The 60,948-nt window shown below is 44.7% G+C and overlaps 2 protein-coding genes across 4 annotated transcripts; one reads left to right on the forward strand and one right to left on the reverse strand.

Annotated features, from left to right (window-relative positions):
• Positions 1 to 33,017: 33,017 nt before the first annotated feature.
• On the reverse strand, positions 33,018 to 38,961 carry EXOC8 (exocyst complex component 8). Its single transcript, XM_008169737.4, has 2 exons — positions 37,277 to 38,961; positions 33,018 to 36,578 (listed from the first exon to the last, which is right to left on the reverse strand). Exons 1-2 carry the CDS (start codon positions 38,795 to 38,797, stop codon positions 35,970 to 35,972), a joined length of 2,130 nt encoding a protein of 709 aa, XP_008167959.2. The 5' UTR covers positions 38,798 to 38,961; the 3' UTR covers positions 33,018 to 35,969.
• Positions 38,962 to 39,111: 150 nt separating this feature from the next.
• Positions 39,112 to 48,242, forward strand: SPRTN (SprT-like N-terminal domain). Of its 3 annotated transcripts, none has more exons than XM_005291221.5 (5): positions 39,112 to 39,517; positions 41,240 to 41,339; positions 42,225 to 42,353; positions 43,651 to 43,921; positions 45,097 to 48,242. In XM_005291221.5, the coding sequence occupies exons 1-5, from the start codon at positions 39,264 to 39,266 to the stop codon at positions 45,849 to 45,851; spliced, it is 1,509 nt and encodes a 502-aa protein (XP_005291278.2). In that variant the 5' UTR covers positions 39,112 to 39,263; the 3' UTR covers positions 45,852 to 48,242. The 3 variants fall into 3 exon arrangements, with proteins under 3 accessions (XP_005291278.2, XP_023962267.2, XP_065446581.1); XM_024106499.3 differs by having other exon boundaries at positions 39,155 to 39,522; XM_065590509.1 differs by lacking the exon at positions 39,112 to 39,517 and adding an exon at positions 39,544 to 40,854.
• The last annotated feature ends 12,706 nt before the right edge of the window (positions 48,243 to 60,948 follow it).

Here is a 60,948-nt window from a genome sequence, read left to right on the forward strand (position 1 = left end):
GGGAGGGCTCTAAGTGGGGGAGGGGAAGGAAGGAGCAAGAGATCTGGGGCTGACTGGGGAAGGAGAGGGAGGAAAGGATGGGGAGTTACCTTGGGGCTGACTAGGGGACAGATATAGAGGGGCGCTCTTACAGTCCTTATTTTCCACACTGGTATATTGTGAGGATTAATTGTATTTGTACAGCACTTTTAGATCCTGCAGTGAAAGATGCTATAGAAGTGCAAAGTGTTATTACTGTTACTATTTATTTGTATTAGAATTTGAAGTAATGAAGAACCAGGAAAAGATATTATACAAAAACCTCTCCATCTGCCAAGGCATATATTTCCTAAAGCTTGTTCTATGGTTGGAAAAATATTTTAAGTAATAGACAGCTCTTTGGCGCCGCAAGCCTGTGAGGAGAATTAGAGCGGGGGCGGCGTGCTCGGGGAGGAGGCGGAGCAGAGGTGAGCTGGGGTGGGGAGGTGCCGTACAGCTCCCCGGGCCGGGGGGGGTGGGGAGCTGCTGTGGGGGTGCCTCAGGGCGGGGGGGGGAGCTGCCACAGAGCTCCCCACCCCAGCTCATCTCCGCTATGCCCCCTCCCCTAGCACTCCGTCGCTGCTCCACTTCTCCTGCCTCCCAGGCTTGTGGCGCCAATCAGCTGTTTGGCGCCACAAGCCTGGGAGGGGAGGAGAATTAGAGCAGGGGCGGCGTGCTCGGGGAGGAAGCGGAGCAGAGGTGAGCTGGGGTGGGGAGCTGCCGCATGGCTCCCTGGGGGGGGAGCTGCCGCAGGGGGGCGCCTCAGGGCGGAGAGGGGGCGGGGAGCTGCCGCAGGGCTGGGGGGAGGGGAGGGGCGCAAGGTGGAAGTTTCGCCTAGGGCGCGAAACTTCCTTGCACCGGCCCTGGTAATAGATAGACATTTTCTACATAATAATATTCCCAAACAAAACATGATGTTAAACTGAGGTTAAGGTGAGAATACATTAGCAGTAACTTAAGGGTAAATAGTTTCACACGTATGTTGTAATTATCCTAAAAACAAGCATTGCAAACCTAGTACCCAAACAACCTTAACCTTAACTCTACAGTAACTCCATGTGGAAAACCATCATGAAAAAAATAGGGCTGTCAAGCAATTAAAAAAAATAATCGCGATTAATCGTGCAATTAAAAAAAATTAATCATGCAATAAATCACACTGTTAAATAATAATATCCAAAAATATTTAAATAAATGGTTTTCTGTTTTCTACATTTTCAAATATGTTGATTTCAATTACAACACAGAATACAAAGTGTACAGTGCTCACTTTGTATTTATTTGTAATTACAAATATTTGCACTGTAAAAAACAAACAAAAAAATATTTTTCAATTCACCTAATACAAGTATGGTAGTGCAATCTCTTTTATCATGCAAGTTGAACTTAAAACTGTAGAATTATGTACAAAAAACCCCCTTCATTCAAAAATAAAACAATATAAAACTTTAGAGTCTACAAGTCCACTCAGTCCTACTTCTTGTTCAGCCAATCGCTCAAACAAGTTTGTTTACATTTGCAGAAGATAATGCTGCCTGCTTCTTGTTTACAATGTCACCTGAAAGTGAGAATAGGCGCTTGCATGGCACTGTTGTAGCCGCATTGCAAGATATTTATATGCCAGATGTGCTAAAGATTCATATGTCCCTTCATGCTTCAACCACCATTCCCGAGGACATGCGTCCATGCTGATGATGAGTTCTGCTCGATAGTGATCCAAAGTAGTACAGACCGACGCATGTTCATTTTCATCATCTGAGTCAGATGCCACCAGCAGAAGGGTGATTTTCTTTTTTGGTGGTTTGATTTCTGTATTTTCTGCATCAGTATTGCTCTTTTAGGACTTCTGAAAGTCTGCTCCACATCTCATCCCTCTCAGATTTTGGAAGGTACTTCAGATTCTTAAATATTGGGTCGAGTGCTGTAGCTATCTTTAGAAATTTCACATTTGTATCTTCTTTGCATTTTGTCAAATTTGCAGTGAAAGTGTTCTTAAAACAAACAACATGTGCTGGGTCATCATCACTAGCGTAGCTAGCGGGGTGTAGGGGAAGCAGCCGCTTCCCCCGCCTTTCCAAAAGCTGCCGGAGGAGTGAGGGGGGGCACAGGCTCGCGGCCCAGCAGCCGTGGCGGGGCCGGAGAAGCAAGGGGGGGATGCAGGCTGGTGGCCCAGCAGCCGCGGCCGGGCCGGAGGAACGAGGGGGGACGCAGGCTGGCGGCCCGGCAGCCGTGGCTGGGCCGGAGGAGCAAGGGGAGACGCAGGCTGGCGGCCTGGCAGCCGCGGCTGGGCCGGAGGAGTGAGGGGGTGCCCAGGCTGGCGGCCCACAGCGTGGCCAGCAGCCATGAGGGGGCTGCAGGCACGGCCGGAGGAGCAGGGGGGGCTCAGTATGGTGTCCGGAGGAGCGGGGGGGGGGGCTACGAGGGTGGAGCCATTGGTCACCATCTGAGACTGCTATAAGGTGAAATATATGGCAGAATGCAGGTAAAATAGAGCAGGAGACATACAATTCTCCCCACAAGGAGTTCGGTCACAAATTTAATTAATGTATTATTTTTTTAACGAACGTCATCAACATGTCCTCTGGAATGGTGGTTGAACCATGAAGGGACATATGAATCTTTAGCCATCTGGCACGTAAATATCTTGCGATACCAGCTACAACAGTGCCATGCAAATGCCTGTTCTCACTTTCAGGTGACATTGTAATTAAGAAGTGGGCAGCATTATCTCCCGTAAATGTAAACAAACTTGTTTCTCTTTGCGATTGGCTGAACAAAAAGTAGGACTGAGTGGACTTGTAGGCTCTAAAGTTTTACATTGTTTTGTTTTGACTGCAGTTATATAACAAAAAAACTACATTTGTAATTTGCACTTTCATGATCAAGAGATTGCACTACAGTACTTGTCTGAGGTGAATTCAAAAATACTATTTCTTTTGTTTATCATTTTTACAGTGCAAATATTTGTAATAAAAAATAAGATAAAGTGAGCACTGTACACTTTGTATTCTATGTTGTAATTGAAATTGATATATTTGAAAACGTAGAAATCAAAAACATTTAATAAATTTCAATTTGTATTCTATTGTTTAACAGTGCGATTAATCATGATTAATTTTTTGAGTTAATTGCCTGAGTTAACTGCGATTAATCGACAGCCCTAGAAAAAATAAATCTCACATTTAAAAAAATTCAGTTTCCTCTAGCCTGGAACCACAAATACTAAAAGAATGCAAGGCTGCCGAGTGTCATGCATCTCATGCGTCACGCATATATTGGCAGCCCTATGCAGTGCCATACCCCACCTCGATAGTCCTGCATCTCTCTGGGCCACAAGATGGGGACTAAAAAGGTCCTCCAGGGTGCAGGCAGGAGCTGCAGTTCCTTCAGCTGGCAGCTAGAGGCTGTTGTGAAGCCTGGCATCAGGCAGCCAAGTGGCCTCTCTTCTGGCTGCTCCTCATGCTGGATTTCAGCAGGGCAGAAGCAGCTGGCATTGGCAGCAACACCAGGTGGCCAATTGGCTGGGTAAGGACAGAAAGTGATGGGCTCAGTACTGACTAGTGTGAACAGATAGCAAATGTGAAAAATCGGGACACTTTTTTCCCCTGGGGCGGGAGGTGTATAGTTTTATATATAGACAAAGCCTCTAATATCAGGATGGTCCTGATAATATCAGGACATCTGGTCACCTTAGTACTGACCAACAATAACTTTGTTTGGAACCATAATAATGGCATTGGTTTTACTGAACACCAGAACAACAATAATTACCGTAAGTCCCATATAATCTTTTGCTACATAAGTTCTGGCTGCTGCAGGGCACCAGTAATATATTAAACTTCCCTTTTATTTTGTTAACGTTGTTTCATAACGTGCAACTCATCTTAGTATTATATTTCTGTCTGTGGGTTCCTCCATCCCACATATTTACCAGGAAAACGTGTGGAGAAACCATAAATGGCAGCGTGAACTCGGAAATAAATCAACTAAACTGGAGAGGTTTTTTAAGATGAGAAATTATTGGGGAAAATTTATCTGGTACCATGCAGCATGTTATTGGAGAAAATGGGAATCACAGATGAGAAGCTCACAGAAGAATGGCATGTTCATTTGGATGCAAATCTCTAGGGAAGCAAGGTTCAGAATAACTAAAGATGAAAACAGGTGTGATATATGCTACATGTGAGGTGACTCACCACCAGACTCGGCTAATCAATTTATATATGAGCCCCTGCTAGTTTCTGTAACCCTGAAATCCCCCAGGTAACTGGCCCCCTCCTCAATCCTACTAGAACAGCTGTAAAATTCCCAATCCACACTCCTAGCTGTTGCAATCTTCCCAATATAAGAGCCCTCTTTAGACTAGTTGATTGATACAATGGGGGTACAGGAAAGAACAGACTCCCTAATCCCCTTCCAACTCCTTTAAGATTGACATGGGTTTCTCAGCCAAACCATTCCCGGTGCTTGTTGTCTGCTGTAGCACTTCAGTGGTAACCGCCCCCCCCCCACACACACACACACCCCGCCACCCAGCTCCCAGTTCACACAATGTCCCTGATCATCTGAGTGCTAAAAGCATCCTTTCTGACCCCCACACAGGTGCTTTAACTATCTTCATGCCCTAGCAGGCTGCACCCTTTGCTCAGCCCACTCTCAACTGATCCCCCAGGAAGGAGGGGAATTGCATCTTATTGCTTCTTCGCTTCATGAGAATCTCTGCTGAATTCTCCATAGCAATCGTGCTTCTCCCAGCACAGACCAAGCTTAGATTTCAATCCACGTTTTCCCATGAACTCTCTCACCCCATTCTTTATTATCATTATTTGCATTTCTAAAGCACTAGTGACTGTAGTATCTGGACATTGTCAAAGCCAGTGTCTTTGCTCTCTAGAAATCTCCGCTAGTCTATATAAAATTCATTTATATATTTGGTTCCTAGCAATTAGGACAAGAATATGACTTATTTCCATTTTTATTATCTACATACATACCACATATGTGGTGGTGACATCTCTGTGTTAAATCACAGCCACATGCTAGCTAAAGTTTACCATGCAACTTTAACCACCACACCTGCACTCTGCCCACCTATCCAGCTCCTTTCATGCCAAACCATGGAGCAGCTTCCAACAGCCATCAATTTTTAAAGCGACTTTCCAGAAAAAAGGTTTCCTTCTGTGACACTCCAGCACCCCACATTCACCATAGTAATATGATTATGATGTAATTATGTGGCATCTTGTACAAAGTATGCCTTGTAAGGTACATTTCTAAAAGTCTTGATCTGCTGAACATTAATATCCTGTTGGATTGTATGTGTTATCATTGTATGTGAAGTTATAAAGTTTTGTTAGGTATGTGTTATTGAAAGATGTAAATTTGAAAATACCCACAGCTAGCCTTTCAGGTACAACAATGAAGAAGCTAGACAGTGCTAATGGCCCATCAACAAAGACAATGGACCATGGAAAATATTTGTCCTCACCTGGGAACGTTTCAGCAGCCTATAAGTAATGGCTGCTATGAATCAGCAAGGCATGCAATGGCATGTGACCAGACCATGACACTGAACTTCATTTTTCCACAAACTGGGCCAGGAACTTAGCTTGAAACTATGGGTTATTACCATATGGAGAGACTATATAAGGTGGGGAGTGGCATCATGATTGGTCTTCACTCCCCACAACTCAACACCTGAAAGAAGCTCTGGAAGACAAAGGACTTGGAATGTAGGAGGGGAACCCAAACTGCAAGGCAGATGAAGCTTGTGCCTTAAGAAATGCAAGCCTGCTTGAATCATTAGTCAGGGTGAGATATTGCTAATTCAAGCCCCATCTATCTAAGATTTTAGGCTTAGCTTGCGTTTTGTTTATTAGATAAGTAATCTGCTCTGATCTGTTTGCTATCACTTATAATCACTTTAAAACTATCTTTCTGTAGTTAATAAACTTGTTTTATGTTTTATCTTAACCAGTTTTGAGTGAAGTGTATGGGGAAATCTCAGCTTGGTTAATAAAGGCTTGTTGCATATCTTCCCCACATCGTGGGGGGAGCAAACTATATTAATGAGGTTGCGCTGTATAGACTCCTGTGCAGTGCAAGATGGTATAATTCTTGGTTTATACTCCAGTAGGGGAGTGAGGCTGGGGAGCTGGGAAATTGGCTGGTGCTCAGTTGTGGATCTATGAGTGGCTTAGGTAAAGCACTCAGGTAATTCAGTTGGGTGTGTGGTGCCACCTGCTGTCGGGTTGGGTGATAACAGGGCGTGAAGAGGCTGGCTGAATCCCCAGCAGAGCAGTGTGAGAAAGGCGAACCCAGAAAGGCACAGCGGTTCCAACGGCTCCCAGACTGCACCCTGGGGTACAGCCAGTCACACCTTCTTTCCCCCAAATGACGGTCCAGGACTAGGGGCAGATTTCAGGTGCAGTATCTCACCACCCTGCTGAGAACTTTCTAGCACTGGGAGAGAGAGAGATTCCCAGTTGTTCAATGGGTCACACAGAACTTGCTTCTATCTGACCGATTGTCCTGAGAACTTGGATCTAACCAATGTTGAAAGTTTGATTAGATAAAGTCACTTTAAAGGTTTTTATAAGCTCTCTCTGAACCCTGCACATGGGGCTGGATTTAGGAACTTCAGTCCTCTCTCACTCCCCCATGTTCTGTCCCTATGGACTCGCTAACCAGCCCTCCCTCTTGCCCGTCTCTCATCCAATTTTTGCTTTCCACATGCAGAGACCAAACCTGAACTTTCTGTCCACTTGACTATTTTTAGATGAAGAAAACAAAAAAGAACAAATATAAAGTTTGCCACAGAGAGGAAGCAAACAGTGTATGTCACACACACACACACACACACACACACACACACACTCATTCTAACAGCAGCAGTCACCTTGGACAGCCTCACCACACTGGGCCTATGAACACTTATAAAAATCTTCACGTCCACACATAAAAACAGCTAACTCTGAAATGTTCAAATGCCAGTGTGAATATGAGATTAGCAACATCTGGATTAACCACTAGTGCCTTTCTGCTGCTGCCTTGGATGCCTCGTGGTGGTTTCTCAAGAGTTCCAACAACCTTTCTTGCTGGGCAAGAAGCATGAGCTAGGTGTTCTGTTTGGGCTCCATGTTGCAACAACAGTTTGAAAATGATCAAGTGGACTTAATGGGAAACCAAGGGAAGGGAAGGGAAAGAGACCAGTCTCTGCACTTCAAGGACTGCCCCTGCACTCCTGGCATAGCTTCCTCACGCACCATGGAGCCAGTCAGGAGTGCCAGGGACAGCACTGACTCCTTGGCACAGAATGAGTGGGCAACACATCTGGTGCAGAGCCATAATCTCCTCACATAGGACAATCTACACACAGCCCTCCCTTTCCCTCTCTCCCACTTTAACATTGTCACTGAATCTCCCCCTCACAGAACCTTCTTCCTCCTTTCCCCTATCTCACTACACACCCCACTCACTCGTCTCATACCCCCTGCTGTCCAGTTTGCCTCCAGGCTTCATAGATATTATTCACTTTTTTAAAAAATTGAATATCTATTTCCTTTTCATTACAACAGCTACATCTCACACTTTCCTATCCAGGAAGTTTACTTGGTAGGTTTGCCTATATATTTTTTAACACTTAAAAAGCCCCCCATGTCCTTGATAACTAAACCAAACAACAATTGCGAATTAAGGGCCAGATTCACCAGTGCTGTTCTGGTGATTCATAGCAACTGTAAATCCAGTTTAACTGGTCACTATGCTCTGGCTGCTTTGCACTGCTCCTACAGTGGCAGAAAGCAGTTGAAGTATACTAGTGAATATGGTCCTAAAACATTTCATTTTAATGCTTTAAAGTTGATACTATATATCTTACCTCATTAGAAACATCATATAGTTACGAGCCTCTTTGGGTTTCTTGTTTAGTGTTCATGTATGAAATTTTTAATATTTAAGTCAAAAAGAAATTCCCAGACAAAAATCTTTGTTAAGATAGAGTTAAAACTGAGAGAACATATCAGTAATTTAATGTTAAAATACGTTACAGGGATGTTGTAATTATCCCCAGAACAAATATAATAAACTTTAGAAATTCAGAGTTAAGGTTAAACTTAAATGAAATCCAAACAAGTTGGAAATGTACAGTTAAATCACCCGCTGAACCTTAATTCTGCCCTGTAGTGACATCATGAGAAAATTAAAAAACAAAATTAATATGTTTTTAAAAAATCAGTTTAATTTAAACTAGGATCACAAATATATTAATCATGATTGCATGGTGTTACTAAAGGGCAGAGTTAAGGCTGTTTGGGTGCCTTAACTGTGTTAGGTCATTAGGTAGGTGCTGGGAAAGAAAAGAAGGAATAGGAGGGAAGGGGGAGTAATCGGATACATTGGGAGTACTTGCATACCTTCCAGAGATGGTTCCATGAATGCCTCCCAGGCTCAAGGTGGGAGAAGCGTTTTTACCAACAGGAAGAGAAGGGAAGAGGGAATAAGTGGGACTGGCTGGGTCATGGATACCAAAGTATCTTATATTGGGCAACCAAAAACTAAGGCACCTCAAATTAGTATCCTCATCCATAAGAGACTATATTATTCACAAGGGTGGAATTTCATTTCATGTTTATGAACATATCTGAAGATGAAAACCTCCTGAACTAGAATCAGAATTTTGGAGAAATTCAGATTTACAGCCTAACTTTGTCACTTAGGCCTATCTCTAAAATGAGCTGACAAGAGTTAAAGACTTAGGGTATGTCTACACTGTCCACGTTTTGTCAAGAAAAATAAAAAAATTCCCTTTTCGCTCAAAATTAGCTACAATTATTTTTCTGTTTGTCCATTGATCTGAAAAATCAATTATTCACTCAGTTCTAGATGTAAGCTAACTGCACATTATACAGTTACTGCTTTTGTTGCAAATATTGTGGATCTGCACTTGAGTTCCATATTAGCTATTTTGATGCCCTTACTATCCAATGGGAGCATGGGCAGCACACGAATGCTCCCATTGGGGAGGCTAGACCCCCAGCCCCTATTAAATAGTCCCTTCCACCACAGCCCTGCCCCCTCCGCCCCCCTTCACTCACCAATGCCATGAGCCCCACCCCCCCACAGCTGGAGGGGCCCCATCCCGGCCAAACCAACCCGACCCCCCGGCAGCTTTCTGACCCCTAGGCCACTGGCCCCCGAGTGCCAGCCCCAGAGCACCAGCCCAACTCCTGGGCCACCTTCTGGCCCCCAGTGCGCTTGCCCAACCCCCGGGCCACTGGCTAGCCTCCCTGACTCCCGGGCTGCCAGCCAGCCAGCCCTGAGCTACCCCCTGGCCTGAGCCACCCGCCGACTGAGCCCCAGCTCCATCCCACCAGCCTCAGCTGAGCCCCCGCTGGCTTCAGGAGAGGGGGAGCCAGGGCGGAGCCACGGCCTGGGCTAGAGGAGGCCTATGATACCCGCCGCCCATGAATGGGAGGTAATGTGTCTGTTGGCTAGAGGTTCCCAGACGTGAGCATGATGTTTCATCAAGTCACTTCACAACCATTAAGAAAGTGGTACATAAACCAATGAAGTTTGGGAAGCACTGAGCTAGAATACAAGTCTGGGAGTGAGGAGATCTTAATTCTCACCTTTGTAGAGTGCGCTGAAGTCCAGGGATGAAAGGTGTAGTGTAAGTGCAAAGAATTGTTAATCAATCATTTAATATAGGGTTGCCAGGCGTCTGGTTTTCAACTGGAACGCCCGGTCGAAAAGGGACCATGGCGGCTCCAGTCAGCACTGCTGATCGGGCTGCTGAAAGTTCAGTCAGTGGCGCAGTGGCCTCGGTTGGGAACTGAGGCCAATGAGAGCTGTGGAGGCAGCACCTGTGGCTGTGGGCAGCGCGCAGAGCTGCCTGGCCGCACCTCCACCTAGGAGCCAGACATGCAGGCCACTCTGGGAGCTGCCTAAGGTAAGCGCCACCCGGAGCCCGCACCCCAACCCACTGCCCCATGTCGGAACCCCTTCCCGCACCCTAACTCCCTCCCAGAGCCCACACCCCTTACCCCCTCCTGCACTCCAACCCCCTGTCCCAGCCCTGAGTGCCTTCCTGCACCTAAACTCCCTCCCAGAGCCCACACTCCCTCCCGCACCCCAACCCTCAGTTCCAGCCCTGAGCGCCCTCCCACACCCTCACTCCTTTCCAGAGCCCACACCCAACACCCCGTCCTGCACCCCAGTCCTCTGTCCCAGCCCTGAGCCCTCTCCTGCACCCCAAACCCCTCATCCCCAGCCCCACCCCGAAGCCCGCAACCCCTGCCCCAGCCCAGTGAAAGTGAGTGAGGGTGGGCAGGGGCGGCTCTATGTTTTTTGCCGCCCCAAGCACAGCAGTCAGGCTGTCTTCGGCAGCATGCCTGCGGGTGGTCCACTGGTCAAGCGGATTCGGCGACGTTTCTGCGGTGATCTGCCGGTCCCACACCTTCAGCATACCTGCCACCGAATTGCCGCCGAACCCACGGGACCGGCAGACCTCCAGCAGGCATGCCGCCAAAGGCGGCCTGACTGCCGCCCTCACAGGGACCGGCACACCACCCCCCCGCGGCTTGCCGCCCCAGGCACATGCTTGCTGCGCTGGTGCCTGGAGCCGCCCCTGAGGGTGGGGGAGAGCGAGTGACGGAGGGAGGTGGGATAGAGTGAATGAGGGCGGTGCCTTGGGAATGGGGGGGCCTCAGGGAAGGGAAGGGGCCTTGGGGAAGGGTGGGACAAGGGTGTTCAGTTTTGTGCAATTAGAAAGTTGGCAATCCTAATTTAATATTGCTTTCAAATTATTTTCCACCACTCTTCCCTCCCACCAGCTCTCCATAGCAGAGACAATCGTGGGCAAGAATGTAATGCAAAATGCAGGATTAAAAAAAAAATGCAACAGCTAACTAAAGAAGTTTTCCCAGGCCAGTCATCTGAAGGTTCCAAAGCCCAGAATCTGTTGAATATAAATATAGATTCATTAAAATGCATTACAGCTGCTTCCCCTAGTAAAAGTACAGTCATCAGGAACAGAGGATAAGCAGTTGGCTGTGCTAGAATGATAACTGAGCAAGTATCCAGACACTTTAAGGCATGAGTAAATTGAGTCCTCTGCCAGGACACGTGGCAAATCAGCAGAGAAGCCACATCATGGAAAATTGAGCTAAGTATCAGGGAAAGAAATTTCTTATCACAAGCTTGTGTAAATGGAAGTTTCATTGTGAAAGAGGCAGAGGAGTTTTCATTACAGGGAGGGAGGAAACGTTTTTTTGTCTTTTTAAAATGCTGATGTTTTTCATAGAAAAGGCTCATTTGAAATGCATTGAGCAAGGGCTTCAAAAGGGGGTTTGTTTGTTTCATTTTACTTAATTGTGCTGTGCTTGCAGGAATATCGCATGGTTTGTTCCATTCTTCTGTCATCAGTGAAGATATGGCCTATTAAAACAGTATGGAACACAGCTGTGTTAATTAAACCTTCTAGTCTGATTTGGTATGAAATAGGACTCAGGGGAGAGCCAGAACTCAAGATCTAGGGCCTTCTGGAGGCTGATGTTCTCTTTAGTGGTTTCTCAGACTCCGTAAACTCCTGCTTTTTAAAAAGCAGCCTGCCTAAATTGCTTCCATGACAAACTTTCATTTTGCTTTTGTTTTTACTGTTTTCATTACTGCTAATTAACATAGCTAAAGAGGATGATGCCTAGATTTCTTTCTTCTTTTTAACAGTTTGTATAACGGAAGAAAAGCAGCTCTCTTATCCGTCTGCACAGGGCAAGGAACAGCCTCAGCAAGGGTAGCAAGGACAGAGACGGGCCAAAACCAAATTCCACATCCTTGTTAGGATCCAAGTTTGCAGCTCAAGCCTCTTTTTCTAATGGGCCAGATCTGTCCATGAGACATGCATGCCATGAACTCCAGGAAAGTTCAGTCTGTATCCCAACACTCCATTGCTAGTGCCAGGTGGTAGCAATAGCGGAAAAATATGAAGAGAAAAAAGGCTAGTGTAAGCCTACGGCCCACAGATTGGATCCATGTGGGTGTACGCTGTGTTCACTTAGAGCCCCAGTGATGTGTGTGGGGCTCTGTGCATACCTGAGATCCACCTGAGCAGAGTTCATTGCAGGGTCAGGGCTTAAATCACCACTCTCTGGAATTAAAAGAGGCATCTAGGAATTTGACTTGGAAAAGACAAAGAAATTCTGTAAGAGATTAAATCATGTTTCTCGGATCCTGAAGTGTGATATTCTTTATAAAAAAAACACTCCAAATACAAATGCATAACTTAATTGTTATAAAAAACTTGCAATACAATCTAAATTAAAACTGCAGACTTATTGTATATAATGCCGTGGACACCACGTGATGAGAATGGTATAAAAGCCCAGAGGGATCGACTTGCAACTTGAACGCTGATCAGCCAGTTACCCTAGACACAGAAGACATGAGCATGGATGATGGAATGTTTATGATGCTGAACTGCTGTCTATTACCTCGGTATAAAAACCTAAAGCAATACACAGTCCCAGGTGCTGAGTGCCTTCAGTTCCCAGTGACTTTGGGCAGTCTCCTCCTGTGTACAAGTTGTACATAAATTCCTGAATTTTGGATTGTTATGGGCACTGAAGTCCAAAGGAAATATGGTCCAGTGGTTAGGGCACTAGTCTAGGCCTTCAGAGACCCAGTTCATTTCTCTGCTCTGCTACAGACTTCCTGTATGACCTTGGGCAAGTCACTTAGCCTCTCTTTGACTTATTTTCCAAACTGTAGAAGGGGGATAATAGTATTTTCGTACCTCACATTAAAGATTGTAATGTGATCAGATACTATGTAATAAAGGCCATATAAGTACCTAAGACAGAAGTCAAAAGCATTTCAGCTAGTCTAATAGTAGGGTTACCATATTTCAGCAAGCAAAAAAGAGGATGGGAGGAGCCCCGCCCTGGCCCCGCCCCTGCCCCTCCCACTTCCCGCCCCCCCAGAACCCCCAACCCTCCCCCCGTTCCTTGTCCCCTGACTGCCCCCTCCTGGGACCCCTGCCCCTAACTGCCCCCCAGGACTCCACCCCCTACCTAAGCCTCCCTGCCTCTTGTCCCCTGACTGCCCCAACCCTTATCCACACCCCCACCCCCAGACAGACCCCTGGGACTCCCACGCCCCATCCAACCACTCCCCACCCCCTGACAGCCCCCCCCAGAACTCCCAACCCATCTAAACCCCTCTGCTCCCTGTCCCCTGACTGCTCCGATCCCTCTCCCCACTCCTGCCCCCTGACAGCTCCCCCCCAGAACTCCCAACCCCCACCCCCTGCTCCTTGTCCCCTGACTGCCCCCTCCTGGGACCCCTGCTCCTAACTGCCCTCCAGAACCCCACCCCCTACCTAAGACTCCCTGTGCATTGTCCCCTAACTGCCCCCTCCTAAGACCCCCCCAACTGCCCCCCAGGACCCTACCCCCTACCTGTACCCTGACTGCCCAAAACTTTCTCCACTCCTCCCAAAAAGCCCCCCCATGAACTCCCGACCCCCCCCCGTTTCTTGACTGCCCCCTCCAAAATCTCCCTGCCCCTTCTCCTGCCCCCTGGCCCCCTTACCCTGCTGCTCAGAACAGGGTGTTGGGCTCTGTGCGAGCCGGACACGTGGCTGCGCTCCCCAGCACAACAAAACCTGGTCCCTGGCCCTGCACAGTGCTGCCGGGAGCCGGGCTGCCGGGGAGGAGCTGCCGGCTCAGAACGCAGGGGTGGGGGGGAGGAGCTCCTCTACAGCTGCTCCGGAGTCCAGCCCGGGACTTCCCTGCAGCCCTCCCAGCCGCTCGCTCTGCTCTGCCGGGGGAGGGGGGAAATCCCGGACATTGTGAGTGCTTTACAAATTCCCCCCGGATGCTATTTTTAGCACAAAAAGGAGGACATGTCCGGGTAAATCCAGACGAATGGTAACCCTATCTAATAGGAAACAGTGCTTCTGTATCTAAGGCTATGGCTACACTATGAGGCTTTAGCGACACAGCCGTGCCGCTAAAAGGCACGCAGTGTAGCTTCTGTTTGTGAGCAGGAGAGAGCTCTCCTGCTGACAAAAAACATCCACCCCCCATGAGTGGCAGTGGCTTTGTCGGCAGGAGAGCATTCCTGCCGACAAAGCACTGTTCACACCGGTGTTTTTTGTCGGTAAAACTTGTTGTTTGGGGGGGTTAACACTGTGACGGGTTGGATCACAGAAACCCCCTTGGGAGCTGCCACCCAATGTGCAAAGACTACCCCTGCTTCTGTTTTCCCTGCCAGCTCAGGACTCCAGCACCCTGTCTTGCTGAGCCAGACACTCCCGTCTGGCTCCAGACACAGACCCAGGGTCTGAATCACTTGTCCCAAAGCTGCAAGTTTACCTGAAAACAGCTCACAGAAGTGTGCTTGTCTTTAGCACTCAGATGCCCAACTCCCAATGGGGTCTAAACCCAGATAAATCCGTTTTACCCTGCAAAAGCTTATGCAGGGCAAACTCATAAATTGTTCGCCCTCTATAACACTGATAGAGAGATATGCCCAGTTGTTTGCTCCCTCAGGTATTAATACATACTCTGAGTAAATTACTAAATAAAAAGTGATTTTATTAAATACAGACAGTAGGATTTAAGTGGTTCCAAGTAGTAACAGACAGAACAAAGTCACCAAGCAAAATAAAATAAAATGCGCAAATCTATGTCTAATCAAACTGAATACAGATAATCTCACCCTCAGAGATGCTTCAGTAAGTTTTTTCTCAGACTGGACACCTTCCAGGCCTGGGCACAATTCTTTCCCCTGGTACAGCTCTTGTTGCAGCTCAGGTGATAGCTAGGGGATTCTTCATGATGGCTCCTCCCTCCCTTGTTCTCTTCCATCCCTTTATATATCTTTTGCATAAGGCGGGAACCCTTTGTCCCTCTGGGTTTCCACCCCCCCTCACTGGAAAAGCACCAGGTTAAAGATGGATTCCAGTTCAGGTGACATGATCACAGGTCACTGCAAGACTTCATTACTCACTTGCCAGCACACACATATACAGGAAGACTCACAGGTAAATACAGCCATCTGCAGACAATGGGAGTCATCAAGATTCCAAACCATCCTTAATGGCCCATCCTTTACATAATTACAATAGGCCCTCAGAGTTATGTTTTATATTTCTAGTTTTAGATACAAGAGTGGTACATTTCTACAAATAGGATGATCACACTCAGTAGATTATGAGCTTTGTAATGATACCTTACAAGAGACCTTTTGCATAAAGCATATCCCAGTTACATTATATTCACTTATATTTTTATAAAACCATATAGACTGCACAACGTCACAAACACCCCGCCCTGAACAACAAAAGTTTTGCTGAAGAATTGCTGGTGTAGACAAACCCTAAAACCAATTCCAGTTAGAATCTCTCTGTCTTTGCCCTAGGTGCATTAGCTCTGCAGCACTAATAATAGTTAAAGCATTTTTGTCAGTAAATTAGCAGACATAACTTGAATGCAGCTATGCGCAAATCAGGTGATCCAATTTCTTTATGCAGTAAAGAGCCAATTCTGCAAACACTTAAGGCCATGCTTCACTGTAAGCACACATGTTTGCAGGATCCAGGCCTAACTTCTCTGAGTACAACTACACTTTAAACAAAATGCCCAAATAAATCTGTTAGTCTTTAAAGTGCCACCGGATTCCTTGTTGTTTTTGTGGATACAGACTAACACAGCTACCCCTCTGATACAAAATACACGTCTGTACTTCTTGTGCCTTAAAGGCTAGATGACAATAATAAATGGAGCTGTCTAAGCAAGATTTAGTCATACTTTTTCCTCTGCGCTACACTAAGACAAATAGAAGTAACATGGAAGGTGCTTAAAGATCAAAAGACCTGCTAAAGCATATTCCATGCACAAAAGTCAATAATTGATGGGGTGGTGGGAGCGTGGGTTGTGGATTTGTTGCAATGGAGCCATCAGTGTGACTGGCTGAAATATCAGTCATCAACTGCTATGGGAGCCCATACAGAAAAGTAACAACTACCAGAATATGAAAATATTCCTTTGACTACAGCCATTGAACAGTCAGTGACTTTTTTTTTTTTTTAAAGTTTTAATCATTCTTAGCTTCCTGCTTGGCTAGCAAAGCACAAACTGATCATTAACTACATGTAATGAATGACTGATTTCTAAAGGATTTCTGTTTAATGCTATATATTTCCAAATGGCTTTATATCTATGTACCACCATTACACATACAACCTAGTGAATCTCATTTAAGAATTAGAGCCCAAACAAGGACAAACTTGTAGGTTATCTGCCCATAAACATGCTGCTCAGAGGAGTCCGAGCTGATAAACTGTCTGTAGCTGAATCCTGCATTCTGATTGAACTCCTCACAATTTAACTACTAATGAACTGGAGTAACATCACTCCGGATCATAGTGGGTCGAAGCTTGCAGTCCTTAATCAACATTCCCAGTTAAGTCAGTGGGTGTTTGCCTGCATAAAGCCTGAGTCAGGATCTCCTGATTTCTCCCATATTCCCCAGGAGCATATTTTGATAGTTGCAACCCCCCCTCTTTTTGTTTTTTGTTTTTTTACAGTAACTGATTAATAACAACCCCAGAGTTCAATGTTGCTGCAGCGACAATATCAAATATCAGGTACATTTTCTTCAGCGGTTTAAAAATGTCTGCAGCTGGAATATGCCAGTGGGGATTCACTTGGCCTCTTTATAGACATCAGCTAATAAAAGGAAGGAATAGATTTCAAAACAATAAAGTCTCCTGACTCTCAGTGCTGTGCTTAGTCACAAGAGCATCCTTCCCCTCTGACTTAAGACCCACAAGACGTAAGGAGTGGACACTGACTCAAAGGAGTGCGGTGATGGAACTATATTTACAGGACATAAGTATTTCCTAGGTGCCCTGCTGCCTTGCTAACGTGATTAAAAGCATGAATTGTAGAAAACACCCAATATTCTTCTAGGGTCTGATTCTTTCATGGAAGACACTGGGAGTTTGATGGCTAACTTCCATGGAAGCAAGCCTAGACAAATACTTTGCAAATGGCAGCTATACTGATAAGCACAAATATAAGAGACTATATATGTATTTACACAGCCTGGGTTCTTTGGAAATTGCCTTGTGAATGGGGACTAAATAAAAGCTGTGGATTCAAACCTTTTCACAAGACCTTTCAAGCAGGCAGAGAACTTCTAGGTTGTCCTAGTTAGGGAATTTTTCAGGAAACTGTTATGAGCTGGGTGAAACCTTGTTATGGGTTGAGCTAAAACCTCCTTCAAATTAATGTATGGACATGCCCGTAACTTAAGATAGTAGTGAGACAGTTAAGGAGCCACACCTAAACAAAGCCTAATAGGTATGTCTACAAGGCAACTAGACACCTGCGGCTGGCCTGTGCCAGCCAGCTCAGACTCGCAGGGCTCGGCTGTGGGGCTGTTTCATTGCTATGTAGAGGTCTGGGCTTGGGCTGGAGACCAGGTTCTAGGACCATGGGAGGGAGGAGGATCTCAGAGCTCTGGCTCCAGCCTGAGCCTGAAAGTCTACACAGCAATAAACAGCCCCAGGTTTTAATTTGCTGTGTAGACATACTCTTAGAATTTACCCAGACACCAGCACCCCGTGGACAGGAGGGGTTCCACTGGTTTTGTGAGCAGTTGTGTAGGAGATGGGTCTGTAAAAAGACAAGCTGGAAACAGTGAAAGTGAGAGGAGAAAGAGAGCTAAGCAACAGCCTGTAAGGACAGCATGACCCTGGAAAAGCTAGAGAGAGAGCTTTGGGATATTATGTTGACTAAGGAAGCTTGGGAAAGTAAGCTAAGAAACTGGTCCTTTTGTTCTGGGTTCCTCCTACCTTTGGAGAAGCAGGATTTTGTACATACAGTAAACAAGATTGCAAAGCAAATACCAGACTCTATCAATTTCTGCTTCCACGAGGAACGCTCAAAAAGGGGTAACATGGCTTTCCCATAAAAATGTCAATGAATCAAAAGCATTATGGGAAATGACTGATTTTTGAAGGATTTCTCAACTCAAAAAAAGTTTTGAAATGGTCAAGCCAGGATTTTTTTGAGATTTCCCAGTTCAAAATCACTTTTTGTTTTTAAATTTGAACTAATTATATAGTAAAAAAAAAAAGGGGGGGGGGTGAATAGCCAAATACAAAAAAATAATTGACCTGAACCAACTTTTTTTTTTTGCTTGTCAGTTTGCAAAAATTTGAGATTTTGATTTTTGTCCCATTTTGAGACAAGAAGCTTTTTTGAAATTTGAATATTTTCTCGCTACAGGAAAAATGTTTCCCACCCAGCTCTACATCTAGCCTGCCTTTTGGAGGGGAGTTATTTTATCTGATGAAGTGTAATTGGTGACAGATTGCCTGCTTCCTGAGCAGGATTATTTTACAGGGGCAAGCTACACCAATTACACCCGGTTTAAATCCATATAACACTGTCCACACACAAGGCTGCACCAAGTTACTAAATCTGATTAATATCACACTTTTAGCTAAACTGGTGCAACTTCTACATTTAGACAAGACCTAAATCAATATGACTCCAATCCTGAGGCCATTGAAGTCAATAGGAAAACTCTTGTAGACTTCAGTGAGAGCAGGATCAGGCCCTAGCTAAGAAAAGTGCCAAGGACACACACACACACACACACACACACACACACACACACAAAAACCCAACCCCAACCACCACCACCACCTAGTGAAAAATCGAGACAAGGGTGGGGGGGGTAATAGGAGCCTATATAAGAAAAAGACCTAAAAATCGAGACTGTCCCTATAAAATCGGGATATCTGGTCACCCTACCACCACCACCAAACAGTAAGCAGATGTTATCTGACTGAATGAGAAAGGATGAAAGAATCGGAATGAAGCCACGGTATACAGAGTCCAGATGTGAACATTAAATTAATTCCCATTAAGCAGGGCACCTGTTTCATAGTTGTATGTGTATAGCAGAGGTTGCCTTATTAATCAAGAGAAAGTGAGTGCGTCAGCAAAATCTAATATGTCATTGTGTGTGCATAGATTTCTTGTAGAGATAGCTTGGTAAACTTTCACAGCATGCTAAAAAAAAAAGTAGACACTAGAAGAAAAAGAAGTAGTAATTCTTGTTCAAGTCCTAATTTAATTTCATAGTAAGTAGAAAGAATATCCCACTACACTGAAAGCATCAAGTTACTGGTATCTGTTTCCAGTTATAAAACACTGAAGAAAATCTGTTAATATAATCAGGGAAGGACTGTGCTCTACTCGGACACACTGGCAGCTTAGAATCAGATCGTAACATTGCAGTCAGTAAAGCTACAGATATACTTGTACTTACACTGGCCAAGGTTACAATACTTACCTTTTACTGTATACTTAAGTGTGATCAGTAAAGCCCTGTTAACTTGAGATTTTTCATACCACATAGTGAGAGACTGTTTTCTCAGACTGGGGCCAGGTATACACTAGAAAAGGTTGGCCCCCGATAAGGCCATACTGACAAAACCTCCTCGGGTAGACACAGCTTATACCAGCAAAAAAGTGTTTTTTCTAGGAGAGCGTATACCAGTTTCCAGAACAAAATAAGCTACACTGGCCAAAGCACTTTTATGCCAGCATAACTGCATCTATACCGGGGCTTCTGTTAGAATTTTAAAAAATAGCAACATTACAGTACTAGCAAAAGCTTCTAGCATAGACCTGGCCTGGAAAGTAATCATTATGTATTATGTGCTTGCTAATGATTTCAGACAGACAAGGCTGCCCTCTGCTGCATGGACTAGACAAGTGCACACCACACGATCCATTGTCTACAACCCAGCTTTACAACAGTGGTCCCCAACCTTTCTGTTGCAATAGCATATTCATGTTTCCAGAAAAGTGTGGTGGTCGCCGGATGACCAGCCGCCAAAATGCCACCGAGAAGCGGTGTCATCAAGAACCGTCGCCGCAGAAATGCCGCCGAGAAGCAGCATTGGCCACGTACACTGGCCAAACCGGACAGTCTCTACGCAAAAGGATAAATGGACACAAATCAGATGTCAAGAATTATAACATTCAAAAACCAGTTGGAGAACACTTCAGTCTCACTGGTCACTTGATTACAGACCTAAAAGTTGCAATATTACAACAAAAAACTTCAAAAACAGACTCCGAGAGACTGCTGAATTGGAATTAATTTCCAAATGGACACCATTAAATTAGGCTTGAATACAGACTGGGAGTGAATGGGTCATTACACAAAGTAAAACTATTTCCCCATGTTTATTTTTCCCCCCTGCAGTTCCTCACACCTTCTTGTCAACTGCTGGAAATGGGCCATTTTGATTACCACTACAAAAAGTTTTTTTTCTCTCCTGCTGGTAATAGCTCACCTTAACTGTTCACTCTCATTATAGTCTGTATGGTAACACCCATTGTTTCATGTTCTCTGTGTACATATATATCTTCCTACTGTATTTTCCACTGCATGCATCCGATGAAGTGGGTTTTAGCCCACGAAAGCTTATGCTCAAATAAATTTGTTAGTCTCTTCGGTGCCACAAGTACTCCTGTTCTTTTTACAAGTGCTTCAGTTTCAATTAGCCCAGAGGTCCCCAAACTGGCATCTGTGAACCACTGATGGTTTGTTAAGCCTTTTCTGCTAGTCCAGGGAGAGCTACTGGTCATACAGTGGTGGCTTTCCTCCCTTCCAGCTAAAAGAGGAAAAAATATTGGGAAGAAGATGAACTGAAGATCAATAGTGGACAGTCTGATTAACATTTTTTCACAAAGGACAAAACACTTCTCACACATTGTGCAGATAAAAATACATCAATCGTTTCATTTTCAGTGTAAGCAATTGCTGTAGTTGCCACTGGGTACTTATGTGATTGCAGATGGGATGGGACATGTCCATGAGACAGTCTCTATTAAGGTATGGAACTGCACTGGCATTAGCAACCAGGGCCGGCTCCAGGCACCAGGCACCAGGCACCCAAGCACATGCTTGGGGCGGCACCTGGTAAGGGGCAGCGGGGGGAGCGCGGCGCAGCATTCCCGGGGAGGGGGGGGCGTTCCGGCGGCTCTCGGTGGGGGGCGGGGGCGGGCTCTGGCAGCGCAGGGGGGGGCGTTCCGGCGGCTCTCAGCGGGGGACGGGGGCGGGCTCCGGCGGCGCTGGGGGGCGTTCCGGCGGCTCTCGGCGGGGGGCGGGCTCTGGCGGCGCGGGGGGGCATTCCGGCGGCTCTCGGCGGGGAGTGGGCTCTGGCGGCGCGGGGGGGGCGTTCCGGCGGCTCTCGGTGGGGGGGGCGGGCTCCGGCGGCGCTGGGGGGGCGTTCCGGCGGCTCTCGGCGGGGAGCGGGCTCTGGCGGTGCGGGGGGGGCGTTCCGGCAGCTCTCGGCGGGGAGCGGGCTCTGGCGGTGCGGGGGGGCGTTCCGGCGGCTCTCAGCGGGGGGCGGGCTCTGGCGGCGCTGGGGGGGCGTTCCGGCGGCTCTTGGCGGGGGGCGGGCTCCGGTGGCGCTGCGCGGCGCTCGGCGGGGGGGGGCAGCGCGGGGCTGGGGGGGGGTTCTGGCGGCGCTCGGTACGGGGGGCAGGCTCCGGCATGCGGCGCTCGTTGGGGGGGGCGGCGCGGGCGCGGCACTGGAGGGGGGTTCCGGCAGCGCTCGGCGGGGGGGGGCGGCGCTCTGGGGGGGGGGTTCTGGCGGCGCTCGGCTGGGGGCTCGGGGGGCGGCGCTTTTTTTTGCTGCTTGGGGCAGCAAAAAAGCTAGAGCCGGCCCTGTTAGCAACAGTGGGAAATTTCAGGGGTAATCTAGTGTAGACAAGGCCTAAAAAGCTGGAGCACCATTTTTCAATCACTGTTCTGACACAGTTGGCCCTTGGTCACAATCACCAGGCAAACTGTGTTAGAAACCCATTTGTCCATAAATGAGCATAAGCAATCTCCAAAGGTGATGTGGCCCTCAATGATAAATCTCATAGTATTTTCTTAGGCCTTGATTCAGCAAAGCATGTGCTTAAGTCTCACTGATTTCAATGGGAATTAAGCATGGGCTGAAGATGAGGTATGTGTCTGAGTGCTTGACTGCCCTGGGGCCAAAGACAGAAACAAATGCCACAAAGTAACCTCACAAGAGATGTTTCAGAGTAGCAGCCGTGTTAGTCTGTATCCACAAGAGAGTTTCTGATAGTTTGCTATTCCAATAGTAAAACAGGAGACAAATGCAAATTGTCACTTAAATTCTACCTTCAGAGCTATTTTATTTGTTGCTAATAGATCAGTCAAAAAAGGAGTTTACAGTTTCCCTGCATGCCGTCCTCTGTCCCTATATCAGTTCGTTCATGCATAGTACCAGTCACATCTCAGAGATCACACTACCACATGACATTAAGGAGTTACTCGTATTTCCATTTAAGTTAATGGGATTTTTGCCATTGACTTCAATGCAAGCAACAGAAGTCATGCAGATACAGCAGATGGAATCTATATAAGGCAGTAATACCCATCAATGTCTACAGCATTATTATGAATGCTGGTAACAATGTCATAGCAGTCTGAATTTCACAGTTGCCAGCCCAAAGTCGTTACAGGGACATGTACTACCCAGAGCCTTAAGTTCCAAACCATGTGTTCCTACTACTTGAGCAAGCAATTATCTTCATTAGCAGGAGATATATCTTTATTTATACACAACTATTGCAGCAGATCTGACATTCCTTCCAAGAGGGGGCAGCAGTACACATTGGCAAGTATAGTGTATGCTTTCCAGCAGGGTATGGATGGATTATAGTTAGTTTTTATTCCATTACCTATTCATAGACTAATAGATTTTAAGGCCAGAAGGGATAATTATGATCATCTGGTCTGACCTCTTGCCTAACACAGGGCATAGAATTCCACCCAGTGTTTTTTCCATCAAACCTCCACCTGGTTGAGTTAAAGAATCTAACACATCCCTAGGTAATTCCATTGGTTAATTACCCTCCCTGTAAAAAAAATTGCCCTTCATTTCCTGCCTGAAGTTGTCTAGCTTCAGCTTTCACCCATTCAATCTTGTTACGTCTTTATTTACTAGATTAAAGAGCCCTGTAACAGGTTGTGCTACTCACTGGTCAGACACCTCCTTGGGGCTTATGTGGGGATTAGTGCTCAACCAGTCTGACACCCCTTCCTTCAGTTGCTCACCCCATGCTCTCTCTCTGGACTCTGGTTGCTCCCTGTTTCTGGCTTGGCCTTCTGGCCAGGTCACTATAGTTTTCACCTTCTAGGGTATCAAAGTCCCACTGGACAAACCATCTCAGGCAGTCTTCAAATCCACTGCCCTGACTATGCTACTTCCCCAGTGACTGGTAGGGGGACTTGGGCCCATTCAGTAGTACAGGTTCCAGCCAGGGGACCCTACAACCAGCAGCCAACGTCTGCACAACCTCCAACCCTGCTGCTCTTTCCCTGGGCTGCTTCTTACTCTTTCTCCCACAGGTTTTCTTCTCCACCCTTCTGGGTAACTCTTCCCTCAAGGCCTAGATCCCAGGGTGTCTCTCTTTCCTAGGGTTTCCTCCTTTTCCCTCTTTAAGACCAGAGAGTGACTGCCAACTTCCGCATTGCAGCCACCTCTTGCACTCTGCTTCCTGGATTAATACTTGCTCAGCCTGCCTCTGCCCAGATGGGTTTCACCATCAATTAGAGTTTATCAGCTGTGGCTCACCTCCAGGTGCAGCCTGCCACATGGTTAGTTGGCCCTTTTTTCCTACTCAGGCCTGGTATGCGGTAGACACCCCATTATAAGCCCTCTACTATAAGAAATCTCCCCATATAAGTACTGCTAGGCCATGATCCAGTCACCTCTTAATCTTCTCTTGGATAAACAAAATAGAATGAGCATCTTCAATCTCTCACTGTAAAGCAAGTTCTCCAGCCCTCACATCATTACGGTAGCTCTTTTCTGAACCCCTTTCCAGTTTGTCAAGATTTTTTTAAAAGCAGGACACCAGAACTGAACATAGTATTTCAGTAATGGTTTCACTCAGGTTGTATACAAAGGTAATACCATTTCCCCACTCCTCCTTGATATTCCCCATCTTATACAGCCAAAGATCGTGTTAGCTCTCTTAGCTACTGCATCACACTTTAAAGGCATACAAGGTAATAATCTTTTTCTTCATATATTATCATTTCTTAATCTTGGATGAACCAGACACACCCTTCCCACTCTATTCCACTGCTTTAGGACTGAAAGGTGAAATTCATTTGCGTGCAGAGAGCTACCACATGTCTATGCATCACTTACATCCCGTTTAAGCCTTCAGGCCTTGCCCCGGCTCTCTTCACAGGGTGAATTTCACCAGGAATGAGGAAAGAATTCCTTTAAAAACATCCTTCCATTCTGGCTATCATGATCCAGATCAATTTAACAACTCTGTCTCCACTGCATTAGGTAAAGATTATGAAGCAAAACTAATTGATCTTCAATATCAGATACTTTTGACAGAATGGTGAAGATCATTACTGTGTCTAAATCCCTGTCTTTTATACAACGAATATTATAATGCCAAAATTGTAGAGAGGTCATGAAAGAGACAGAGTAGAAATTAGGAGCCCTTTTATTTATAATTTGTTTAAAATTCTTGCTGGTTTTTCCAACATTGTCAGAAGTATTGGAATTAATGAAACTGATCTGAAGTAAAATATCTGATAAGCATCTTCTCCTCTGTAGAGAGGGTAAATGCATATCATTTTCCAATTAACTCTTCCTCTAAGCCATTATGTTGATCAAATAAGTGAATAAGTGAAAGGAATGTAAATTCTAGAGAAAGCTAATTTAATTCATTCAGAGGTTATGGCTCTACTTCGATAAACACTTACAGTAGGCTGTGTTATTTAAAACTGTAGTGTGACAAATAAATACAGCTAGAATAATCAAACAAGGAGGAGTTGTGCGTGGAGAGAAAAGTTTCTTGGGACCTGACTTTCAGACAGTAAATTATAGTAATAGAGGTCTAGTTATGAGTTTGTATTTTACAGGCGAGTATGTAGGACAGGATAGATGTGTGGCCTAGCTTGGGAAGTGAGACAGGGAAATGGTGTTTTGGGTCGGTTTTGAGGACAGTTACTTTACAGGGTATTTCCGGACTTTCTGACATATAGGGTTTGTCGAAGCACAGCATTCTAACTGCCTGACTTTCGTACGTTTGATTTTAACTCTAACTGTGGGCTAGATTATCCCTAGCCCTTACAAGACCACAGAGGTGGGGAGGAGGGGAGTAAGGAGCCTTTCCACCTTACATGACCAAAGTAATGGATTTTTAGAACTGTGGTCCCTGAGCTCAAAGGAGTACATGGGATGCAGAGAAACTGCTCTTTGCTTGGGAGCAATTCTCCCAAAATTGCTGGGGACTAGACCTATGGATCTGTCCCATATGCACTGGCTAGCAGAGCTAGTTGGCCTCATACAGGAGGGAGTGTGCAGCACCCTTTAAATCCCAACGGGACCTCTGTGAACATCTAGTCTGACCTCATATATATATATACCACAGGCCACAGAACTTCCCAAAAATGATTCCTAGAGGAGCTCTGTTAGAAAAACAGCCCATCTTGATTCAAAAATTATCAATGAAGCAGAATTCACCGTGACTCTTGATAAATTGCTCCAATGGTTAATTACTCCCACTGGTAAAAATTACCCCTTATTTCCAGTCTGAATTTGTCTAGCTTCAACTTCCAGCAATTGGATCATGCTAAACTTTCTCTGCTAGACTGAAGAGCCCGTTATTAAATGTTTGTTCCTTAGATAGGTGCTGATAGACTGTAATCAAGTCACTCCTTAACCTTCTCTTTGTTAAACTAAGTAGATTAAGCTCCGTGAGTTTATCAATATAACTCTTGTCTTTTAATCCTTTAATCATTCTGGTGGCTCTTCTCTGTACCCTCTGCAATTTCTCAACAGCCTTCTTGAATTGTGGACACCAGAACTGGACACAGGATTCCAGCATGGTTGTACCAGTGTCAAATACAGAGGTAAAATAACCTCTCTGCTCCTATTTGAGATTCCCTTTTATGCATCCAAGGTTCACATTGGCAGCTCATGTTCAGCTGATTATCCATCACACACCCCAAATCTTTTTCAGAGTCACCGCTTTCCAGAGTCCCCCATCATGTAAGTATGGCTTATGTTCTTCGTTCCTAGGTGCATACATTTACATTTAGCCCTATTAACACACATATGATTTGCTTGCACCCAGCTTACCAAATGATCCAGTTGGTTCATCAGATGGAGTACTAATAATGTTATTTTAAACGAATAATCTATTTCAATGGGAGTTATTCACCTAGATGCTTTTGAAAATCCCACCAACAGGGCCGGCTTTAGCAAGAGTGGGGCCCGATTCCTGGGGGCGTGGCTTGCCACAAGACCCACCCCCAGGAATTGGGCTGCGCTCCGGCCGGAGCTCCAGCCGGGGTCGTGGGGCTTGGGTCTGGCCCGGAGCCGCTCAGCCCGGGCCGGGCTGGAGCTGAGCCAGGGGGCCGGGCCCGAGCCGAACCCGAGCCGAGCCGGGGGGCCAGACACGGGCCAGACCCGAGCCGGGCCAGGGGGCCGAGCCGGGGGGCCGGGCCCGAGCCGAGTCAAGCCGCGGGGGCCGGGCCCGAGCTGAGCCGCGGGGGCCGGGCCGGGCCAGGCCGGGCCCAAGCTGAGTTGCGGGGGCCGGGCCCGGCCCGAGCCGAGCTGCGGGGCCTGGGCCGGACCCGAACTGAGCTGCGGGGGCCGGGATGGAGCTGAGCCAAGTGGGCCGGGCCGGCGCGCTCGGCCAGAACTGGGGCTGGCGCCCCGGCGCCGGAGGTGCTCGGCCGGGGCCGGACTGGGCCACGCCTCCCCGGAGCGCTTCTCACGTCTCCCTCCCACACCCCTGACTCAGCTTACCAGGTGCTGCCTGCCCGCCCCTTCTTCTTTTCAGACTTCCCGCGAACCTCTGATTCGCGGGAAGCAGGGGCGGGGGAGGAGCAGGGGGCGGAGCGTGCAGGGGAGGGGAGGAGGGGGAAGTGAGCTGGGGGCGGGGTGGAGAGCTGTGGCGCGGGGCCCTCTTAGCGCGGGGTCCAATTCAGCCAAATCAGCTGAATCGGCCTAAAGCCTGCCCTGCCCACCAGGTGTCCATCTGTATCTTCAGATGCCTAACTATCTTTAAAATCTGCCCCTCAGTACCTTAGCTCTGTTGTAAAGATTTTCTCTGGGAGTTTGCTTTAAAAGTAAAAAAATAAAATAGGAAAACTATACAGGATATTCTCAACTGACTGTAATTTGCTTATCTGGAATTCCCTAGGACAGTCTGAGTTACTATCCAGGAGAAACTATTTATTAGAGATACATGGTAACAAATGTACGGGCAGGTTACAAGCCCTTTACTCACAATAGTGAGCACTTACTCACACGGGTAGCACCGTTGACTGCAAGGTGAATCCACTCATGAGTGTAGCTGCTCAACAGTGTTAGAGGTTTGCAATCTAGCCTTTAAATCTGGATAACATAAAAACACTCTCAGTTGACACTGGTGTAAATCTGGAGTTAGTTCATTATAGTCAGGAGGTAGCTCCAGATTTACGCCAGTGTAACTGAAGGCCACGAGGCCCAATAACTTTATGATTGTATCTAAGTCTCTCTTTACATGAGAATATTGTACATAAACTAAATCAATATAAAGCACTCTGAAATCAAAGTAAGCATGTCCACACACAGTGGCTTCATTGATTTAATTAATTTAGGGCTAGATTCACAAAGGGGACCTAGGCTCAGCATTGCAGTGCCCAGATTTAGGCACCCAACGGAATCCTTAGCCCCACGTTAGGCTCCAGGCACCCCATCCAGTGCACTAGGAGAGTTAGACACCTAAGAATGGGATTCACCAATGCCAGAAAGCTGTGTGGGGAGCCACCTAAACTAGCCATCAGGAAATGCTGAGGAGAGAGGTGGGGCCTGTGTCCCATCCCCCTCAAGTTATTTAGGCACCTGTCTCTGCTTGGGATTCACAGTCATGAACTCTCCCCTGGAGTTAGGCACCTAAGTCAGCTCAGTCCTTTCTTACAATGGCCTAGAGATTACAGCACTCACCCAAGATGCAGGAAACCCAGGTTCAAACGTGCCTGATTTGGCATAGTGACTTGTAGGTCTTCCTCCTCCCAGATGAAAGCCCTAACTCCTGGGATATAGGATGTTCTGTATATGTCAGTTTTATGCAGATATACAAGGGAGTCTCTCCTGTTGAAGCAATTCCAGGTTGTATAAAATACTTAGATATTAATTGGGCCAAAAAGAATGACTCTACAGTCTAATGGTTAGCACACTCTACCTGGGAGATAAGAGGCCTAGGCTCACATACCTGCTCTAAATCAGGCAGACTGAGGTCTTAAGCTTGAGTGGCCAACATCCTAGGGAAGTGCGCTAACCACTACCCTTCTGGACACAAGGCAGTGCCTCTCTGTTTTATGCAGGGCCCAGTCCCATAGGTATGCTCCCAGGGGGCCTCTGAGAACACCTACTGGATCAGTCCCCACAGATAGGTGATGGAACATCTTGAGGATCCCATCAGGGTTTAGATTCTGAAAAGCTTGGAGGCATCAGGACTTAGGAGGCTTTATGTAAGCCATTTGGCAGCAATTTAGGTTCCTAAAGGGTTAGGTGGCACCTGAGCTGGGGTTTGGAGAATCTAAATTTTGAACTTAGACATCTAATTCCCTTTGTAGATCTATCTCTTAGATCCTAAATTAGTTTAGTTAAATTAATACAATGTTATCACATAGACAAGACCTTAGGAGAATTAAAGTTTGTCTCAGGCTGTGTAACAACACAGCCAGGGAAACATAGGGATATTCTGGGGTAAATGGGGATATTCTGGAGTGAATAGTTATTTAAATGATAACAGACTTTAAGCAAAAAGGAGTGGTTGTTCACAGCCACAGCAGGAGTGGCCATTGGGTGAGAATATACTAGGCAGCACCTAGGTGCTGATTGTCTATTCACTTGCATCATTTACATATGAGCAAATAAACAACAGCAAACTAAGGCCACTTTACTTCTAAATGAGAGTGTCCATACAGAGGTTTAATGCACTTTAATTAATGCACTTTTACTTCACAACTTTAGTTATTTCATCTTGACTTTCCTGAGCAGCCCCATGTAGTCACACCCTGAGCATTGTCTACAGCCGCCACTAGTGGAGAAATAATGAGGAGTTCGGTGGCACTTAAAAGACTAACAGATTTATTTGGGCATAAATCTGTTAGTCTTTAAGGTGCCACCGGACTCCTCTTTGTTTTTGTGGATACATACTAATACAGCTACCCCTCTGATAGTGGAGAAATGTAAACATACCCCCATGTTCCTTCTACTTTTTTTTTTGTTTGTTTTTTGGCTTATGACCTTATTTATACACTGAATAGTGAAGATCAGGTGTCACACATCCTCATTATCATTTAGACACATCAGTCTTCTAACCAACTAGTCTTATTCAATTAGCACAGCTGAAATAGATTTCTTTCCATTAGCAGTTGTTGAATCACAATCCGCCTTTACTTCTGAATGACACCATCCACATAGGGATTTAATGCACTCTTCAGATGCATCTGAAAAAGTGAGGTTCTTACCCACGAAAGCTTATGCTCCCAATACTTCTGTTAGTCTCAAAGGTGCCACAGGACCCTCTGTTGCTTTTTACAGATTCAGACTAACACGGCTACCCCTCTGATACTTGATTTTAGAGATGGGTTATACAAATGCCTGAATCTTGTTCACCCTCCAAACACAACTGTTATTGTTACTTCCTGTGAAGTTGCACTGGTGATGAATTATGGGTCCTAGTTTTCCTACCATAGATGAAGCCTAGAGGAAAGATTTTGCTGACACAGGGGTGAGGTCTGGTCTACACTTAAAATTTAGGTCAATATAGCTATGCCACTCTGGTACATGAACAATCCACACTTCTGAGCACTGTGGCTATGCCATTCTGATCCCCAGTGTAGATGCAGCTAGGTCAACAGAAGAATGCTTCTGTTAGCTTCGCTACTATCAATCAGGGAGGTAGTGGTGGTCCTACCCATGGAGAAACCCTTTCCCCTTCCACTGGCATAGGCTGTGGTGACACTATGGGCAGGTCTACACTACGGGACTAAGTCGACCTAAATTACGCAACTCCAGCTACGTGAATAACATAGCTTAAGTTGACTTATTGCGGTGTCTACACCATGCTAGGTCGACGGGAGAAACTCTCCTGTTGACTTACCTTATGCTTCTCATTCCAGTGGAGTACCGGAGTCGATGGGAGAGTGATCAGTGGTCTAAGACCCGCTAAATCGATCCCTGGTGGATCAATTACCACACATTGATCTCCCGATAAGTGAAGACACTAGCATGTGACTACGCTAGCATAGCTACGGCCGTAAACTAAGCCAGCATAGCAGTATAGTGTAGAATAGACATACCCTGTGTCACACTAAACTAGAGGTGCCAAACAAAGGTACTCTTAATTTGCTCATGCAGTTGCTGCAGTTTTGCACACAAATCAGGTACTTGCAAAGAGTTCATTTAAAAAAGGCAGAAAAGCAGTGGTTCTGGAAGTGCCTCTGCATCATTTCTTCCCAGTGAGTTTTGCTGAATGCAACCGAAATTTACTAACTAAACCCCCAGTCCAGCCAAGCACTTCAACACAATTAACTCTGAGCCCACAAGTAGTCCTATAGACTTCAGTGGGATTATTTATGTGCTTAAATTTAAGCACACACTTAAGTGCTTTGCTGGATGGAGGCCTGAAAGATTATTACAAAATGGACTGTCTTCTGTCTTTGATTCTTATGCAAACTTCTATTGTCATCTTTCCCCTTCAAAGCCGGCTGGAGAGAAGCAGCGCTTTGAAGGGGAAAGCGCCGCTTCTCTCCGGCTGCTGGCTGCTCAGCTGCCCCTGCTCCTCCTGAGTCCTCCGGCCTGTGCTCGCAGGGCTGCATTCCAAAAGGGACTTAGAGCTGCAGGCCAGGGCCCTGGGCCCCCTTAGCCCAGGGCCCTGCAGCCCCTAAAGCCCCTGCATTCCGGGTGGCCCTGCCTGCGGGGGGTGGGGGGGAGGGGAGGGAGAGGGAGCTCCCAGAATTGCGGCGATGGGGGCAGTGCCACGCTGCGCAGAGCCACCTGCACACCTCCTGCACCAAACAGGAGCTGCCCCAGGTAAGTGTTCTGCACCTCCTGCCTGCCCCAGCCCTGAGCCTCCTCCCGCACCCCCACCCTGAGCGCCCTTCCGCACCCTAACTCCCTCCCAGATCCCACACCCCCACCCTGAGTGCCCTCCCACACCCTAACTCCCTCCCAGACCCTGCACCACCAGCCCTGAGCCCCAGGGGTAAGCCAGGGGCACCTCCCCACCACAGTACAGTACAGCATATAATGCCTTTTGTCTGCCCCCCAAAAATTTCCTTGGAACCTAACGCCCCGCATTTACATTACATCTTATGGGAAAATTGGATTAGTTTAACATCGTTTCACTTAAAGTTGCATTTTTCAGGAACATAACTACAATGTAAAGCGAGGCGTTACTGTACTGTCCTAAACAGTGCAACCGTACTGTTCGCCACCTGGCCCAACCACTTCATTCTTAAGTTCCTTCAGAACTCTTGGTTGTATACCATGGTAGCCCTGGTGACTTGTTGCTCTTTATCTTACCAGTTTGTTCCTCTCCTCTTCTGACAATTCATTTCATCTAAAGTGTAGCACTGGGGTAGTAGGCATCTCTCCAATATCTTCTGTAGTGAAGACTGATACAAACAAATTATTTAGCTTCTCGGTAAAGATTTTATCTTCCTTAATGGCTCTCTCCACCCTAGTAGTCCTATGGATTCACCAATTTTCTGGCAGAGTTCCTGCTTCTGACATACATTAAAAATGTGTCTTTTTGATCTTCATTTGTTTGCTCTTTGCCTTCCTCATTTCTGTTACCCCCTGTTGTTTATGCTTTCTATTGGCTTCACCGGGGTTGGATTACCATTTTCTGAAAAATGCCTATTGAAATAACCTCTTGAAACTTATCACTTAATCATATTGGGTTTTATTTCCCAGCTTCCTTTTTGGTTTAAGGATTGTGTTTGCATTCTATGACTCTGTTATGGAATGGTTAAGAATAACAATTTTACATTCCTTAATATTGAGTTTAGAGCCCATTAGAGCAGCTTCCACTTTTTTTTTAAATCTCCCTTTCCAACATTTAGTGTCACAGTCCTACATTTTCTTCTCACAGGATGTTGAACTTAATTACTTTGTGGTCACTATTATTTCGTGACACGACTACAGTTACTTCTTGAATCCATGCTTGTGCATAACTTAGAACTATGTTGAGAACAGCCTCTACTCAATTCTAGAACTAGCTGTTCCAAGAAACCATCACTTAAGATGTTGAGAAATTGTTTCTCTAAACTGTAACCTGTTATGTCAATTGCCTAGTCTGTATGCAAGTAACTGAACTGATACATTATTTAGTTGCCTCTTTCATCTACCTCAAAAGTGTGATCCAAGGCCCGCTGAAATCACTGGTAGTCTTGCTATCCACATCAATAAGCTTTGGATAAGGTCCTCAATAGCTTTTTTCTGATCAGGAGGCTGGTTCAACATTTCTATTCCCCTACTACAACACTTCTATTCATATGACTAGGAATTTGTATCCATACAAAGTCTAGTATATGGTCTCTCCACTCAGAAATGTTACGGCATTAAAGTATCTGAAACACATCAACTCCCATGAGTAAAAATGTCTTGACTATATGCAGACATTCACAATTTTATCAAAGCAGCTAAAGGAATTATCGAATTTTACACACAATGGCCTCTCAAAATGAAAAAATTCTAATAACAGAAATATGATTACTCCACTCCAAACCACCAAAATTGCAAAATTAGTATATCACCTGAATAGTTAATCCAAATACTAAACTAAAAATTGAACAATACTCTTCCTACCTGCATTTTGTTTTAGGAAAAGAAAAGTGCTACCTAACAGTAGTGTAAGCAAATCTGAAATTTTATTTATTAAAAAGGGACTTTCAAAATATGTTTATTTTAATCATAACTATTTCAATTAGCGTACAAAGTGTGTGTTCAATTTAATTTATACATCACTTTTCTCAGCCATAATTTATTTTGCCCTACATAAATTCTCAGTCGTGACTTAAACAGAATCACAAGGTACAAAATATCAATGATGCCTAAAGTGGTTTAGACAGCCCAAACTACATATGCAAAAATTAGTGTAAATTTATAGCAGCCAAGCAAATACAAGATTTGGTCAACAAAATCAAATGAAAGCCTGGACTTTCTGATCTGCTAAAGCCACTGGGCAGATTCTGCCTCTTATATCGGGTGCTTCCAAACCTCTGGCATAAAGAGGGAGCATATCGGGGAAGGCTGGAGTCACATCAGGGACAGGAGAAGATGTGGCAGAGCTGAGGTCCACTACACTCAATCCTCTGCTGGCAGTAAGGAATGTTACATCAGCAGCAACAACAGCATCAATTAGAAGAGGACACCCCTCCTACTCTATATTATTGGGAAGCTCTGAATCATGGTGCTGCAGCCCAGCTCCTTACAGCAAGCCCTCAGATACAGTGAAGAATCAGAGCCTTAATATTTAGTCTGTTGAACTGCAACAAATTCAAATGAACTTTAAGTCAATTATTCTGTACTCCTAAATGAAAGTGTTATCTTCAGGAGTGCGGTGGAAAAAAAGATACAGAATATTTACCATTAAAAATAATAACCATAAAGGATGCTCTTTGGTTCTCTTTTATAACCAATATGAAAATGTTTCCCAAACTCATTAAGGCTGATCATTTACCATGCACTGGTGTGCGTTTCAAAGAACATATCAGCTGTAAAAAAAAAACCCACCAAACTGCCCTGGTGGATTCTGCTTTTCAGGGTAATGCAATGAAATAACCCCAGAACATGGATTTAAGAGGAATATTTGCCTGAGCAGTAACTCTCATTGTCCTAATTTGGAATAAAAGAAATACAATTATTTTAGTGGCCTTCAATTGCTTTCAACTAACTTAGACCATGGAACTGGTTCTTAGAGTGCATTTTTACAGTGTGTTTTTCATGAGACTTCAGTGCTGTCCAAGAGTCACCAGTGTGAGAACGAGCCATTAAATAAAGAGATGGAAATGTAGAAAAAAGGCTGGCTCTATATAATCAGCTATTCACTTGCTTTTACTAGTTATGTGTTTTGCTACTACATGCTTTTATAAGGTGTCTATCACCACAAGTTGCTGAAGTTTCACTTAAAAGAGACAAGTTTAAAAGTGCACAAGTATGATTCTCATTTATGCCCAGTAAGAGCCTATTACGATTCTAATACAAAATTATTTGTAACAATATTGTTTTCTCAAGATTAAGAAGATAGAAGGTTACAAGAAGAGGAAACTGAGAGGAAACTGAGAAAATTCAGAAGACTGGGCAATGGTTTGAGTCTATAGTAAATTGCAAATTATTTTCAGAGACCTATATAGAATGAGATAGTAGTCACTGTTCAGATCCAAGTGAAGGGGCATCTACATAAAATACCCATGAAACTGGCACTCTAGTTGGCAGTCTCTGTAGTGAAACCAAGTAGATCAAAAATCTTATTTCTGGCTGTGGTCCCTTCTACAACAGGGATAACGGACATTGGCAGGATAGTGTATCTGTGGGGTGGATAAAGGATTTCAGATTTTCAGTGTAATCAAGCACATGTAGTATAGTTTGGTGTTTGAAGAGGGGGAAGGTTGTAAAAAGAGTGAAACAGGTAATTTTTATAATGAATTACTGTACTGTAGAAAGCAACACTAACAAATTTGCAGTAACAGCCATGTGGTATCTGTTTTTAAGAACTACATAAGCGTCATTCTCTTTAAGAAAAACGTTTCTTCCTGTCTCTACCATCCATGCCCTTGCACAAGTGAAGCTGGAATGTAGTCTCCTAAACATGAAGTAGTACTTTAATGATGACCTTCCTCCAATTCGCACAACTCAGTCTCATTTATGTTTTGAAACAAGAAGCCCTCTGTGCTATGGTTTCTACAGGGACATAGGGGATAGAAATGTAGTTATACCCAGAGCTCAATAAACTAGGGGGTGGGGGGAGGTAGAGAGGTGTGTGTGTGTGTGTATCCGTGTCCCACTCCTGCTCCCACTGAAGTCAGCAGAAAACCAAAGTAAATACATAACATTAAAAAATTCTCTCAGTTGCAATCATCTTAGGTGTTCTTTCTAACAGTAGGTAGAGCATTTCTTCAGGGAGGTAGGATTTTTAAGTTGACAATGTCCTTTTGCTAAACTAGGTAAGGAAATGTTTTCTTTTTTAATAACAACATCTTTAATCTGAGAATCTTTTTTTGAAGAGACTACGCGCTCTCTGTAGTGCTGATTGCCTGTCTTGTTGTCAAGCAAATCTCTGCTTAAAGACTACCCGAGCGTGAATTCTGCAAATCCATAGAATTTACTCATGTTTGAAAGGTGGATGAGCTTCACAAAGAACCACACTCATGGAATGCTTCAAGTAACCCTAGCAATTATACTCCTTTGGGAATATGTTAATTTTTTTAAATCACACAAATTCAAAATGTGATTAGAGATTATATTTTACTGCTATATGTAGTACAAGTATGTAGATATTTCACTAATATTTTATTTGACCCAAACCAGAATGTAAAACATCACAACAGAGGCCATTAATGGGGAAAGGAGACATGCAATATAAGATTATATGACCCCAATGCTTTTTCTCCTTAATTATTTGATTTTTCTTTCCCTTCCTTGTCTTCAGATTTGGTTCATGAGTCTTTAGCTAAAACAAGGTTGCAGGTGGAATTTTGCAGCTTTCAGGGATTTGGAAAAGATTTACAAAATATATCTTCATAGACAACATTATTGATAAGTACACTGTAGACTTTTGAAGAGAACACACAGGTTTCATTTATACTACAGAAGTTGTACTTTCAGGATTTACACGCATCAGTCTTGAAGCATTTCTCAGCTCCTGTAGTTGTTTAGCTGGCTTTCCAACCCCTTCCTCAAACCTTTTCTCCACAACAGGAAGGACAGTTTCATAAAGAAAAGATGCATTCTGCCTGATGAATGCTTTCTTCTCAGGGTCCTGTTCACACCGTAAACTGTAATCGACATGCTGGACAGCCACAAGGATGATCTCCACTAGGCTTTCCAGTAGAACCATGTGCAGCTCTGGAAAATACAGCTTGAGTGCTTCCTCCAAAAAGGCCATAGTCTGCTTGGTAAAAGCCACCACAGTGTAGCTAAGGTTCACCCAGCAGTCATCACCAGTGTATTGGTCAAAACTGCTCATCCCACAGCTCCTCATCTCCTCTCTGAGTTTCCCCAGAGCCTCTGGGGTCATCAGGTTCATCCTTCTCCACATCTCTTCAGAGTTGCGATGCTTGGTGGCTTCAATGATGATATCCTTGTAGCTCTGCAAAGCTCCTTTGATATCCTTCACCAACAGGGCATGAATGATGAAAGTGAGGTCCAGCCCAATCTCGCTGAGCTGCTTGCAGTGCTCCTTCGCTACCTTCAATAATAAAATTTATTAATATTTATCTGGATATCTTATACCCTAAATGTTTTACAGACTAATTTAGTTAATCACCATGTTACCCTTAAAAGTAACAGCCCTATTTTATAGATATGAAAAATAAGGCAGAGATTAAATGTGTCTTAAAAAAAAAAAAAAAAACTGATTTTATATATTTATGTTAGAAATGCAGATCTTTTCTGCCACAGAACACTACGGACAACTAGAGCAGTAATAGAATCATGTCATAAGAGCCGGAAAGCTAGGCAATTAAGTAATAATGGATTTTTAGTATTTTTTAAAAAAATTTTGTTAATCCATATTAAAATCCAATCCAATAAACTCTGTGGAGAAAGGTATATTCATATTTTAACAAATAAACCTTATCCCTTTAATTAAGATGTGAATGAACTGACAAACTCTGCAATCTCCAATCAGTCTTTGGGCAAAACATAGGAAAACCAAACTTGATATTGCTGATATTCACAGGATAAAAGACAAGCAGGGGAAAAAAAAAAAAAAAAAAACACACACACAACAAAAAAGCCTTTCACACATCATAAAAAAGGACACCTTTCAGACCAAAGCCACAGAGTTAATCAGTAAGCGAACAAGGATTAGAAATCAGAAGTTACTGGTTTCTTCTAGGAATGGGGTCAATTCACCAGACCATACTACCTTCCTTACACACTTACCTTCACACATTCAGCAGCAGTGGACAAGCTCTCTTTACTGTCGAATACTTGCTTGCTAAAAGCATCTACAAACATCCTCATAGCCGAGCGGGCCCACACAATGAAGGCAGAGTAGCAGCCACTGTTGCCAGCAAAGTCTGTCTCAAACTCCCTGGCAGTCTCTAGCAGGCTGGTAAAAAAGACATGGCAAAGCTTGTGGATGTAGAGCAGAGTGGCACCCTCAATGCGCAGTTGACGGATGGCTGTGTGTACTGCAGCTGCCCTGTTCTTCAAGAAAAGCTCACATGCTTTGGTGGACTGGCCCAAGCGAATGAGCTGGGACACAGCCCGGCGAGTGGCCCTAGGACCACCTCGTAATGACCGATCTGGAGATAGCTCAAACACCAGCACATCAGTGAGCTGCCTGACTCGCTCATCTACCTTGGCTCGAAGATCCCTCACTGGCTGGCTCACGGCCTTGTATCCCAAATACTCATTCAGCTTATCCAACAGGTCCACTGCCCCCTCAAAATCTCTCTGGGCAATGCAGACATCTAGGTCTTCAGGCAACTCCTGGATCCACTCCAGGGACAAATCTACTGTCTCTTCCTCAGGTGGGGGTTCCTTTTCATCTTCTTGGTCAAAGGGATTGGCGGTCTCAGGAGGTGGGGGAGCAGCCCGTGGCGGGGCCTCCTGCTCCAACCTCAGCTTCTCACTGAGGGCACGGTTCCGCTTGGTCTCCTCCAGCACCTCCAGCCACTCCTTCTTGATCTTGGCATTCTCGGCCTGGAATATGCGGCTCTCGGGAAACATGAGCAGCTTGAACATGTCCTTCATGGGCGGATTGTCCTTGACATTGATCACAGCCAACCCTTCCAGGGGGTAGAGGGCATCGTAGCGGTAGGCGCCACGCCGGTTGGGCAGCCAGGTGGCCACCAGCAGGCAGTCGTTCATGAGGAAGGCGTGCACCCGCTGGATCTGCGCCATGTGGTCGGCGTCGTACTCCACCAGGTCCCCGTTGTAGACGAGGTACTTGCCAGGGCTCTCGGGAAGCAGGTCCCGGCAGCCCTCCACCTTCTCCAGCAGGGTGGTCAGCGTACGCTGCCGCCCCTCCTCGCTGGCGGCGGCCTCCTTGGCCGAGAGGGGAAGGAAGGGGTTGCTGTGGGGGTCGGCGGCGGCGCGGCGGGCGCCCAGGGCGGGGTCGTCGCGGTCGGCCTGCAGCAGCAGGGCCTGGGTGACGGCCTCCATGATGCCCTTCTGCTCGGTGAGGATGTGGCTGAGCTGGTACATCTCGCTCTCCAGGTAGCTGATCTCGCGCGCCGTCTCGATGAACTGGCGGTAGTTCTGGTAGACGTTGCGCTTGAGGCTCTGCGCCGTCTCCTCGCTCAGCGCCTGGATGCGCTGCCGGTGCTCCTGCAGGTCCCGGTCCCCGTCCGACTGCTGCGACAGCTGCTTCACGTACTCGCCCGCCGCGAAGCCCCCCGACTCCAGCTGCCGCCGCAGCCGGCTCCCGCCCACGCCCTCACCCAACGGCAGCGCCATCGGTACCGCCGGCAGGGAGGCCGCGAGCCCCGACACACCGAGAGCGGAAGACAGTGACAGCAGATACAGCACTAGTGCTACTGCGCCTGCGCTGGGAAAGGGCGCATGCGCCAGGATTGCGCGCCAGCTACTGCGGCATATTGCACATGCGCCTGGAGAGCGACACGCTTTGAATGGCGTAATATTCCTGCGTCAGAAGCTGTACTGCGCAAGCGCTGATTGAGGGGGCTGTAGAGTTGAGTGTGGGACGCTATGGGCGCACGCGCAAAAGGAAAGTGGTAGAATACGCATGTGCTGAGAAGTGGGCAACAGGCGGGTGCCCAGCTGTATTGCGCATGCGCCAGAATCCGAGTCAACGGTTGCCGGTTGGGAGATAGAAGGGCTTGCACAGCGCGCTTCCCGCTCGCGCTCCTTCGCGGCAGCGGCCGAGCCAGCGCGGCGGGGCTGTTCAGGGAGCTGCTCCCCGATGGACGGAGACTTCCTGCTGGCGCTGCGGTTACAGGCGCAGTGGGAGGAAGAGGAGAAAGCGGCGGCGGCGGCCTGTAGCGAGTCCCCGCCCGGCTCCGCAGCGCCGCCGCCGCCGCTCTCCGTAGTGGACGAGGCCTGGGAGCTGCTGGACCCGAGCCCCGACGTACGCGGCCTCTTCGTGCAGTTCAACGAGACGCTGTTCTGGGGGAAGCTGGCGGCCGTGGCGGTGACGTGGAGCCCGCGCATGACGCTGTACGGTAACGGCTGCGGAGCGGTCCGGCGGCGGGGCTCGGGCGCTGCTGGGGGCGGAGGGAGCAGGAGCGAGCGGCCGCGCTGCTCCCAGGAACTCGCGGCTCCGGTGAAAGCGCGATCGCTGCTGCCGGCAGACGGGAGGGGGTCTCGGGGACCCTTAGTCTGAACCACTTCCCCAGGTTGCGATCCATCAGGCTATGGCTACACTTGCAGATGTAGCGCGCTGGGAGTTAAACCCGCCCTCGGAGAGCGCAGCTCTGTGTTTACACTGTCAGCTGCAAGCGCCGTGGCGGGGCCATAGTAGCAGCTCTTGTAAGGCCACAGAGAGCAGTGCATTGTGGTAGCTATCCCAGTGTGCAAGTGGCTGCAGCGTGCTTTTCAAATGGGGGAGGGGTGGTGGAGTGTGACAGGGAGTGTGTTGTGTGCATGTGGGAGGAGCGACTGTGTTTTGGGGGCAGAGTGTGTCAGCATGCTGTCTTGTAAGTTCAGACAGCGGTAGGGGGAAACCCTGACATCACCCCCCTTGCCCCTCTCTCACAGGCTGCCAGGCCGGGGGGCAGCAGCATTCCACAGTAATGGTTGCTTTGTGTCCCAGAGTAGATAAGCAAGCTGGTTGTCAGAAACAGAGCTTTGAAAGGGGATATCCGCATGCCTGCAGCCCAGTTCAAAACAGTGCCAGAGTGGCCACTTGACTTCAGGAGATTATGGGATGTTTCCAGGGGCCATTCACAGCGCAGTAATGCAGCATGTCGTCCACATTGACACCTGGGTGTTTCAGCCAGGGTGCAGCAAGCTCTATGCTTCTTGTGGAGGTGGATTACCGGGGCGCTCCAGCCGTGGGGTCCAGATGCTCAAAGTGCCTTGCCAGTGTTAGGGCGCCCAGGGCTGATTTAATGCGCTCTAACTTGCAAGTATAGCCAAGCTCTCAGAAACTGATTTGCTCCTGGAGGGGGCAATGTGGGGAGAAACCCGCCACGCGTCTGCAAAGGCAGAGGGTGCCTCCTCAGTGACCTGCTACAGGCAGGTCACTGAGCCAGCAGAGAGAGATGTGCAGAGGATGTGCCTGGGTCTTTCAGACAGACTTCTGTCAGCAGCGCCCCACGAGGTGGTGTATAATGATGAGGTGCAAGGTCAGGTGCTGGTGTCTCTCTAGCAGCTCACTTGGAATAGTTAATTCCTATTACCTCTGCTCAGGACGTGACCTGTTCAGTGACATCATGTGTCACACTCTACTGACTGGACACTTACAAACTGAAAATCCGTCCTTGGCTTCACACCAGAAACGTGTTTCCCACTAGAGTAGATAAACCTGGCGGGGCATCATAACAGGCTGTACAGTAAGTACTGTTAGTCTGTGTGTGGTACACTCAAGATGTGTATGTCTGCATATTACACTTACTATAAGATGTAGCTCTTCTGTTTCAGAAAAGGGAAACTCAAGTGAAAGCAGTAGCAATACTGTATACTCATATGTTTTGGGACTATTTTAGAAGGAATTTTTTTGCCATTTCCTAGTTTGTACTGTAAAATTATTGATTAAATTCTGGATAATTCTTGCTTTTTGGACTTTAGCAATGTTGTGTTCTTTGGAGAGTTGTTAAAAATTCTTGGTTTACTTGGCAATGTTAAGAGGATCAGTATTTGTGTATTTAATTCTCAGTTCTGCTCCACCAGCTACAAAAACAAATAGAAGTCTACCTTCTGCTTATTTTTCTTTTTAAGATGTGCTGGAGTGTGCAGCTATGAAGGAAGAGGTGGGATGTGTTCCATCCGCCTCAGTGAGCCACTCTTAAAGCTAAGACCAAGAAAGGATCTTGTAGAGGTATTTTAAGACATTTCATCTATGTGTAAACATACTGTAAGTCTCCTGAAGTGTATCCTATCTTAAATTTTGCACTGGAATTCATAATGCACAATGTCATCTAGATTATAAAATAGTCTTTGTTTTGATAAGAAACTTGTATTAATTGCTTACTGGTGGTTGTCTACCATAATTTTGCATACTTAATCTCAGTCATAATTTTTCTGAACTGACACCCTTATGGGTAAGGCCCAAAGTCATCCACCCATCTTACTCCCAAAAATAGGAAAAATATTTTTGAGGGATTTAAAATATCCCCTTCCTTAATGTTAAAAATGTAAAGTTGGCTTCAGAATGCCAAATAAAATTATTTCAATTCAATCTCTTGGCTGAGCAGCCCAGTAACACACAAACTAGGATGAAGGATTTGATCATACATGTAAGTTTCATGCTGTTCCTCAGTTCTTTGCCAGTTCTGTTGTTGTGAACTGGTTGGAAATTTAAAGTTGGACAAGATTCCTATTCTGAAGTGCTCAGAATCTGCATCCCACTGCTGGCTCACAAGCATCACTTTTCTCCTGGGGAAATAATTTTTTTAAAAATTCCTAATTCAGGGGAGATCAGATTTTGAATATGTCATTCTTCATAGTAATGTCCCTTTGAATGCCCTTTAGGACATATGAAGAGAATGTGTGGATTTTGCAGTTTGAGACAGGATGATTTTTTAGCAGAAAGTTGTTATTGTATTCTTATGACCCATACAAATTTTATTTCCGTGCATTTGCAATCTCAGTATCAAGATGCATAGAAAGTAGTAAAGCCAAAACGAGCTATTAGCTATATTTTAAAATAATATATCATATGTTTTTCAGAAAACATCTAGCAATTAAATGATTTTTGTTTCAGACACTCTTACATGAAATGATTCATGCCCTATTATTTGTCACTAACAATGACAAAGACCGTGAATCCCATGGGCCAGAGTTTTGCAAACACATGCGTCGTATCAATCGCTTGACTGGAGCCAATGTTACAGTAAGTCATTTTTACTTAACAAAATACAATCTAGAAAATTTAAACTATATTTTCTATTCAGGTACTATGTAACTGGATATTTCAAATACAGTATGATAAATATGTTGGCATTTATTGTTAGCCAGTCCATAGCTGGTATGAACAGCTTTTGGTAGAAAGAGCTGTGTACCAGCTGCACTAGTTATGGGGGGCTGGGGAGCAAGCAGGTTGAGGAGAGTGCAGTAAAACCTGTTTGGGAATATGTAACTCTTTTTTTTATTTTATTAAACTTTTATATATATATATATATATATGGAGCCATTTTGGTTGAATATTTGTTTTTAAACTTTTAGTGTTGTTATGAACTCTTAAAGGAAAAAGACTTCAACTTCAGGATACAATTTGGGAACTAAAAATCCAGTTTGCTTTTAAGACTTAATAAAAGAGAGACTGTTGGGTTAACCAAAAATTTTTTATTTTAAAGCTCACATCTATGTTATTACTAATGCCTTTGATAAATATGTTAAGTTTTGAATAAAACTCCAATTTACATTTTATTATGGTGTTTCCGCCTCCATATTTTTTCTTTTTAGAAAATGAAAACCAAATCATCAGTTTCTTTTGTTCATAGTCAGAACTTGATATTTTACTTCCTGGTTTTCACATATTCTTACTGTAGTGCACTGATTGGGAGCAAACAGCAGTTGCAGATAGGGCTTTTTAATGAATTCAAACAAAATATCCAGCAAAAATTTCTATTGGTCTTAAGTTTTATAAAAGCCTTGTTTTTACAGTATCTAAATTTTGGGCCAAATTTGACCCAACAGTTTTCCTTTAGCTGAATAATAATAATAATAATTAATAATAGATAACATTAAAATTCAAGAAGATTCTTTACTCCAGTTACTAACTTAACGATGCAAGGAGGGGAGTTGATTTATTCCTCAGCCTAGGTGCAGAATAAAGCTTCATGAAAGGGAAACAAGCATTGATCCATCATTGCTTAATATCTCTTAATGCACAGAGTGCTAGTTAATATTTAATGGTTATTAGTATGCAAGACTGTGTTGTCCATATATCAGGCTTTTTTATTTTTGGAGGGAGGGAAAAATTATACTTATTTGAAAGTGGTTTCTATGCATACATATGCTCTCTGCTAGCAGGTAAATCATGTGCTATTTTCCTCCTGGCTCTCTGAGGATTTTCCCCATGAGTATCAGTAGTAAGTAGTTAAAGAATGCTAGCACATCTCAAACACGTAGAGTTGAATGATTAATATGAAATAGAAATGACTGTTGTGTTTTTGTTTTACGCTTAGATTTATCACGACTTTCATGATGAGGTGGATTCATATCGCCAACATTGGTGGCGATGTAATGGCCCATGTCAGAGTAGAAAACCTTATTATGGATATGTGAAACGTGCAATGAATAGGGCACCCTCTGCACGAGACTTCTGGTGGTCTGACCATCAACAGACCTGTGGAGGCACATTCTCAAAAGTAAAGGAGCCAGAGAACTATTCTAAAAAAGGCAAGGAGAAAACCCAGCTAGCCAAGCTTTCAAACGCTGAGCCATCTGATACCAAAGGTATGTGTCTCTGTTTTCACTTTTCTTCCCTTCAGACCCACTCCTGCCCTATACAGTACTCCAACAAATGCAAATAGGTCAAATACTGGAGAAATTGAGTATTAAGATTTTCTGTAATGTTGGATTTGGTTCACATGTTTTTTTAATGCTGGTGTTCAGTTAAAGTTATAGCATAGCTAAAGGTCTGTGCAGTACTATGTGGTCATCAATATGTTTGCTCTAAAAATATGAAGGACCAAATAAATAACTCAGATTTCTGGATTTACCTGTGATCTGTCTTACTATTAGCGAATCATAATTAAAATCACAGCACCTGGCCATTCAAAGGGACGCAGCTTATGAAAATATCATTCCATCAGTATTAACTTTCATCCCAGAATTTTAAGCAGAAAATTTGTTATGCAGCCATGGCCCTGTTGTATTTCAGGGCCACAGAACTTGTAGCAGAATCTTCACCCTGCACAGCAAAATCAAAGGCTTAGGTTCTACAATGCTATTAGAAGTTTCTTGTCCTTATCATTGTGAGGCGAGCCTGCTAAGCCATGTTATCTTTCTGAATCTGTAACCGCCAGAATTAATATGAATTAACCACCTTATTTATCACAGGGGGTTGCTAATTCCTGAAAATGAGTGTAAAATTTCAGTATTCACTATTTCACAGGTGATGACTTTAGCTGAAACCTTTAGCTAATATGATTAACCCACAATCCCCACCTCTCTCCCACCTGCCAAGTGGTACAACTGTCCTCTATCCAGCTTCCAAAATCAACATTTTCTCCCCAGCCCCACACTTGACAACTATTGATGCATTACTTCATTATCAATATGAAAATATACAATATATTAGACTGAAATATGGTGACAGCATAAAATTGAATATAAAAAACAGGAAGGGTACTGTATTGATCATATATATTTCCTGCTTATATTAATTAAAAAGCTCCTTTTTATTTAAATCAAGCTGCTGCAAAAGTTTGTCTGCCACACGAGTGTGTCAGAATTTGGGGGCTCTTACCACAGAACTTAGCTCCAGCCTGCTGTGAAATAACAGGCTAGTATTCAAGTCCTATTTTAACTTCTTAAAAGTTCAAACAGCAAGTTGTTTAGTTAACAGACTTGATACTGAGCAAATGTAGTAGATTAGAACAAAGTTACTAATTACTCCTCTTTTGCAGGAAGGATACATGGAGGTGATATACGAAGCCTAATTCCTTTTAGTGGAAAAGGATATCAGCTTGGAGGAGCAGGCCTTTGGTCCTCCGAGAGACACAAAAGTTCCAACAACAGTATTAAGGGCAAAGAAATACCCAGTCCACAACGTTATTCAGCAGCTGGAACTGCAAGATCAGTTCCTAAAAATGAACTAAAATTTGAACCAAACATATTCAGTACCAGCATTTCCCATCCAGTTTTTACTGATAGCTCCAAGCATAAAAACAGCTTTGCTTTGAACCACAAGTTTCCTAAAATATCTGTCGCTAATACAAAAGCTTACAGGAATGTTGATGGGTCGCCTGTTAAAATTCCTCCTGTTAATGGAGGAAATTTGAACCAAAGTCCTACAAACGCTAAGTCGGTTTTTCCATCTTTTAATGAGACACCAAAACGAACTTCCTTTGGACAAGCTGAGACAACTCTAAGTTCCTGGGTTTCATCCCAGGGAAATAGCAGCTTTGAAAGTGATGGTATACCACAGAAACGGCCAAAAATGGAAGACAAATCTGCCTTTGTAAACTACTTTATAAAGAGAGAGAGGACTGATGGCACTTTTAGAACTAGCACTCCTCTAAAAAGCAATGCTGAACCAACAGTGTCCTCTGAAAGTTGTAGTTCTGCTGTTAGTCCGGATAAAAAAGTTAGCTGTCCTGTTTGCCAGACCGAGGTTTTAGAAACCAAAATAAATGAACATCTAGACTCTTGTCTGACATAACCTTTGAAATGCAATCTCACAATTAAGTGCTAAGAATTGTTTGAAATCTTCAAATTACATTGCTCAGGGTTTATCCAATTATGATTGTTGTCATGTGCCTGTACACTGACCTGTATTGTCCAAGCTGGAAACTTTCCTATATGTGTAAAGTGGAGTCTGAATTTCAGCATGAAGGGAGGGCAATTCTGATTTTTTGAAGTTACATGTTAGGATCTGATTTATATACTCTCACGGTGCTTGTGTCCCAAAGAGCCTAAGGCTATATGTACACTACCAAGCCTACATCAGCAAATATATATGCCAGCACAGGTGACAGAAGGAGGAATTCTGTTGGTGTGGGAAAAGCGCCTCCCTAAACGATTTTAGCTGTGCCAGCAGAAACCCTATTCTGTCCATATAGCTGTGGTCTATGTCGGTGATGTAGTTGGAATAAGTGTGTCACTATGAGAGACGGTTTTTCTACACCCCCACCAACATAGCTATGTCGGTATAAAGTCGGAAGTGTAGACCAGGCCAAATACACTCCTGATTTTAGTAAATGCAGTTGTGGTTGGGTTACATTTTTACTGCAGAACCTAAGTATGTCTCCTCCCATGGTAATACTTACTAGATTCTGAAATCTTAGATGAGTTCTAAAAGCAGCTTAACATTTTTAACCATGTTTTGTCTTTTTGTACTTCTCCTTGGTCCCCAAAATGTTCTTTAACTTACCGCTGGCCACCTTTAAATTTAACTTCTAAACTGTCCCCTTCCACATACACTGATACCAACTTATCAGTTTACCACAATGAAAATGTGTTAAATGGTGGGCATTTTTTATATTATTATAACACCAAATATTGTGTTTTGGCCACAGCTACCAACTCTCCAGAGATCAGTTTCACCCAAAACTTTTTAAAGGGCAGGTAGGAATGAGGGTGGAATTAGATTCAAATTATCGCTATGTCCACATTGCCAGCGAGGAGTGTGATTTTCCCCTGCTCATGTACACATACTCGCTCTAGCTCTCTTCAATACATACCCACTAGTTTCAGGTGGGTAGGTACTCAGCTCAGCCATATCTCTGCTGCTGCTACCTGTGTTACTGCAGCTACATTGCTATTTATATTTGCACTAGTTGGATGAGAGTGTAAGTACGTATACACAACCTGGGGAATCACACCTCTCGCTGGCAGTGTAGACATAGTTTAAGTCTTCATCAAAAATGGGGAGCAGCTTAGAAGTTTAAAAAAAAAATACAAGAAGTCTATTTTAGTATAATCTTGAGTAAGTGAAAGCATGGGTAGAAAATTAGTGATATGGGAGGGATTCTAGATACTTAATACTGCTTGGTGCATTTGATGAAGCATTAGGCTGTAGACTTAAGGACCTATTAGAGATACATATTGGGTTTTGAAGCATTGGTTGTTAAGAGGGACAGGAATAGGAGCTGAGGAATTTAAACATCCTTATAGTGTTACGGCATAAGATTATTAATTTTTGTTTGGCCACTTTGGCTTGTTTTTAATGTGCATTGTTGGCATGCAGGCAGTAACAGCTAATTCATGGTCCAACAATTTCCACTTTTTTCCTTCTCTCCCTCGCACTGGCCTTGCTGCTTATATTGACACTTCAGTGGCTTTCACTCTTTAACTCCAGAAACGCATACTACGCATTCTTGTATATTTGAACCCTAAAGGCTAAAACCACCACGAGTAAAAATAGGGGTGAGTACAAGTAGCAAAACTAGAAGACATTCCCATATCACTAGTCCTGCCACAGAATTCTAACTGAAGACCTGAATTTAAATGAAGATTTCCAATTGAATTCACATTCCAGAAAGGCATCAAATTGCAATCAGTGGCAGAGCTTTGCTTCGCTTCCTTACCAGCCTAATTAATAGTTCAGTCAGTATATGCTAATAGCATTGTATTACATGTTATGAATACCAAGTAAGATGTATAAAGCCTACTGAAATGTCTACAGTTCTGTTGGTGCACTAAAGGTATTTAACTGACTGGTTTGTAGGTGACTAGAGCAATACTTTCACAGTTTAAACTAGCTTTCCAGACAAACATATTATACACTAGGTTGATTTTTGTACTGCTGATAGGTATATAGGGTGACTATGATGCAGACAAAAGTGTAAATACAGGTTGTCTTGTTATAAATGTAACGTGGTTTACAGTTAACCTCCTCTGAAATGAGGAATAAACGGATCAGACAGTTATGGAATTTGACCAGTGCTAACTAATATCTGGTTTCAAAGTATAGGGAAAAAAATCCCTAAGAATGCATAGAATGTACATGTTTTTTTGTAGAAACTGCATTTTAAAATACTGACATTACAAAAATGTTTTAATAACCTTCACAAAAATGTCTTGCATATTCTGAATAAATCATGATGCTGAACCTTGGGTGGTTAAGTCTGGTTTTCACATGGCTGTCAATGACCATCTTTTTTGCTCTTTAGACACAATTGTACAATAGTCACTTTTAACAGTTTACTCCAACATCTGCACAACCTTCCCTTCTTAACTACCCCACAAACCCAAACCTTGCTATGGAATGATATTTACTCCTGGGGGGATTCTGTGCCACTGCACATGTACGCAGAGTTCATGTCCCCTGCAGCTTTCTTTGCTTCCCTGCAGAAAAATGATTTCTGAAGACAAAGCAAAGGGAAGCCATAAGAGCACTCATGCACCCCTCCATGGGTGCGTCAATTTGGGCATCCGGAGTAGCCGAGGGAGATGTAAATCACTGCCAGAGAAGTGGTGGTAGAGGAGGGGGAGTGGGAATATGCGAGCGAGCGACTCTGTCACTCGCTATTACAATGGTCCTGGTGTGGAGGGGCCAGGCTTCAGGGTGTTTCTGAGGAGGTAGGTGTAGGCTGGCCTGGCCCCCTCAGGCAGAGCAGAATGTTAACACTGCCTACTTAGTGAATTGTTCCCATTGTTAGTGAATTCCCCCAGGAGTATAAAACAGGTGTAAAAGTTTTAAGGCTCCCTTACAGTGCCAGAGTGGTTCAAATGGCCAATTTGAAACTGACAAGAAAGCCGGGCAGCTACAGCCCAGCTGCCCCCGCTCTCTTGGAGAGCTGGGTGTCTGGATCCCATTCCTGAGGGGGAAAGGGGAGCCGAGAAGCCCTAGGCGGCCCACCAGGAGCCTGTGAGGTATCCAAGCTCCTGGCAGGAAGCTGCCAGCAGAGCTCTCAACACTGCCCCTCTTAGGTTGGTGGAAGCACTCCTGGTGAGGATGTGCACCGCTGACCTAAGGAAGGTATTGTGGACATGAGCACCGCAGTAATTACTGTGGTGGCTCTAAATTGACCTAATGTAGGTCCACTTCTCTTTGTAGTGTAGACATAATCTTAGTGATTAGAACTGGTCTAAATTTTTTGACTGAAAAATCTTCCTATTAAATGTTTTCCATGAACTGTTTACTACTGATTTTTCTGGAGATGGTCAGTAGGCAATATAAATTGTGAGTTTGATTCCACAGCTCTCACTCGGTCTTCAGTTGTCTATGATTTAATATTGAGCATATGGCTGCACATATTTGTTGACTAATAACTAGAAATAGTGTCAAACCTAGATACATTACTATTAGACAAAGGGATTTTGTCTCCAGTGCTCCCCACTCCCATTCTCCAGCCATCTCAGCAGTTCACCTGAATCCCTGCCTGAGTCATTTCTTCTTCCAAAAGGATGTCAGTCATCTGCTGCAGGCACCATGAACTCTTGAACGTGGCCCAGAATCCTCTGATGCTGCAAAGTAGATTATAGGCAGCCCTTAATCCTAGCTGCTTTTCTGTCATTTTCTCATTGCACTGGCTTCCCATTTGTTTTTGGGTGCAATTCCAAGTTTTATTTCTGATCTACAGTGCAAAGCATTACATGGTTTAGGACTTGGTCTCTTTTTCCCTGTGCACCATCAGAGAACAGCAGAGATCATGTGGAGGCACTTTTGTTAATAGCTTAACTTTATTGGCCCCTGAGTGGTACAGCCATCTTCTTGGTCAAGCACATGCTTGATTTAAACTCATCAATACATTATTTATGATTGGTAGGGAGTATAGGGAAGGGGGCTGTTATTCCAAAATATACCAGCTGGCGGGTCCACAGTGGGTCATCTTCAGTTAGGGAAGTGCATGAGTGTAGTGTGCTCTGACTGGGCTCCTTCCTCCACTCCTCCCTGTTTCATGTGTAGGGATTGGCATTGGACAGGAGTCAGGACTCTTTCATACCAAGGGAATTCTCAGCCAGGAAGAGCTGTGTGTTTTCTGGCTCTTTTTCCTGTGCCAGAGTGGCACAATAGGGCTAGATTACAGCTCAGGATCTAGTTTACATATTGTGCCTTTTTTTCTGTATTGTCATTTAAATAAATTACCAAAATAATTGAAATTGGTGTGATTGTATTGTTATTTTGACAAATAAAATATGCAGAATTTTAAAATACTTTGTGCAGATTTTTTTTTTTTTTTTTTTTTTTGGTACAGAATTCCCCCAGGTTAAACAATGTAGAGATGGTTAAAAACAGGCTGCACTGTCTTCCCCAGTCTCCATCTTTTACTTAACATAGAGTTATAGGGGATGTTTTGCCATTAATAGTGAGTTTAAAATGATTACACAACTACTGATCTTAGGACTTGATGTGACCTGTTCTTTATCATCAGTTTTGTTTAGATGGACATATATGTATTTTAGGTGTACAAATGCCTCCACAAAACTTAATATATAGTGAAAGAAAGCAAGTTTCCTGACTTACAGGACATTATCAACTTGAAATCCTAGTCGGTTAAAAAAAATAATTTAATAGTAGTTTCAAGTATGCACCTATACACTTCAAGTTCTGTCCTAACAATTACACAATCTTCCCCCTCACAATTTTTTCTCACCTAGTACAGCATAAAAGACCTACAGAAACAGGAGAAAGTGAAACTGCATTTGCCATCATTTTTTGGTATAGTGTCAAAGTAAACAAATTGAACACAGATTTTTTTTCTAAACTGCTAAGTAATTTTAGGTGTTACCTATACAGTTGTCAGTAACAACAAATTTAACAAATGTTATTTTATGTATTACTGGTGTTCTTTCTTTACGGAATCAAAAACTACCACATCAGTTATTTGGGGGATGTTTATAGGATAGTGAGTTTTTCTAAATTCTATCTTTGACAGTGTGAAAGCATTGTGAAAAATCTTTTGGATTGGCCTGTCACACCTTCAAAAAAAAATCAAATCAAAACTGGATTGCCTAAAGAATTTGGCAATCATGGACAGCATTTTGAAAAAAAATCTGGCTTTCTGCCCAGGCAAATCTATATGATTAAGTATAATGGTATGGTAGCCATGCATTTCTTGTGCAACAGTTATATAAGAGTTTCAAAGCTCTTTAAGCAGCAGACTCTGTACTTATTTTATACTGGAAGGTATTAGCATGTCTCTAAGCTCCCATTTTAGTGTGTTGCTGTGGGTGCTTCTTGTAGAAAGGTAAGTTTTGAATCAGTGATTCAACTTTATGTATGAAGAATATAGTACCTCCTATGATGCTAGGTGATTAAAGATGACCATTTATATTACCACTGTTACACTTTGTATAAGATTGATAGTAATTGTATATCATGTAAGGTTTCAATGGAAACGTTACAATCTAGCAAGTATGATTATCCTGGTTAAATCCCGTATCATCTTTGTATCTGAAGTTATGAATATTGGCTATGTACTTGTATCAGAAACCTGTGTTGTATCCCTGGGTTTACTTCAGGGCTAGACAGCTATGTATTGATGGCCCATCAAGGACACTCAGCTCTCACAATGGGCCAGTGAAGAAACTCATCCCACCCAGTAGCTCTTCCTGAGGATACCTGAGACAGTAAGAATCATCCCCTGTGATTCAGCAAAACATGCAAGGGCATGTGACATGCTCCCAAGACCCTGGACTCCATCTTGGGCCAGTAACTTTCCACATACAGGGGCTGTGGGCTTTGTTTAGGACAGTAAACGTCCATGCACACGGCCACAGGATATAAAAGCACACCTGAGACATCTCCATGTTGCCTCTTTCCTGCTCTGGTTCTCTGGACTGTGGCTTTACAACTAAAAGGAGCATTTTGAACTATGTATTGAGGAGCTTCCATTCTTTTGGAAGTTACCAGAGAGATTTTACAAGCCAACAGTCTATTCCATCACTGCTACAAACCTGATATAAGGACTTTGCAATCTGTATGTATATGATCTATTAACCATTTATAATGCTTTTCTTTTCTTGTATGATTAAAACTTTAGTTAGTTTACTAACTAAAATGATTGGGTGACAGGGTGATATTTGGGTAAGATCTGAGATTCATACTGACCTGGGGGGGGGGGGGGCGTGTCTGATCCTTTGGGATTAGAAAGAACCTCACATATGGTGAAATGGGTTTTCAGTAACCTCTCACTATATTAGATTGGGTTTCCTCAGGGAGCCAGGGGCTGGAATGCATTAAGGGGATTGTGTTTGGCTTCTGTTCAGTACCACACTTAACTAGTGTGGTACTGCAGAAGCTCTTTTGTTACTGGTTTGGTCACTCTAAGTATAGACTAGACCATCAGTTTTGGGGGATTGTCTACCCTATTTCTTGCAGTCTGCCCTGAGTGTGGCATTACCAGTGTGGTCTATCCCAGACACCTGGTCACACCTCCCAAAGTTACGGTATTTTGAATACAGAATGAAATTTGGTAAGTTATGCCATCAGTTAAAATAAATCCTTTTAAAGAAATTTAGCACCTTGTATCAGACACTTTTTTGTCCCTAATTTTCAGATCTGGTGTGATCTACTGGTGCACGCTGGCAGAGAGGTGTATTTAATTGATATTTAAGAGACAAATTTATGAATGGAAGATACCAGATATACATGTTGCCTTATCTTGTTGGTTAAAGGTTGCCCTACAAACTTGAGAGGAAAAAGTCTTATTTGATGGTGGGTTATTGGATTAACTTGCTCATATACCAAAAACCAAGAGGACCTAAACAATTCATAGTATTTCTTTTCCTGCCAGGAAGATAAATGTGGATGTAGTATCACCTGCCTACCCAGTTATGAAAGGGGTTTGTTCCTACTATAGAAGTGCTCCCCAGGCATAAGTACATTTTGATGGGCAAGGGTGAATAGATTTCATACCTCAGCTAGTAACTTTTCATAACACTTTCTGAACAGGTGCTTTATAATCCTAATGGGGGAAGTAAATTTGTCTGAAAGACCCCATTTCCAGATATTTACATTCATAAACTCCTACAAAACACGCTGCAGTTCTACTGTACCACTTGTAAAAGGACATCAAGAGTTTGCTTTACAAACATTTTGCAAAAACCTCTCTCAGGTCAGCTGCCCTTTAAAAAATGCTAACAATGCTCTGTGTATTAGGTCAAAATACCTAGATCACCTAAAATGCAAGTTAATCGTGTTGACTCATCCCTAGCTGTGGGAGATAAACTAATTCATCTGAAGCTTAAAACCAGGCTATCCTATGACCAGGTCTACACTACACACTTACATCAATATAACTATGTTGGTCAGGGATGTGAAACATCCACACCCGAGTGATACAGTTATACTGACCTAACCCCCAGTGTAAACAACGCTGTGTCGATAGGAGAGCTTCTCCCATCAACACAGCTACCACCTCTCATGGAGGTGGATTAACGACGCTGAGGGGAGATACTCCCCTGTCAGCATAGTAGCATCTTCACTAAAGCACTACAGCACTGCAGTTGTGCCACTGCTGCTTTTTAAATGTAGATCTGCCGGTGGCTCTTTACATCCAGTTGGTATTATGGTTCTTACCTATGGACTACTGTATTTTAACCCTGCTGGTAAGATACTCTTGGCAGGTTCTAACACAGATGGAACCACTTAATTGTATAGTAGAGCGACAAGGTGGGTGAGGTAATCTCTTTTATTGGACCAATTTCTGTTGGTTGGAGAGACACGCTCTTTGGAGCTTACATAGAGCTCGTCTCTGGGAAACTTAATCAGAGTGTCACAACTAAATACAAGGTGGAACAGACTGTTTAGCATAAGTAGTTAACATATATTTCAATGGACCATTCAAGGTGAAATAGCCCATTAACACCCCTCCAGTCAGTAAGGGAGGAAATGAAGGGGGGAGAAGCAGCTGGGGGCAGGGTTGTTCGTTGGTTGTAGATTGTTGTAATAAGTGGCTTCCTTTACTCCCTATGACTAGAGTGGTATATTTCAATCATATTAAAGTTTTTTCAATTTCAGCTCCTGGTTTAGAAGATGCCTCACACGTATCTTCTGCACCAAGATTCTGATATCCTGTTTGCAGGAGACCTGAGAAACAGGTGTTTAATTTTTTCCTAGGGCATTCAGAAAGCAGAATTCCTACACTTGTTAGATCTCTGGTTTCTAACACAATTGTGGCTAGACCCTTTTCCTTGTCTACAGACCATAACTGTTAGTCTAATTCCTCAGAAGGGAGGAACAAGTTCAAAGGGGCTTGGAAGAAAATTTAGGCAACTTTTCAGAGACCAAGATCTTCATCTTACCTCACGTGCAAAGAAAAATCCAGAAATGAACCATCTTGTGAGCATTCTGACTGTTGCTTTTATAAACCCATATGCAGGGTCCTGAATGGGTGAGTGCTGTAGACCCACACTGAGGAGGAACCCAACACCCATAACACCTAGGGATTTCAGTGGGAGTTTCAGCTACTCTGCCCTTCTCATGATCAGGCCAACACAAGGTTTTCCCTTCCCTCAGGGACCGAGCATGTTGCCGGCTAGTGGAAACAGGCTCTGCCAGCCATGGAATAAAGGGCTGAGATCTGGCCTCAGCATTAGTCTTTTGAATGGTGAATTGTGCTAACCCCTGGGGCCACTGCAGGCAGGCAGAATAGGCTGCAGGCTGTTGCAACTTCTGTATCATTCTGCTAACCCCAATAATCGCCCTCCTGTGCCTGCATAACCATCCTTTGCTCCCAGCCCAATTTCTCCCATCATCCTATGTACAACATTGTGTCCTACCCATGGGTGTGCACCCAGCCCTGAGCTGGAGTTAAGGGAAGCCTTATTTATTGTGTTCAACTGAAGAGTGAGAACACAGCCCACTAGAGAAAAGAAAAAAAGTAAATCCACTATAAGGGGGGGCAGGGAATGAATGCAAGTAATTTATAGCTGCTTCAATGGTATTTTGAAGAAATTAATTTTTGATCTACCTTGAGTCCAAGTGTGATCACCTCCGATATGTGCTTTGGTACAGTCTTGATTTTCTGTATTACTATTAATGCCCTGCCTTATTGGCAGCACTGTACTCCGCAGCATGCTGCAAGCATGCACAGTGCTGTCAAATCAGATACAAGACAAATTCCCTGTACCAAGGCTCTTGTCAATTGACTCAGGCCTTGGCTACACTTGCAGCTGTACAGTGCTGTGAGGTAAACCTGTCTTCCTACAGCTGAGTAGGGAAAAGCGCTGCAGTCTGTCCACACTGACAGCTGCCAGCACAGTGGTGTGGCCACACTTGCAGCTGTGTTGGGAGCGGTGCATTATGGGCAGCTATCCCAGCATTCATGTGGCTGCAACGTGCTTTTCAAAACGGGGGTGGGGTGGAGTGCGACAGGGAGCGTGGGGGGAGAGAGTGCTTTTTGGAGCATGTCAGCACTCTATTTTGCAAGTTCTGAACTCCCGGCCCCCTCCTCATTCATTCACTCACTCAAAGCAAACAGCAAAATGTTTGTTTTTTCTCTGTTGTACCAGCTTTGAAAGCGGCACTTCCGCATTCCTGCAGCTGGTCACAACAATGGAGAGGATTAGCCACTTGACAAGGTGATTAGTACAGCGCTGCAAGCATTTACACTCACACCCTTGAGTTGTAGCCACTCCGTTGTATCTCTTATGCTTCCGGGGAGGTGGAGTACCTGCAGCGGTGTACCCAGGGAGATACAGCGCTGTAAGTGCCCTGCCAGTGTGGACGGGGAGTGAGTTACAGCGATGGGGGAGGCTTTACAGCGCTGTAACTCGCAAGTGTAGCCAAGGCCTCAGACTAAGATGGTTCTTGGATATAGGGTTACCATACATCCAGTTTTTCCTGGACATGTCCGGCTTTTTGGTAATCAAACCCCCGTCCAGGGGGAATTGCCAAAAAGCCGAACATGTCCGGGAAAAATACTGACCGGGCACTTCCCCTCCTGGGCTCCAGCTGCTCTGCTCCTCCCGACTCTTTGGCTCTGTTTCAAAGAGCCGAGCTGCCCGAGCGCTCCAGCTTCGGGCAGCCCCCTTGCCTCCGGACCCCGAGCCACCGGCCGGGCACTTCCCCTCCCGGGCTCCAGCTGCTCTGCTCCGGCGGCGCAGGGTCCAGAGGCAAAGGGGCTGCCCGAAGCCGGTAGCGCTCGGGCAGCTCAGCTCTTAAACAGAGCCAAAGAGTCAGGGGAGGAGCACAGCAGCCGCAGGAGGGGAAGTGCCTGGCCGGGGGCGCAGGGTCCGGAGGCATAGGGGCTGCCCGAAGCCCGAGCGCTACCGGCTTTACGGTTTGCCGGGCAGCCTCCAGACCCTGCGCCCCTGGCTGGGCGCTTCCCCTCCCGGGCTTCAGCTGCGCTGGGGAAGCGCCGGCCGGAGGCACAGGGTCTGGAGGCTGCCCGGAAAACCGTGCGGTAGCGCTCGGGCAGCCCTTTTCGCATGGCTGGGAGGGAGGAGGGGGAGTTAGGGCGGGGACTTTGGGGAAGGGGTGGGGAGTGGGCGGAGTTGGAGCGGGGCCGGGGCCCGTGGAGTGTCCTCTTTTTTTATTTTTTAAAGATGGTAACCCTATTGGATAGCAGAACAAGGGGTGTAGTATAAGGCCTTGGCTACACTTGGGAATTCACAGCGCTGCCACCTCTCCGAGGGGAGTAGCTTGCAGCGCTGTGAGCGAGCGTGCAGCGCTGCAGGCGCTAATTACACTGGCGCTTTACAGCATTGCACTCGGGGGGGGCGCGTTTTCACACCCCTGAGCGCAGCAAGTTGCAGCGCTGTACAGCACCAGCGTAGCCAAGGCCTAAGAGCCTGGAGAGGTAGATTGCTGGATAGACAATCCAGGGGATAACGCTTCAAGGATAAGACAGCAGATCTGATGAGATCACATAAGGAGGCTTTAGAGAAAAAGGAGGCTTTAATAAGAGGATGAAAGGAAGAAAAAATGCTTGATGGCCAGGAGGCTCTTCCAAGCAGCATGAAAAGCATTCTAGGGAGCATCGAAGAAACAGCGAGCCAAGTTATTATCTACATTAAGGATTCTCAGACTAAGTGCTTGTCTGCTCTATCTCTACCAATGTAGTTAAAAGCCCCATAGAGTGGGTGCAGTTATACTGGTATGGAAAAGTGCTTTAGTGGTATAGCTTATTGTGGTTTGGGAAGCAAAATAAGCCATATGGGTGTAAGGTAACTTTTATAGAGGTATACACTTATCTAGACCAGTGCTTATATTGTTATTACTATATCCGTTAAAAAAAAAATGTCCACACTCCAACTGAGAGTTATAGCGGTATAGCTTTTCTAGTGTAAACCAGGCCTTAGACCACTCTTCATGGCTTAAAATACATAGAAGAATTTGACTTTTTCCCTCCTTTTCATTACCCCAAGACATTTTTAATAGAGAACAATAGGAAACGTAAAATACTTTTTTTTTAAATGATATACTTATTTTAAACACAACCACCAGAGGGACCCAGTTCCCTTGTCTCACTGTAGGACTTGGCAAAAACAGAAACATTTTCTAAGTATTCTACATACAATAGACAGTTTGGGCAGCCTTTGCTGAGGCATAAGTGAATAGGATAAAGAAAAACATCCTTGTTTCTCCCCTGGACTTGTATGAGCTTTATTTGCATTTTCTTGCTTTTGGGGATGGAAGTCAGATCTTTGTACTTTAATTATGTTGGATGTATTTCTATTTAAAAGCAAGCAGACAGCTTGCTGCCTACACTACTATCAAAAATTGGCACAGAAACGAAATCACACCTGACTCTAACCAACAGCAGTGACATTTATAGACAGGTCTAGAAGGGACACTGGATCCAGATCCTGAACGTTGGGGGAACAGAGCTAGATCTCAATTTCTCAGCTCCCATGCTACTTGAAAGGAAGGATGGTCTTGGGTTAAGGCATTGGACTGGAGAAATGGGTTCCATTACCAGCTCCACTGCAGATTTCCTGTGACATGGGGCAAGTCACTTATTTAGTCCATCTGTAAAATGGGGTTACTACCACTTCCTTTCTCCCATTCTGTCACCTATTTAAATTATCATCTCTCTCTAGGTATTTGTACAGTGCCTCGTATAATGGGGCCTATCAGTTGTGGCTCAAGCATTACTGTAACAGTCTGTTGCCTGCCTCTACCTCATTCCAGTCAGGTGAAGCTAATGCCAGAGCACTCCTGCTCATCTTTGCAGCCATCTCCAAATCTAGCACAGCAGAATTTACTCAGCACCTTATTCTAGGTAGTGGACAAAGATCCCAGGAGCTCTATTGGCCCCTCCTTAAGCAAGAGACTCCAGAACTCCCAGCCCCACGAGCTGGGACTAAAAGATGGCTCTAAGCAGAGCCACTAGGAGAGGTTAGTCACCAGCCAGCTAGGAGAGGTTAGTAGACCTGAAACCCAACGAGACCTGAGGGCATCTGCTGCAGCTCTGAAGAGACACTGTTGAGAGATACTAGGGGTCTTGGGGGGGGGGGGGGGAGGGGAAGATGGGTGAGGAGGAAGGAAAGTGATAAATTTATTGGGTGAAGAGAGAAGAATCAAATCAGAAGAGAAGATAGTTGACTAATTTGAGGGAAAGTTGATGAATTTGGGGGCATGCAGAGAACTCATGTCAAGGTGAAGAGTAAGCGAATGAAGAGGTGGTGGAGTTGGGGTGTGAACAGTGGGGGTCGGGATGAATGGGGTTGAGAACTGAGTGAGGCCGAGTGGGGGGTTGGTGCACAAGACAGATGAGAGAGACTGGCATGAAATGTGTGTGAATGAGTTTAGTATGAAATGTGAATAAAAGCAGGTCTCTCCATGAGGGGTGAGAATATACAGGGAGAAGATCATGAGAGTCCAGGTGTATGCTTGTGAGAGTCCATCTACACTGTGCATGTGTGCAAGAGAAGTGTGAATGTGTTACAGAGACAATCAGTCCATTTGTCCATGAATGTGCATTTGAATGGGGAAAAAGGAGATTGTTCTCTTCATGGTAAGGGGGGGCAAGTAGTTTTTTTTTTTTTTTTTTTTTTTTTTAAAGAATAGGTGTGGCAAGCAGCTATACGTCCCTTTTTCAACTTGCTTTTATTCGTACTTCAGGATTTTTGAAGATTGGTTTATAGTGACTGCAAGTGTACATGGATATTGATAAGTGCTGTGTAACCCTTCCAATGCAACATTGCTATTAACCATGATAGTATTGCATACCAGATGACACCAATATTAATGGTAGTAACAATACTCACTTTCCCATTGCATGGGCCTAGGGAAGCCAAGCTCACAGAAGGTCCAGAAGAACCTACTGGAGAGTGAACAGAGCTCCCTCTACAGTGACTATGTTGGTTGCAGTAGCAGTTCACATTTAAAGTTTTCTGCACAAGGACTAAGGGAAAAAAAAATTTTTTAATGGCAGCTGAGATTCGGCAGTAGTTAATGGCACTTGTAAGTCTCTTGAAAATCTCCTACTGAGCTGGGGACACTGGAATTTTGCAAGGCTGATCTATATAGAAATGAAGACATTACTGTAAGATACACTTTAGAACAGTGGTGGGCAACCTGCGGCCCATCAGGGTAATCCACTGGCGGGCCGAAAGCCAATTTGTTTACAGTGACCGTCCGGAGGCACGGCCGCCCACAGCTCCCAGTGGCAGCAGTTTGCCATTCCCGGCCAATGGGAGCTGCGGGAAGCGGTGGCCAGCACCTCCCCATGGCCTGCAGCTCCCATTGGTCAAGAACGGCGAACCGCGGCCACTTGGTGCTCTGGGCGGCCATGCCTGCAGACAGTTAATGTAAACAAACTGTCTCGCAGCCTGTCACAGAATTACTCTGACGTGGGCCGCAGGTTGCCCACCACTGCTTTAGAAGGTAAAGCCACGTCAATGTAAGCAAGACACACTGTTAGGTCACCTGGGCTCTTCACCCTCTGAGGTTCATGACCAACACACAGGACCAAGTGCAGATGGTAGACGGAAGTCCCAATAATGTCTTCATTAACTTAATCAGATAAATGGCTACCTCATTTCTAATAGCTGTTTTTCTAACTATTGCCACTTTATAGCACTGAACTGTTTTTCCTCACATAGATTCTTTGTACAGAAGTTGTTTTCATTATATGTCTTTTGGGTTAAGCAAAAGTGGTAGGAAGTAATCTATATTCTATTAAAATAGAAATTAATACCAGCAAATTTGTAGAACTAAAGCCAGACAACAGATCCCAATCAGCACCATGATTTCACTAGAAATATTAACACCATCAGAAAATTAGTTCACACAAAACGTATTAGTGAGTGCCTACCTACAAAACAAACTAATCACTTCCCCCACCCAGCTGACTAGTTTGTTTCATTGTGCAAACAGAAGACAATTTTTTGTTTTGGTTCTGAGACTCCATTTTTGTATAATGTTATATGTTTACTTTCTGTACAAATACAAAAAAGAATAATGTTTCATTGTTTGGTACATCAGAACAAGACTCCATGTGTCTTTGAAGTTTTGGTCCTGAATTATATAGCCCGCAATTCTAATACACCACTACCTCAATATAACGCGACCCGATAGAACATGAATTTGGATATAACGCAGTAAAGCAGTGCTCCGGGGGGGCGGGGCTGCGCACTCCGGTGGATTAAAGCAAGTTCAATATAACGCGGTTTCACCTATAACGCGGTAAGATTTTTTTGGCTGCCGAGGACAGGGTTATATCGAGGTAGAGGTGTATTGCAAAATACTAGTTAAGACTCCTATGGGAACCTTTGGAAAATGGAAACTAAAGATTAATCCCCTCGGAACAGTGGCATAAAAGACAGGGCAGCGTTAAGGTTGTCTGGTTGCCTCAGTGCCTGATTTACTAGGGAAATTGACAAGGTGTTTGAGAGTGTCTGCAGCTGTGTATGTGTGAGAA

This window comes from Chrysemys picta, chromosome 3 (assembly GCF_011386835.1).
Source record: "Chrysemys picta bellii isolate R12L10 chromosome 3, ASM1138683v2, whole genome shotgun sequence".
In the NCBI taxonomy this organism is placed as follows: domain Eukaryota; kingdom Metazoa; phylum Chordata; order Testudines; family Emydidae; genus Chrysemys; species Chrysemys picta.

Excerpts from the sequence above, each read along its gene's own strand:
- EXOC8 (XM_008169737.4), bottom strand. The coding sequence starts at position 38,797 with ATGGCGCTGCCGTTGGGTGAGGGCGTGGGCGGGAGCCGGCTGCGGCGG. Across the intron at positions 36,579-37,276 it reads CTGCTGCTGAATGTGTGAAG|GTAGCGAAGGAGCACTGCAA; the intron begins GTAAGTGTGTAA and ends TTATTATTGAAG.
- SPRTN (XM_005291221.5), top strand. The coding sequence starts at position 39,264 with ATGGACGGAGACTTCCTGCTGGCGCTGCGGTTACAGGCGCAGTGGGAG. Across the intron at positions 39,518-41,239 it reads TGGAGCCCGCGCATGACGCT|ATGTGCTGGAGTGTGCAGCT; the intron begins GTACGGTAACGG and ends TTTCTTTTTAAG. Across the intron at positions 43,922-45,096 it reads TGAGCCATCTGATACCAAAG|GAAGGATACATGGAGGTGAT; the intron begins GTATGTGTCTCT and ends CCTCTTTTGCAG.